At 30.3% G+C, this 72,089-nt stretch overlaps 7 protein-coding genes across 8 annotated transcripts; 3 read left to right on the top strand and 4 right to left on the bottom strand.

Moving 5' to 3' along the window:
* Positions 1–3,379: 3,379 nt before the first annotated feature.
* LOC108774844 (anti-sigma-I factor RsgI2) lies at positions 3,380–7,273 on the top strand. The gene is made up of 6 exons (XM_018541052.1): positions 3,380–3,429; positions 4,293–4,406; positions 4,485–4,628; positions 4,828–4,881; positions 5,197–5,359; positions 6,155–7,273. The coding sequence occupies exons 1-6, from the start codon at positions 3,403–3,405 to the stop codon at positions 6,970–6,972; spliced, it is 1,320 nt and encodes a 439-aa protein (XP_018396554.1). The 5' UTR covers positions 3,380–3,402; the 3' UTR covers positions 6,973–7,273.
* Positions 7,274–8,560: 1,287 nt separating this feature from the next.
* On the bottom strand, positions 8,561–25,146 carry Nep5 (M13 family metallopeptidase neprilysin 5). Its single transcript, XM_018541001.1, has 18 exons — positions 25,075–25,146; positions 18,329–18,384; positions 16,511–16,576; positions 16,276–16,373; positions 15,166–15,219; positions 14,954–15,011; positions 14,376–14,566; positions 13,924–14,167; positions 13,561–13,807; positions 12,688–12,964; positions 12,406–12,564; positions 11,341–11,576; positions 10,992–11,101; positions 10,843–10,901; positions 10,529–10,577; positions 10,157–10,352; positions 9,638–9,814; positions 8,561–8,817 (listed from the first exon to the last, which is right to left on the bottom strand). The coding sequence occupies exons 1-18, from the start codon at positions 25,144–25,146 to the stop codon at positions 8,644–8,646; spliced, it is 2,523 nt and encodes an 840-aa protein (XP_018396503.1). The 3' UTR covers positions 8,561–8,643.
* Positions 25,147–28,666: 3,520 nt separating this feature from the next.
* On the bottom strand, positions 28,667–36,104 carry LOC108774824 (uncharacterized). Its single transcript, XM_018541032.1, has 3 exons — positions 36,091–36,104; positions 31,641–31,685; positions 28,667–29,217 (listed from the first exon to the last, which is right to left on the bottom strand). Exons 1-3 carry the CDS (start codon positions 36,100–36,102, stop codon positions 29,011–29,013), a joined length of 264 nt encoding a protein of 87 aa, XP_018396534.1. The 5' UTR covers positions 36,103–36,104; the 3' UTR covers positions 28,667–29,010.
* Positions 36,105–48,073: 11,969 nt separating this feature from the next.
* On the top strand, positions 48,074–50,295 carry LOC108774845 (serine/threonine/tyrosine-interacting protein). Its single transcript, XM_018541053.1, has 5 exons — positions 48,074–48,290; positions 48,643–48,759; positions 49,018–49,169; positions 49,461–49,649; positions 49,785–50,295. The coding sequence occupies exons 1-5, from the start codon at positions 48,279–48,281 to the stop codon at positions 49,999–50,001; spliced, it is 687 nt and encodes a 228-aa protein (XP_018396555.1). The 5' UTR covers positions 48,074–48,278; the 3' UTR covers positions 50,002–50,295.
* A 370-nt stretch (positions 50,296–50,665) lies between these two features.
* On the bottom strand, positions 50,666–54,399 carry LOC108774858 (protein NPC2 homolog). The gene is made up of 4 exons (XM_018541066.1): positions 54,288–54,399; positions 51,515–51,628; positions 51,110–51,291; positions 50,666–50,781 (listed from the first exon to the last, which is right to left on the bottom strand). The coding sequence occupies exons 1-4, from the start codon at positions 54,388–54,390 to the stop codon at positions 50,698–50,700; spliced, it is 483 nt and encodes a 160-aa protein (XP_018396568.1). The 5' UTR covers positions 54,391–54,399; the 3' UTR covers positions 50,666–50,697.
* Positions 54,400–55,679: 1,280 nt separating this feature from the next.
* LOC108774853 (protein transport protein Sec61 subunit gamma) lies at positions 55,680–56,916 on the top strand. The gene is made up of 4 exons (XM_018541062.1): positions 55,680–55,783; positions 56,466–56,572; positions 56,647–56,749; positions 56,822–56,916. Exons 2-4 carry the CDS (start codon positions 56,479–56,481, stop codon positions 56,829–56,831), a joined length of 207 nt encoding a protein of 68 aa, XP_018396564.1. The 5' UTR covers positions 55,680–55,783; positions 56,466–56,478; the 3' UTR covers positions 56,832–56,916.
* Positions 56,917–60,706: 3,790 nt separating this feature from the next.
* On the bottom strand, positions 60,707–70,340 carry Atf3 (Activating transcription factor 3). Of its 2 annotated transcripts, XM_018541059.1 has the most exons (5): positions 70,276–70,340; positions 65,977–66,261; positions 64,327–64,383; positions 64,073–64,209; positions 60,707–61,344 (listed from the first exon to the last, which is right to left on the bottom strand). In XM_018541059.1, exons 2-5 carry the CDS (start codon positions 66,227–66,229, stop codon positions 60,901–60,903), a joined length of 891 nt encoding a protein of 296 aa, XP_018396561.1. In that variant the 5' UTR covers positions 66,230–66,261; positions 70,276–70,340; the 3' UTR covers positions 60,707–60,900. The 2 variants fall into 2 exon arrangements, with proteins under 2 accessions (XP_018396561.1, XP_018396562.1); XM_018541060.1 differs by lacking the exon at positions 64,327–64,383.
* Between the last annotated feature and the right edge of the window lie 1,749 nt (positions 70,341–72,089).

Here is a 72,089-nt window from a genome sequence, read left to right on the forward strand (position 1 = left end):
ATTTGATGGTAAATCAAATCTTAATGTTATGCTAATAATATCTTAAAATATCATATTGTCGTGTTTTCTTTTTAATGAAAACTATATAATAGTATCACAAATTGTCGTAAGAGAATGCTCATATAAAGAAAGCTAACTTGTTGGTAGATTAATAAATTAAACAATATTATGCTATCCAATTTATGTCAGAACTATCCTTAGCACGAGAAAGAATCGAGAAAAAATATCCCGAAGCCTTGAATTAATGCGATTATTCATTATAAAAATGCCCAATCTCTCAGCGGTCAATTTATTAGCGTGTGTCGAATTTCTACCTTCTCAAGGGTGCATCTCGATTACAAAATCTTTCCGAAGACTATTCTTATCTTTGCAAATTTTATTAAAGACGATCCACATAAACTATTTCTTGCAAAATTCGAAAATTTAATGATTATTTCATTTTTTTTTATATAATTGTATTAAATAGCAAATTAATATTAGATAATTAAGAATTATAGAAGACTTTATATAACACTTAGTTATTTTCATATTAATTTAAACAACTTTTCAAACAAAACACATTATAAATTTTTCCATTCCGAATTTAAAATGGTATAAAATAAACTACACACACACACACGCGCACACGCACACTTATTTATTTATTTATTCATTTATATGCTTTTTACTTTTATGTTTTCGTATTAAGAATGATTAAAGATGATCGAAGAAGATTAAAGGAGAAGATTAAGGTGTCACCGACCATAGCAAATTTCAACGTTTTTATCATTTTATCATCTCCTTTCAATCGAGAAAGAGACCACCAGAGCATATCAATTAGCTTTCGGGTCAGTTTATGCAAACTGCATCTGAAAGCTGAGTGTATTGATTTTGTTTGACATCTTTTGAACGCATTTCCTCTGAACATGTCAGTCATATACTATTTAATCTTTTTACATCAAGTTCTTCTCATACGTTTTCCTTTACTTGTAAGTTGAGAGACGAAAGAAAAATAAAAAGGTATATGAGCAGTTATAAATAATGTAAACAGTTATTTGAACTTTTAATTTTTAATTTATTAATTAACAAAATATTTTCCATAATTGAATGTTTTTAAATACATTAATCTTTAATTTAAAAAATAGTAAATTGTTTTTTCTAAAAAATAAATAAAATTTCTTATTATTTAAAAAATACATAATTATTAAAGATTACAAAGAGTTTTTATTACAAAAGTAGATGTTTATTTATTTCCGAGTTAATTAAAAATAGATATGCGATATCGACGAATTTATAGAGAGAAAAAATATGTTTAAAATATACAATTTCAAAATTTTATGTAAAAAGTTATCTATATTCATTTTATACATATACATATTTGTGTGTACCGATATGGTTAGTGACTTCATATATGTTTTACAAAAGAATTTTCTAATGCATCGTTATCAAATTGCCAATTTATAAGCAACAGCTTTGTTTTCTCGACGGTATTTGGACTTTATAACTTTTGTTTCAAATTTTTGTTTAAAAAAAGCAGAGTGTCATTAATAGGGTTCCACATTTATAAACCTTTTTATCTTTTTCCAAAAAATAGTAGATTTTTATAATTATGAATAATTATTACTATTATACCATATATATATATGTGTGTGTATATATGTAATAATCGCTGTTTAATATTCTGCTGTTTTTAAAATATATTAAAAAAAGTATAAAAATTTTACATTATGTGCATATATATAATTATATATTTTTATAATTATTTATTAGTCAATCTATTCAGAATATAATTTTTAGTTACCTATTATACTTTATAATACTATAATTCATAAAGTGTGTCTCAAAATCAGAAAAAATGCTTTTTATAATAAATTCTTTGATTGATTTGCAATCGATACTTTTTCAACGAAAATGTCAAGTCATCTATAATAAAATGGTCAAGGAACTATACTTTATAATTAATGCATGAGCATAATGTTTCGGATACTTCTTAATTTAATGTTTAAATAATTTACATATTTTTAATAATATTCTTTAATTACAATTTTATATAAAAAAATAGTTAATAAAGCTTAACGCATTTAAAAGGCAATCATAAAATTATATTAAAATATAATAAATGAATAGGCAAATGTTCGAATTATATATGTTGTTTGAACATACATGTATTTTTAGAAAATTGAATAAAATCATTATTTTTTGTAAAATATTTATTCTTTAAATAATATTTTACTTACTATTTGTGTGTGTGTGTATGTATGAAAATAAAAAAGTATATTTGAACTATGAAATATTTATTCACTTATCATTTATTTCTCTTGTTCTATTTTTTAACTTACATGTCACAGTTTTTTAACTTACATGTTACAGTTATATTATACAAAACACTTGCACTTTTAATTATAATGTTAAATTTATTATGGAAATTTACTCTGTGTTAATAATTTCAGAATTAATTTATTAAATAAAAGTTTATCTTTTTTTTGTTTAAATTTTATTAATTTAAAATCTACTCTGAAATATTTCATATTATAAATGCTTTATTTTATTCTATTCCCTTTTCCAAACTTTTAACTTTCTGTCGTTCTTTTAACATTGTTATTATTTTTTAATATAAATAGAATAATTTTTTCAAGAATACATGAGAATGACACAAAGCCCGATTATTTAAGAAATGATTAATCACATCGATTTATCTTCATGTTTTATAACGAAGTAAGCTAATCATCACTTAGTCATACATAATATATCAAAATAATTGAGAGAGTGGTTTAACATTCAATCAGCCAACAAGAAAAATACATCAGTACTGTAATTAAAGGTTGATGCAGAAATCGATTTGATCAATGCAATGCGATCCATTAAGCCTTACGAAAATTCGCTCATTCGCTCTTCATCCTTAAAAGCCTTCCATGTTTCTTTCAGTGATAATGTCTCGTATTTGGAGATATGCGACTGTGATTTGAATCGTATCTCGAGAGAAAGAGAAAAAGAAGAAAAAATAAGAAAACTCGAAAGATCAATGGACTGTAAAAATCCGCGGAGTGTGGAACTGACATATATCGATTTGCATAAATTAGCGCGATCATTTTCATGAAGTTGGTTTTAACCGAATGCTTGTTGAAAGATGTGCGCCTTTCTCAGAGACTGGTTGACAAAAGATAACGGCGAGAGCAACCGTCGCTAAAATGTTCGCATTAGCCTTTTATTCAAAAATTCGGAGAACAGTGTCAAAGAATATTGAGCGAGCGAGTGTGCGAGAGAAGTTGGTGGAGTAAATTAAAAAATCTAGTTCTGCCAATGCCACCGGATTGCGACATGTGGAGGAAGATCGTCTTGGGGGGAGGAAGACTCCGAAGTATAAAAGATCGAAATGTCTCCAGGCAGATGTTCAACTCATCGCCCTGACATCATACGGCTAACATGAAGCTTCTCCTGTTCACGATTGTGGTAAGAGACTGCCTCACTTCCGTTGTCTTCTTATCTCCAAAATTGTGATTATAGGTACCAAGTTTCACGAAACGATTTTGCGGCATTTTCATTATTTTCAATTTGCAATTTTCTCTGGGGCTTCCTCCCTCTACAATATTTTATTAAAAAGTTAAATACAATTTAGGAGAAATCTGTTTGCAATTTGGTTTCCTAAATTGAGATTAGTAAGTCAGTTTAGTGTAGAACATAAAAACAAAAGCATAAAGTTATAATATAATAATATTTATATATATTAAAGAATGGCAAACAGTAAATTTCTTTTAAATAATGTATTATAATATTATAATTTAAAAAATTTATGTTAAAGAAAATAAATATATTATGTAACATTTTTTTAAATAAGAAATTGTTAATTATGTATTAAATAAATTATGACCTACTTCTACCGTAAATTGTCAATTGTATCACATTTGCATTTTGTGATCTTTCAAGAGATACAAAAAATTTCATTTTATTGCGCGAAATGTCGTAGACGACACGTGGAAGTCAGATACTTTTGCATTTATTAAAATGCGTGAATCTCGTATCAATTTCATAATATTTAAATTTAATTGCCGAAGCCGATTTAAAATTGCATAACAAACTGCAAAACGATAAATGAAAAGAATTCCGTCAGCTTGTCAACGAGAGTAATATAAATAATGTAAACAATTAAGAAACACCTCTAAAAAGACTTTATCTTCTATTTCATTAATATATAGTATATTTGATAAATATATGTAACACATATGAAGACAATAAAATACTGTATTATATACTTTCTAAACTGTATAATTATATTATTATGTTTTACTTATATATGCCAAACGTTATATTTTCAGGTTTGCTTCGCGGCAGCTCTAGCAGTGCCAACTGATAAGCAAAAGAGGGACATCCTACCGGGCGATCCACGTTACGGAACCGAGCACGATCATCATCACGGGAACGAAAATGAGGTACAAATCTTGAAAGCCGCCGGCGGCTACGTAGGTTCTTACACGGTTCCAGACGACACAGAGGACCATTCATTCCAGGTACAACCTCAGCAAACCTATGGACCACCTAGCCACGTACCCGGCAAGCCTTTGGGAACTGATTTCTTCGCAACCAGTGATGCTGACAAAACTCCTTCCGTCCTCGTGCCAGCTACCTCCTACGGAATACCCGATACTACTCAGGTAACTAAAAGCTCACCAGAATTGTTCAATCGTGTTGGATTTATATAAATATCATACTGATAGAAGGGTAAAAGAGTTATAAAATTATTTATTCTCCTTACAGTAAAGTCATTAAAATTCGTTATTAAAGGTATAGTATACATGAAAATTTATGACTTAATGAATCGTAGTATTAACTAGAATTTGCTTTTCTATATAGATTTTTACCAATCTTCTTGGATCCGTTGATGACAAAAACTCTGCTGCTATAAAGGTACGTATAGTATATCGATCATCTCGTTTCTTCACAATCATAACTTGACAGAAATTTATAAATTAATTTGCTTGAAATCTTAATTTATGTGTTAGTTGTGCATCTGTTATCTTCTATCTTGCAGCTTATTTATTTTTACTTTAATCTTAAATATCTTTTTAATTTGATGCTGAATTCTGATTTTTTGGCATCGTAGCAAAATTTAAATTTTATGCTTTCATTGCGCTCATTCTTAATATATGTATTTATTATTAGTATTCTACATTTTTGTCATACAATTTTTAAATACATGTATAAATATCGAATTCTCCATAGACGACCATCCAGGAACATCCGAAATTCGACATTGTGCATGTGCAGAAAACCGCAATTCCAGAGCACCCAACGGGTGTTCACAAGCACGTGGAAACCGCTTCGCAAACTGTCTCCCTTCCGCAAGTGAAGGTGACGACTTCTCATTTGCCCACTGAGACCCAAGGTGAGCATTGATCTACCAAGAATTTACGATCTCCTTCAGTTGTGCCGCACCCGTTGAGAATTTACGGCTGTTCTTCTAAATTTACATTAGACTTGTAAAAACGTGAATACCGTTTACACCAAGTTACATAAGATATTTGAAAGATATTTTGAGTTTTCATAACGGTCCAAACATTTGCCATTCGAGGTCAAATACGAGAGTCACGTAGAAATATTTTAACGCTCGACTAATGTTGAGATGATATGTGAAAACACTTGTCACGGTCTAAATGATTTGCTCGCCTTTCATCAAAAATGTATGCAAAGACGTTATGCTTAACATATGAATATTTATTATGTTATATAATTGGATACAGTTTCTTTAACCTCAGTGTTTATTCACTTTATTTTCGATTAAAAAGAAACCTATATTTCTTTAAATTCGGTTTTTTAAATTCTACATTTTTTTGTATCTAGTGTGAAAGATACAGATTTACGTAATTTAGGAGAAACCAAAGTAAAAAGTTTTTTTAATGTTTAAAAATAGATAAATAAGTATTAAATATATTTAATCGGTAATTTATTTATCAGTTTTATTTTGTTTAATTATAATTATTTTGTTTACTATTAATTTAATCGGCAATAATTAATTTATTGCCGTAAAGATTTGCGTTTTCAAAAAATTATAGATAAAGAATTGACAGATCATTTTTTTATATTATATAGCCTTAGAGGAAAAAATAATTATATAAATAAAATTCTACACATAAAAGATGAATTAAATGTATTTAAAAATGTAATATTTTTTCTGTTTCAGGCGTGTCCTCCTTATTTTCCTCTATCAACACTTTCCCCAGCTATGCCTCGTACTCTTCGTACAACAACATACCCCTGAAAACCGTGGATCACCATCTGCAAGTGCAAGTACCTCACCCGTATCAAGTACCGGTGACCAAGCACGTCCCTGTTCCCGTTGCAATCCCGCACACCGTCGAGATTCCTAAACCCTACTACGTTCGCGTGCCCCAGCCTGTTCAGGTCACCGTAGATCGTCCGTACCCCGTGGAAATACCCCGTCCGGTACCGTACCCCGTTCACCATTACGTAAAAACCAGTGTGCCAGTTGCTCATCCAGTTGCTCATGCAGTTGCTCATCCAGTTGCTCATCCAATTGTTCATCCAATTGCTCATCACGTGACGGTGGATACCAAGGCTAATCCAGTACAGACCTTCTTTGACAATTCCCAGTTGACGTTCCAAAACGTGCTGTCAAACCTACCGACTTTCTCAAGTCCTCTGGAAGGCTTCCAGAATCCGTTCGAGAACTTCGAGTTACCCAGTCTGCCTTTCGTACCGCCCTCTTTTCCGTCTTTACCCTCAGTTCCGTTCCTACCTCAGCAACCCGCCCCGGTTAGCGTGCCCTCTTCGATCAGCAGCGACTCGGTTACAGTTGACAATCCAGCGCTGAAGGTTGAAACCATCACGGTCAAGCCGTTCAAACCCGCCGTCGTGCAACCGAGCAAACAAGCATACAAGCCCTCCACCGCGTGTGCTGGATGTATTGTTTCTTCTGCCACAAGCAACAAACAAGAATATGTGCAACCCACCGATGCCAATGGTGGTTACGTATACTAGAATGTTTATCTTGTAATGAACGTTGAATAAGCTACTGGAATTTCTTAGTAGAGATACATAATTACACGAAAGATTACTCAACGACGACTTATCCCTGAAGTGTCAAATCGATCGGAAAGTTCGCTTGTGCTTTTTCTTTTATAATAGATTATTTTGATTGATACTTAACTTCATAAGTAAAAGAAAAATACTTGAAAACTTGCACTAGTTACTTTCCTGATGATACTCATATCTTCGATTGAATCGAAGCTATTGGGAAAGTCTTTCTTTTCCTAGGTACCAACTAGAGATACTATTAAAAACGACAATCTGTGGATAAATTTTCATGTTTATCAAGTGATTTCGGTAAATCTGAAAATAATTGAAGAATGTAAATATTGACTGTTCTTTTTATCAATCTAATAAATAAAATATTAAATTTATGATTATGTAGATGTTTTATAAATAAGTATATATTTATACAATGTATAATAATATACTTTATTCCAAATTTTTTTATGCGCGTCATCATTTACATAGATAATTAACCATGAATGATAACATGGAAATAAACAAATTTCTATAAAACTATCGAGTTTTAAGTACCCTATCAGCGTCTAGATATTTTTTAAAGAAATTTTAACTTATATTTTAATGGTACTTTACTTAAAATAATCAAAATAACATTTCTGTTATTTAATTTTTATAAGCCTTTAGAGAATCACAAATGTAAAATTAAATAGTTTATAATTTTAATACTTAAACCTAATATTTATATAAATAAATTTCTCTAAATGTTTATTTTATATTTTTTTGAATTTCTTATTACATAATTCTGTAAACATATACATATATATATAATTATTGAAATTTTCAATATTTAGTTATGTTGTACAATCTCGCGTTTTTTATTTTATTTCTAATGTCAATATACCTCTAGAATTAAATTTCTTATAAATAATTTTCTATGCAACATTTATGCATACTAATAAAATCAAAAACAAAAGAAACTTCTTCATCAACATTCTATCTTTACCAGAAATAAATATAAATAAATATTACAATCATGGAAACAACAAGATAAAAGTTGGAATAAAACATTAAAATATGTATAGCAACTTAATATAATTTTAGATTCTATCTATGCAATCGGAAGGACACAAAATTAAAGATAGAGAGAGAGAAAGATACCGATTAAGACATTTAAAAATTATTAAAACATTATTAAGATTAAAATAACGTACGTTATTAAGATTACAAGGACATTCAAAAATACTTTTTTTATGTAAATAAAACTCTTTTATTATAAACATTATTGGACCACTTTTAAATTTCTCAACGATCAGTGCAAAAGATCTTATGGAATTACATAAAAATAATTCGTCACATGCTATGTAACAAACGAATAACAATAATTAAAGCGATTTATACACAAAACTCTATAAATCTATATATGTAGTAATTATCTTATATTTAAATTCGAAGTAAACACAGAGAGCATAAAAAACTACTGTTTATTATTAAATATTGCATTATTGTAAAATTTGCCATAAGTCTCACAAGATAAAAAATTAATTGTTTTAATTAACGCTAGATTGTTATTGTTTTGCACGTGAGCTTACTGATTTTATAAATTATAAATATTTGATCAATCAACAGTATTAAATAGCAAACATTGTCTTTGTCAAAGTTTTACCACAAACGACACTTTTTCGATGGATTCATGGTTGATCCTGCTGGACAATTCCACGCAGAACTAAATTCTTTAGAATTTCTTAGTACAGCTCGAAGTCTCACATGGCCGGGACAATGAGAATCTTCCATCATCCACTTTAATGACTTAGCAGTATAAGACTCGCACCATAACTGAAATAATAAAATAATAAACATTTACCCGTAAATCATATGACTGTAAAAACAATTTTTACAAAGAACTTATTTAATAAAAATGCGATATATATATATCTATTAAACAAAAGCGAAAATGTTTTCATTACACATGTGCTATATGATTATATAGAGAAATAATCTCAATACGTGAATAGCTTAAAAGTCAAGTAGATTAAAAAAATTGAATTATAGGTAATAAACTCTAGGCAAGTAATATCAATAAATTGTTATTAGATGAAAATTATATGCTAATTTATTGTTGTTGATTTAATGATTTTGTCATCTTTAATTTTTATTTAACTCATACAACTAAACTAAAATTTAAATAAAACAGCAAATTAAAAACAAGCAGTGATGAAACTAGTTCTATAAACTAGTTCTATAAATTGTTGATTACCAAATCATCAAAAAATTTTACAATTTAAAAATATACGTTTAATTTGAATATGAATTAGACAAGTCTGGGAATTCCATACATTTGTTTTTCTACTATTTAAAGAAAACAACAATTTTATCATTAAATTCCTAACTTAAAAATGGACGAATAACGATTAAAAACGATTTCTTTCCCATGTTAAACTGATAATGATAAAAATATGGAAATTGATACATAAACGAAAAGTGTTTATAATATCACTTAAAACGTCTTTATTATTAATTTGCTAAATTGTTTATTTTACCAACTTGAACGTTCGAAAATTTCATAAAAATCTAAGAGGTTTTAATTCGGATATACCTAAACATAGATAATGATTGAGACGTGGACTATTATGTTATAATTGGAATGTTGGCTTACGTGCGCAAAAGAAAGAAAAAGTAACTGTTCGTGCGTAAATTGCGTGAATCCCGGAAGTAAAGCCTCACGACCGTGCCGAGCCTTCCATCTCTTGTAGGCGACGACAGCTTCGTGAAGGCCACCATTATCGGCGATATTTTCTCCCAAGGTCAGTTCACCGTCGATGTAATCGTCGACCTATGTAAGACGTATCATTAACTCATCGACATGTTCAGGTCACTCAACTTCTTAAAACTAAAACTAAAACTAACTAATTTTTACATAAAAAATTAAACCTTACAGATTAGGATATAACTTTACGATAAGCTATATATGTATGTATGTATAAAACGTATCATCCTGATAATTAAATATTTTAATTAAAATTTGAATAACGTTTAAATAAAGTTTTAGAAATATTTATTTATTTAATACTTGAACAGCCTCTTATTGTTTCATTATATTACTTCTTTTATTTCTTTAAACGTTGAGTCTCATTAAATAAACTTTTTTAATACGAAACACTTATAATAAGATTACTAGACTTGCCTCGTCTTCGTAATAAGTGCTATAATGATCTATGAAACACTGAGTTCTGTCCGAATATTCTGAGATGGTTTCATTGGTCCACCATTGACGAAGATTTCCGTCGCTGTCATAAAGCCGACCGTTAGTGTCGAATCCGTGAGTTAATTCATGTCCAAGTATTGTGCCGATGGCACCATAATTTAAAGCCCTGTAATCATTGAAAAAAATGCTAATCTTTTTTCTTTCTCTCATTATATAATGACTTTACAAAGAATTCATGCTTTCTACTATTTATTCTCTACATTTATTTTTTATTTGTTTATTTACTTTTGTATTATTTTTTTATACAAAATAATAATGAAAGTAAATTATTCCTATTCTTACTCAAGACCCAATTCATAAAATGGGAATTGAAGAATTCCAGCAGGAATAGCTGCATGTGTGAATAGTAAAAGAAAAAAGATATGTTAATGCACCATTGATATAACAATTAGAAAAAATAGTTTCTTCAACTAAACAGATTATTAACAATATAATATATTTATATCGTAAAGAAGTATTTGAAAAAATAAATAATTACATAATTTATAATGGAAATATGTAAGATTATATTCTTTATATGTATTATATTATACTTTTTATAATGCATATACGTTAATAATTTTTTAATAATAATAAAGAATTAAATTGTTACATACTTATATGATTAAGTTGAAAGGTGTGAAATGCGTTTACATCAGTAGGATCAGTTGCCCAACTAATCATCCATAATAAAACGAAGCATAAATAAAAAGAAAACCTTAGTACTTATTGTTACCGATAACAATTTTCAAAATTTCTTACTTACTATGACTCGTTGAACATATTATAGTCGTGTAGGCTTGCCCACGTGTTATTCAAATGCACTTGAACGATTTGTACCATATTCGCCAGGTATTTTGTTTCCGTTAGGTCTATCTAAACATTAATTGATCCATGTTATACACATAAATAATGTTAAATTTTACTTTGTAAGATAAAATAAATAAACATAAAGATATGTATATATAATAATAATGTTAACGTAAATAAATGTATATAAATATAATTAATACAATTAAATGAAAAATTTTTAATGCGTTTTCACAAAACAGATTTTTCACTCGTTTTGTCAGAAAAGTTTTATAATTACTATATTAATTTTTCACAAAACTTACGCCTTCGTAATACTCATCAAGCATCTCCTCGTCAAAAAGCCACGTAGGAAATCCAATTTCGTATTCCATCTTTTTGCTTTTTTTAAGTGTTGCCGTTTTAGTCGATTGATCCATCCAACTCGTTTTAGCGACAAGTGAAGCAAATGCCTCTCTTATATCCTCTAGCATTTCTTCTACTTTGTTAATCTTATTATCGTGAAATGTCGGATCTACGAACAGCCACGATACAGCCATTCCTGGAAATCAATGAACACCATTAATGGAAAACTTCTAAGATACATTGCGAAGATATGCTTACATAATCTAAATTATAAAAAGAAATTATAGAAAAAATTAAATGTGATGTGTGTGTGCGTGTGTGTGGTGTGTGTGTGTGTATTTGTTGAATATAGGGTGGAGTTGGCTAAGTCATACTGACAGTTAAATCGTACCTCTATTATATTTCCTAAACGAATATTTTTTCTTAAAAATGATAGATTTTTTATTAAAAACGACAGATATGATGCTAATAATATAGCTTAAGCATTATCATTTTTGTTTTATCTTCGAGCGATTATCTGTTTACGAATGACATTCAAAATTGATTTTGTTCAGTGCTGATCTACCTGACTACCTGCTATGCGGGTCTTCAGATTACAATTACTTTATAATAACTATATTTTAATATTTGTATTTAAAAAAATATGTGATTGTATAGAATCTTTTTAAGATATCTTATTAAAAATTATTTATTATATTTTTAACAAATTTAAATCTTATTTTGTAAACTGATGATTTTGTTTATTAGTACGATTTAAGAATAAGATATTATAATTTAATGACGCGGTCTCCAAATTGTATCAAAAAAGCTACTTCTTTTTTTAATCTTAATTTAAACAATAATTCAATGTTTATTTTCGCAAGAATGTTTTGTTTTATAAATGAACTAAAGTTTGAGGTAAGTGCAGAAATATTCTAATTTCTTCAGTACTTTTATTATAATTTTATTTAAATGTTAAGTAGTACGATATAGGCAACTTTCCCTTATTATATACGAAAAGATTTATTGAAGTTTTAAATAGATACCCATTAATTTATTGACAACTGATGCACAGACTAACGATTTTGATTCGCCTATAACTTCCACGTCTGTTACCTTTCTAACGTATTTGTTCCAAATATCCCTGAGCCTTTCGGTGGAGTGAGGCACTACAAGGTCCACAATGGTCCACCAAATGTAGCTTTCTAAATCGGTATTAATTTGAATTTTGTAAACATTTTCTTAAAGTAAATACTAAATTGAAATACCAACAAAAATAATATAATTAATTTAATTAAGATTATATTATAAATGAGGAATATACATGCCTAGAGCTTCTTCCTCAAAACAAGCTAATAGTAATGCAGCATCTTTCAAATACTCCAGATTACCAACGAGGACTTTGTCATTGTTATCAAGATCCAATTTAACGATTCCCTCAAAAATGGATTCAATAAAGGGCCGCCAAATTGGTGTAGGCGTGAGAGATAAATTACTATCTATTATATAATCGTCTGTCAATTGTTGTAGATCGTCTATTAGCATATAATCACTATCGCTTAAGTTTTCTATGGAAATACTATGATTTCGATCTGCACGAACCATCTATCGAAAAAATTAATTCTTGTATATATTTTTTATTTTTGAATATATTGTATAATATATATAGATTTATATTTTCTTAATTTTTGAATATATAATATTTTTTAAAATCTTAATCTTAATTTTGGAATTGCATTTAAAATAAAATTTTGTAACAAATATTACAGAGTATGATAAAAATAGAGTTCTATTTTAACAATTTTGTTTACGCAAAAGCATTTTTTATTCTCTAAATCTGAATCAGTGGATAATCGCTAATATCATTACCAAGTATGCCATTATTTACTGATTATCCAATGACATATTTGGCACTGAATAATCAGTGATTATCCACCGATTCAGATTTAGAGAGTAGATTTAATTTATATTATTTATAGTAAATTTTCAAATAAATGTACACATTAATTTGTGCATATTAAAAGCTATAAACAAATTGACATAAAGATACGTGTTTTAATATAAATATAAAAAGAGATTGAACCATAAATTCTCAACATATTTTGTTGTCCTATAATATAAAGTAAAATCGAAATATTTACATTTCACTTTTACACTTATTGTCACACTAGACTGAATTTCTTATTAATAAAAATACTTACGTAATAGAAAAGATTGCTAATATTGTAAACCCCCTTAACAAATTCTTCCAATTCTTCATCTTCATATACCGATTCATCTGAGGTGCATTTATCATCAGTACCATTGTTAATGACGTATTTAATAACATCTGCCATGTAGGTAAATTCGGCATCTTCGTCCTCGCTCAACATGGCTTCGTCATCTAACTCATCTAATTTTCGCAATCGCGATCTAATGGTTTGCAGCCGCTTCTCTAATTCTTGATCACTATTATTATTATAATAAAAAATTATTGTTATGTATATTAATTACATTATTAAGTAATTTGCAAAATATTTACAAATAATAATCTGAGATGTATTATTATATAAAAGTATACGTACGTGAGAAAAGGATTGGAACGAATCGGTAGGTGGAAATAAAGTATGTTCTTACTCTTGTTTCTTGGATCGGGTATGACCTCAAAGCCAAAGAAAATATCATAGCCCAAAGTTCTCTTTACGCTGGCAAGTTGTTCGATGTAATTAGTCGTTTTATTGGTAACAAACGGTACCATTGGTAAATTTAATAACTTCAACAAGTCGAACAATGGAGACAGATCGTTCATGGACTGTTCATTCATGGTATCTGAAATTTATCTTTTAATAAGAAATATTCAAAATTAAAGGATAATTTGTATAACATTAAAATATAATTTGCAATATGTATATTTTACATGTACTATTATTAATTATTATTTGTGTATCATATATATATCAGATTTTAATTAATATGTTTTTGATTATAGCGTTTGTTTCTTTGACATCTACCTAATTAAACAAAAACAGTAACGTACACAAGTTCAAACAGCTGGTGAATAGAGTCTTGGCCTGCATCACTGCCCATGGTACCTCACTTGCAGACATATTGACTTTTAGCAGATCTCTGATCTTTCTGTACATGCGACCACTGCGCTCGCTGAACCAGGAATTTGTCAGGCTGGAATCCGGAATAGGATGCTCCTGCGGCCATCTACCACACGCATACCTAAAAAAAAAAAAAAGAAACAAAACATCGCAAAGCAAGCGCATCACGAAGATAAAATATATAATAGCTTTATAAATTAATTAAATAAGTGGATTAATGATAATAAGTGGATTAAATAAGTGGATTAATAATAATAAAATTCAACGTTAATTGCTATTTTTGAAAGAGTGAATTAATTCGTGATACAATTAATATCTCTCATATAAACGAGTGAAAGCGAAATACGCGAGTGTAGTATTTGCGTAATACAGAAATAATAAATTTGAAGAATGAATAGTAATTTTGTGTATGATATACATTTTACGAGACGCGTATCACACGACCAGTATATGACAATAGGATCACACACATCGCTTACCGCGCTGACACGACAATAAATTTACTCACTGATAAAAATCGTTGCAAGGATCTACAGACTCGTTCATAGATTCCTTCAAACTAGCAGCTAAGTAGATAAAGAAGAATAAATAATTGTTTTCGTGACAGTAATTCTATATACTTCTTTTTTTTATCGTTATTTGCAATTTTATAAATAATAGTACAAATGTATATAATCACCCCATTATGCATTATTAATATAACAACTGTATACTACTTACCTATTCGCACGCAATCCTCGCTGTCACATATTTCCATCATATTTTTACGCGCATCTGCAACAACAATATGTATCTATTATAATTTATTATTTATTAACTATTTAAAACGTTCAAGAACATTTAATTTTAGTTATAGTTTATTGCATTTTTCCAGATTTTTAATATATATTAATTGAATTAATAAGTAACTATATTACTTATTAATTTTCACTTAATTATCTTTTATATATCTTTATTTTTATTATATTTTTATGTATTTAAGTATTCCTTTTTGTTATATTTTTAAAATTAATTTAATCAAATTATATATCATTATTTATTTTTAACATATTCATTTAATTATTTAAAAAACATTTTTCAATTTTATCGTGGAAAAACTATTCCCAGATTTTAAAAAATTTAGTTAAAAAAATGTCCGGTAATTCTAAGGGATGCTTTGCATAATAAATATATAACTTAATTTTAGAAATCACGGTCATGTAGAATATGCTATAGATTATCGCATAGTAACAATCATGAGCACGCAATAAAGTTGTTCCTTGGAACAACACGTGGAACGCTGCACAATCCATAGTCATGTTCACTAAATTATTTACACAATGTCAATGGCGATCGAAGATATGTTAAATGGTTTCCCAATAATTTGTCAAGGATGTATAATTGCAAAAAGGATATATCAAAGCAGTAAGAGTTGAGTCATTTCTTTTTAAATAAAGAGTATTTCCGGTTGTTATATACCTACTGCTAAGAGTTATATATATACCTGCTATAATTTTAATAGAGTTCATAGTTACAGAACTTATACCATATATAAGATATCGAAACATAAAGTAGCTAATGACGCTATCGCATTTAACACAAACATCAAATATTTCAATTTTAATTCTAATTTGTGTGTATTATTTTTATCATGTATTATTTTCTTAGTACGAGTATATATATATTGAATACTACTTTTATCGAATTTATATTTTGTTTGTTAAAAAATCAAAGATATATTAATATATATTTTTCTTTAATGATTAAATATAATTTCAAAAAATGTATATTTAATATAATATATAATTATATAACTACATATATGTATATAATATTAAAGAAAAAACTTACAAAGTACAGCGAGTACCACAACCGTTATAAACAAAGCACCCACCAAAATGTAAAGAATTATCAGTGATGAATTGGAAATCTGACTTCTCTTCTTGAAGCTATAAACATAACAGATCTAATTAGCGAAGACTCTGATTGATTTACTTGCAGCAAGCAAATATATATTCTCAATTTAATGAAGCAATTTAATAAATTATTATCGAAAGGAAACTGTCAATCTCGCTTTCTTACTAACAAGGTTTTCCTAGATCTTATCGGCACCAGGTGGTTCTGGCTTCCGACCGAATAAACGGACCCTTCACTCTCTGAAAAAAGAAAAATTATAAAAATAATAACCATCAATGAGACAAGCTACGATATCAATTCAAAAAGTAGCAACTATTACGTAAAACTGCATGTTTAAAAAGATAAGTATTCTCATTACCTATATATTATTATTATTTTTAATATCAAAAAAATCCATTAATTTATACTTATTTAATATTATTTAATATTATTTAACTTATTTAAAAAAATATTTTTTTTTATTATACATATATATATGTATATATATATACTGAGAAACGCACTTATTAAATTCTAAATATTTCTTTGAATAATTCTAGGGTAATATTTGTTCAATGTAAACATGTTTATTAAATATAAGAACCATTAGTTTGATACAATCATTTTTTTCATTTATCTAGATATTTATTTACCGTAAGTAAATATTCCGCTAGAACTATTCAAAGAAATATTTATTATAATTTAATAATTTTTTTTTCAAGTATATGTATATATATTATTTTTTAAAAACAACATTTGTGTGTGTGTGTGTGTGTATAATAATATTAATTTTTATGTATTAAGGAAATTAATATTATATATTTAAAAAATACATTAATTTTGTATAATTAAAATAACAAAATGTTATGTATATGTATACATATTTAGCTTAAATATTTTTTAATTTATCTTAACGTTCTAGCAATATTTTTTAGAATTTATTAAATTTAAATAATAATTATATTCACTAAAAGTAAAAGATTTGTAAAAATTAATTAATTATCTCTCTATGACATACAATATATTTTTTATTTACAATACTATATAAGAAACTATAAAATACTGTATCGGAAAAATTAATCTTTCCTAAATTTTTATTTTTTATAATATTAAAATTATTGAGCGATCTACATTCATTAATAGTAGATATCTATCTGCACATAGCCTAGTTATGTTATCGCACTATCAAAATAAGGTCACCTTAGCGTTCAATAAATAAGAAAAAACAATAAAAAATAAAATAAAAGTTTTGTCTTGAATAATAAATCGATTATTAATTTCTTTTTCTTTTAATTAATCAAAATATTTTAAATAAATGGAATCAATCTTTTCATATAATAGATATATGTATGTCTAATCTTTTCACATAATTTTTAATATCATAATACATATAATAATTCTTGGATAACAAAAACCCCTGTACAATTCAAAAATGAACTCGGAAAGAAAAGGGCACTAGGTCCTAGTTATTATAATATATAATAAAATTTTTAAATAAATAATGCTTATATATTATTAATAACAAAAACAATAACACAATATAAATAATTATATTAATTAAATAAATACAAAATACAAATTTTAGTGATAAAGTTAGATTTTACCTTTTTTACGCAAATTTCAACTGGCTTTTCAATAATACTTTTCTCTAATCTTTTTCTATTAAATTTATCTTAATAAACGTTTGTTTCATTTCTGAATATAAAAAAATACAATTGAAAAGAAGAGACTTATTATTACAATCAAAAAATTAATATGTAATTTTGCAATTAAGTTCATTATCATATTATCTTTCCATTATTACGTCCATTATACGTCTATTAGTATTATATCTACAGTTAGAAAAACAAGAATAACAGGCTCGTAATGTAATAAAAACTGCGAAAACTTTTCTTGACTTCAACTTTAAAGTATCACCAGCTATGGGAACATTACCGGGTTATATACGTACATGTGGTGCACCGGAAAAGAAAAGTCAGGTAGACAGGCTAGCGTATAAAAATATAACTTACTGCGCTCGTTGTTCATGCTGAATGGCCCACTGACCGGATCGAACTGACGACACTGAACACCGAGTCGAGTCAGACAGACAACGTCGAATGTCCATACGTTCACATTTTCCCAGCGGTTCTTGTCGTACGTCGTCGTCGAACCAATAACAACGGCGACCAAACGTCAATCTTCCCTTCCGACCATCCGTGATAACACCTACGCGTAACGCGCCTGTGAAAAATAAATGACACCCGGTATTTTCTGAACACCAGCGTTGATAGAATTTCAACTCTTTCGATACGATCAAATACGATAATTGAGGCTTGTGTCGAGGATAAATAAAGGAACTCCACTGAGAGTAAAAAAATGAAATAGAAATTACTTCTGTATTTAAAATTTTTATATTTCTACTTTTTCGTTCTTGTAACTTTTATAATTGTATAATTTTATCGCACAAATAAAAGTAATTAAAAATGCTTACAAATAATTAAAAATACTTATGCATTAGACAATGAAATTACATTTTTCTGCTACAGTGATTGTTAATAAAAGGTTACTACAATTTGCAAAGATAATGTTTGTTCTATGAATGCGCGGGTGTACCTTGTACTTCGTGACGTACAATATCGTTTTTCTTTTAAAACCGTAATTTGTCTGAAGTTCACGCTGACTAATCGTAAATCAATGAATATTATTATTTACGTTCGCTCATTTATGCCTGCGTCACGAGTCAATTAGAAATCGTGCTCGATTTGTCTCGTGAATGGCATTTACCTATACGTAAAAGTTAAAGCCGTATATGATAATTTAAAATAGAACAAAGTAATAAAAAGAGATTTAAGACTTTAACGTTATCATAGAATCGTACCATTAAATGGAATTATATTTTAAAATTCAATTTAAATTGTACGTATTATATTAAAATAATGATGTTAACTAGACATGAACAGTGACAGTAACAAATAACCCTTGTCTAAGCCTTTCAGTTTCCTTTCAAGCCACTTCATTTCACACCATTCGACTAAATTTCCGCAGGAAAAAATGAAATTGTAATGATTTCGAAACAATTTCCGTTACTTCCACCTTGCGCAAAGTGAAATACACCTTTCGCACGCGATCAGTCGTATCGTGATAGTGATCGGATTACAAACGAAACAATTAACAATTATTATTACGGTATACAGTACGGACAAAGTTAGCACATGCCTGCGAGCTATAGCTGCGCTATTAGGAAGCTTCGCTTGCGTAAATGCACTTCCTCAAGGTAGTTACAAAGTACAGTAAACGCGTTTATGTAATTGTACTTCCGTTACAAACTTCTAGTCGCATATAGATCTCATTGTACTTTCCAATTTAGCTCAAGAACGAAGATTTAAAATAATCATACGCCAAATATATAAAATATATAAGCTATAATCAAAGAGAGCATCTTTTTTTATTGAAATTATCTAAAAAATAATATTTCCACTACTATAAAATAAAATTAATAAATAATATCATATTTTATTATTATATATGTCCCTGTTCTATGCATATAATTTTTTATAAAAATAATATAATAAACACATGTGATTATATAATTTTAGTTACTTTAGAATATATACACATAAATAACAAAACAATAAAACAAACGTACCTAATAAAAGAATTAATTTTTTACGTAAAATAAAATGACGAAAAGGATGAAAAATGTTATATATAATTATATTAACTATGTTGTGTAGAACATTATTATTTTATTAGGATAAAGATTAGGATAAGGATAGGATAATGGAAAGTTTTACGCAAGAATGTATGGGTTATGAATGTTTAAGAAATATTGTAAACCAAGTCCCCTTCTTGGCAATTTTTGTAAAGCTGAAGTGTAAATAAACTACATTATTATTTTATTAATTTACAATTAGAAAATTATTAACAAGAAGGCTAAAAAACGATTATAGATAACAATATAATTGCACATTAATTATAAAAGTCACATAGATCAAAAGGACTGATAGAGATGATTAAAACCACACATAATTGACGTTATAAAAAGCTGTCATCTTGATATCATAGTTAAGATATATTGAACATCAAAATGACAGGACGTGTCAAATTTGTAGCGCACGTGCAGCGGGCGGCGTCCGAGGAAACACGTTTTATCGCAGAAAAACGTTCATTACGGAGAGAGAAAGTATGCAACAACGCGTGCTACGTAATGTACCACACGCTGCATTCATTATTCATGCAACCGCTCTATCGGATAGATAGCGTGCGATCGCGTATTTGTGCTCCCGTTATTGGAGAAGTTGCTCCAGTTCCTCGGTAAACGGTCAATAGAAAGGAAATTTATTTCGAGTGGTACCTGCTGCTCGTCTAGAATTATTATGATTTCGAGACGACGAAGACACGAGTATGACGTGTACAATCGATTAGAACCTCACAAACAAAGATAAATCGATTAAGGAAACCGACAGTTCTTGGTGACATCACGAATATCTCAACTATCTTTTATCCTTAAAAAAACATAACACAGAAAAGAAATTCTTCTCTAATTAAAATACAATACAATTAACAATTTGAAACAAAGACTTAAAACGAAGTCAAATATAAGAAAAGCAATAACGAAAGGCAAATAATTCTAATTTTTCAAGTTTAATAATTGAAAACATATTTCAAGTTTTCATTCCTTCTCAAGCAAGTTATTAAAGTGTTCCACTTGCTATAAATTCAATGCATATCATAGTGTAATCTGTCAAGATAAAATAGCGTACCGAATGCATCTCCCAATTGCCATATAAATTCAAATAGATCCATATCTAACTACGATTGAAACTGGAGCATTAATAGTTCGTCCAGTTGATCGAGGGATATATTTGTCGGGATAGTAATCAAGATTTATCATCATGAAATATGTGCTACTGGCAGACTAGGCGACTGGGAACCTAATTAAATGCCTGTGCATGTAAATTATTATATTGGTACTAGTGTCATGCTTGCTAGTCAACTCTACGCTCGAATGATTATTACCAGACATGGGGGCGTGATCATTAACTCGGGGGCTCGATTTAAATCGACGATACGCAGCATTTTCTGCCAACTGGTTCAAATGCATAGACATTTTAGTAGTATCAGTCTAATCTCAAGATACGTATAACATACGAATTAATCTACACGATCTAATAACGCAAACGGTATTGCCTTGTTTTCATCACTTTCTCTTCTCATCGTCTTAAAAAAAGAAAGAATGAAATATTCCATAGTAGCAAAAGAAAGTTGTTTGAATTAAAATAAACGTTATATGTACAAAAATTTTTTAGAAAGAATTTAGTAAAAGAAAAAGTTAACATTGAGATGTTACCAATAAACAAAGGTTTACTAACATTTGAATAAAACGATTTGAATAAAATTGAAAGATATTGCAGATAGATAAAAGTTAATAGGAAATTATTAAGAAATGATTAGTTTAATAAAGAGATATAAAATTAATAAAAAAAATAGATTGCATAAATAAGAGACTTCGTGATCGTAATAAATAACATATCTCGCGTGATCGCATTTTGGGGCCATAACAATTCTCTTTTTACGCTGTCATTGCAACGCGAGGAAACGAATATCCGTATGCAGAAAAAGCTTGTCGCAAGCAATAATTCGCAATGTACCTGATTGCCGTAGCAGTCGTAACTGTATATTTGCCAGTCGGCTACGCACCGTTGCGAACTAAGCTCGCAGTAATGTTTCATGAAGAAAACATCCGTTTTCATACGTTATTCTCTATATATATATTGGCTGGTATTCTACATTCTCGAGCTTTAATATTTCAAACGAAAAAATTGAAAATCTCCGAGCAACGTGCTGTATAATTATAGGTGGGTGAGTAACGTGGACTCTCCGACATTCTGCGGTAACGTTCACTTTGATGTAAATGATTCGCTCGTGCCATTTCAGAAAATTAATTGGAGAACGTAAGAATTTCCAATAGGATACCGTCACATCTATTTTAATTTGACATTAATAGGATATTTTATCTGATTTGCATCAATTATTAAAGAATAATTTTTTAATCTATATTTTGAACTAAAAATTAAAAAGAATCAACTTTGGAAAAGAATTTAGTCTTAAAAATTATAGCTTCACAGGTTTTAAAATTAAGTAAATTCTGAAAGAAAATATTGAAACTGTTCCATTAAATTAATTTTTTTAATTAACTAAATTCCATTAATTAAATAAACTTAAAAGATAGTTATTTGATTTAATATTACAACTTTTTCAGGTTTATTTTATTTAATTTATTTAAATTTATTTAAATTTTTTTAAATAAAAGTATGTATTCATTAAATGTATGTACAAAGTGCAACTAAATTTTGCTTTCTCTTGCAAGCATACGAGAATCCTTATAAGAGTTCATAAGAACGTAACGTTGGCATGCGCTAACACGATGCTGAAATTATTGCATAATATACGCGAATTGGATAGAAATAAAGCAAAACGATCATCGCGTAAATAAGAACATACAATCGGTAGAATGATCGTGCAGTCGGATATCGTGTCCCTTTTTCCGCAGAACAGTTTCGCCGACGTATAATGCATAATTCTTCCTTTCCTGTTACGCAATCGTTACTTGAAGCAAACTGCAGCCAGAATGTTTTCCGAATGATCGAACGGATAGTAAAGACACTCGTAAACCTCTCATAGAAAAGCACATCGACATGATGCTAAAATTGCGCGGTGCAATTGCAACCGCAAGCAATTCTAAGAGAACCTAACGAGATTAATAAATTGAATTCTTTTTGACATCGTTCTTTTAACGAAACCTCATCATTCGTAATAAATAAATCTAGATAAATAAAATAAGATTTATATTAAAACAAATTTAATATTAATAAAACAACATAATTTAGTAAAACAAAAGTATTTTAAAAAATACAAAAAAATAGGGATATCTATTATTAATTTAGAAATAATGATAAGATAATTAGGTAATTAAAATTTAAATGTTGCAAAGAGAAAAATATACTGTTAAAATATTAATTATTAAAATAGATATTAATAATAAAAATAAATAAAAAATATAAAGATATCAATTATTAACTAAAATAAAGTAATTTTTATAACAAAATCCTCAAAAATGTTGAACATAATCATAAGGAATTTAAAATTAATTATTTCAACATAATGATCGATGATTACAGTACATCAAATTATATCACCATCGATAAATGTAATTACAAGACGGCTTTAGTTATTTTGAGAGAGAAAAACATACTTATGTCTTTTTATTAAAGATCCTTACGAAAATTGATAGAACACAGCAATTGATGTCAAAGGAATTTATTGAAAGTCCGTGCAATAAGAAAAAACTGAAGATATAGGAGAGAGAGAAATTTTTAAGTACTTAAATTTTAACATAACTAAAAAAATTGAGAGACCACACATGCGAAAATCTCATTGAACAATTTCAATGTAGCGAGCTCGTACCGAAACGCATCAATGACAGTCGTCATCCGTGATACCGTCGATGCATTTCTAGGATCCACGTGAATGAACGTCCCTCCCCTGCATGTCAGCTGATGCGGAACGACGGCGGAACGTGATTGCGGCAGATTTTATATTCAATTCGATTATTTATGTGCGTGACGTAAACATGCGCGATTCGCATCGCGGCATCGGATGCACGACACCAGCCGCGCGACGAAAAGAATAACAACCGACTTTAGGGTGGCTCTGTTTGGATTATCGGTTGCTCGGCGACGTTAGATTGATTCGCAGTCGAGCCGTTTACATAAAGTTTCCAGAAGAACCTTTCCCGCGAAATGGATATTGCAATCAGACGGATACGCAATTCGATCAAAACGAATAAGGATTAAGTTATAAACTTAAATTTCTTCCCAAAATGGACATATCCTAAAAGCTATATAGTTGAATGAAAAAGACAAGAATATCAAAGCCACTCGGTACTCATTGAATAAATATTATGACCGCTTTATATTCGACAAAGTGTACTTTGTTAATCTAGTTTCGGTTTGTGCGATCAAATTATGTAATCGAAACCATGGAAATACAGTTGAGTAGCAACATTAATGAGTTAACTACGCGAAATTGACGTATTATTTGACCAATCGTTACTGAGAGTTCACAAACCCGCTATTGAGCTGTTTTGCATGATTTGCTTGATACATATTGTACCATTAGCAGTTCCCAATGAGTTTCCAATCCAATAAACTTCAATAAACATCAAACAAACTATGAATTTGCTCCAATTTTATTCAAATTAATACAATTTTACTTTTAACATCTTTTTCTATTTTGATTAATCTAATTCTCGTATCAAAGTTATTTGCTTTTTTATCATTGTGGCATTTTATCTTTTCTAATCTAATCTTATACATATGTAGTCTAATTAAATAACTTTCATGACGTAATGCGATATTTTGCAATTACGAGAAATAATCGTGTACTCGGGGTGAAATCGAATAAAAAACAAATATTTTATCACAAGACGTAAAAATCGACTTTTATTATAAAATAAATAAAAGTGTTGCTGCCGGAAGACGAATAGTAGGGACAGGAAGAGATGGCCGCTGTGTGATGTTATGATCTCTTCTTTAATATGCCGCACACACAGAATTTCGATGTTGACGGAATGAAATGGAAAATGGGAGTAGACCAAAGGACCTAATTATTTATTGATGTTCGTACGATGCGTGTCATATGTAGTGTCAAGGTAAAACGAAAAAAAGATGAGAGAGTGGGGGGGGAGGGGCTTTTTTCAAGTCTGATTGCCTGGTCTTTCTGGGAACGGTCCTCGGGAGTGGCCCAAGTCATGGCAGCTATCCTGAGGCAGTCGAATTCCATTTCGATCTGCCAATATATTGCAATGTCGCAACGGTATTTCTCCGTGATCCTCGACCCTCGGACCGGAGATTCTCGACCATTTGGGGCCGGACATCCACAATCCTTCGGCGAGCGATCTCGCGCAGAATTGAAACGTCTTGCCGAAGAGATAAAAGAAGGAACTCTCGACAAAAATTTCATTCGTTGTACGTTCACCAATCGTGGTGGTTGCTAATTCGCTGCCTCATATCAGCCTCAGGATGACGCGTTCGGCGTGGACCACTCCAGACCAGCGGGTCTGCTGGCTCAGGTGATGGGATCTAATGCCAGCCGTGTCCGTGGACGGCCACGTTGGCGATCTGGGGCTCGAAATGCGGCGCCGGGATGTAATGATCGACTCCCACCAAATGCGGGTGCCCTATATGAGAGCCAGAGTAGTGAAGGCGGGTGGTGTGGTCGTTACCGTGGAGGGCGAGCGGGAGAGTTTTGGGAGCCGGAATGGCGGGCCCTCCATTGACATGGATGTGCTCCGCATAGTGGCCCTAAACATAAAAGAAGATAAGGTGTTTTATTAATCAATTAACAATTACTCTCACTTATCCATGTTATTGGTAATTGAAGCGATCGGAAGATCTAATGATTTCAAAAAATTATTATTTCTCTAGGAAATATAATCTCCCATTACGAAACTCTGCGAGAGAATGCAAGGGAGTTTAGTATGCTTGGGAACTTCGGGACGGAAATTGCACAAACGAGCGTGATCAATTTGATACAATTGCAGCTGTGTTTCGACACACGGAGATAATGCGGATTTAATTAAGTAGAACATTTAATGATAAGTTTAAGATACTGATACTCTTTAGCTCTTGCATTATACTTAATTATCTCAAAACATTTCTATTAATTTCATTTTTAATTTTTAACACTTTAATATTTTGTTAACAAATAATTATATTATACAACTGTTGCTGGATAATTATAATGAAAAATTATATACCCAATAAATTATTTCTTAGTAATAATTTATAATATATAGTAATTTATACTGTATAAAAGACTATATTAACTTGGAATTTGTTAAAATAATAATATCCAAATATGATAGGGAAAAGAATTACAAAACATTATTAGAACTAAGCTTTTGAAAATAATAATTATGAAATACTTACAGCACTAGCAACCGCCACAATGGCGAACAGAACAATCTGTAACAAGAGAACATATAATACAATGTTTAACATAATAATAAAATGTAATATATACAAAATTACTTATAAACTTCTTATAGAAGTTTTAATTAAAAAAAATCGACTTTATCTACAATAATATAATAATAAATAAAAAATAAAAAGAAATGATATCAAACAAATAGATACTTCTAAAAGATATAAGTGAAGTAAAATATGACGTGTAATATGTCAAATAAAAGATATACAATTTTAACAATGCATTAAATAAGACAAAATTATTAAATAATTAAATATGCACAAGGTTTAATATTTTTCTTTAAGTAAATGTCAACAATTTTGCATGCAGATAAAAAGACATGTTGAAGATAAAAACTAAGAAGTCAACGCGACGAAGTCGTCGCGAGTGAAGGGAAAAACTTACGAAGAACTTCATGGTGGCGAGCGATGGTTTTTCTTGCGTTATACGAGCAAGCACTATGTCTAAGGGGCGACGCGGTATGCTTTTATAGCAGGTCCCTGCCCAAGTCTAGGCCCACTCTCAGGGCGTTAGGCGGGGGCACGTCACACAGACCCCTTTCACTAACCACGCGACCGACACCCTTTCGGGCCCCCTTGTTAGGTGCCCGCCCAACCGCGACGTCACACCTTGTCACGCTTCTCATATTTTCGATATCAATGGTGTCACCCTTAAAAATACTGATACTGAAGATGATGTGGACCATCAAATAAGCCACTGTCATTAGTCTCATACAATAATCGCGGTAAGTGGATGTGTATGTGTGAATGTAAATGTGAGATAAAATATGCCTTACTTGAATAAAGAACGACATGTTAAATAGCGATGCTAAATTACAATGATTAGATTGACAGTAATTCACGCAATCGCTAAGATTTTTTTTTCTTTAAAGAATTACGACGTTTCTCGTAAGATTCCCGTAAATGTTATTAATTTAGGCTAGTCGGGATATATTTTACTGATTTTTTTATGTGCATATATAATTTAATTTTCAAATTATTTCTACATTAATTTTACGCTAATATCATCTAATTTTAATTATAAAATTTATTTATCTTTTTTACGCAAAAAATGTTATTACAATTTTCTAAGAGAAAATTACTGCATAATTTGTATTATTGTTTTATTTATAGGTTTTTTATTATAATGATTACAGAAAACACATAAACTTGAGAACATATATGTGTAAATATTAAGACATACATATATATAAGTTTCATTATTTCTCAGCAATATTTTTTAATTGTAATGCTTTAACCGTAATTAATTTTCATTCTTTAATTATCTAATTCTATTTAAGCAATATATGTATATATATATATATACTATGTATACATATAAACGACTTAATTAATAATTTATTTAATAATATAAAGTCAAGAATGAATTAAAAATCTTAAAGAACAAAAATGATATCGCGTTCTTCTATCTAACTGGCGCACGTGGATATTCTTATAACGTAAAATTGTTACTATTTTCTTACATTTGTTACAACAAAATTTACGTATTGAGGTGTATTGAAATTAATATATCAACCTATAACTTATTGTATCATGATACCTACTAAAATACAATCATTATTTTATTCTATATCGGTTATTAAAACAAATAACTTTACTGCATAATAAACTTTTAACTAATAATTTAATTAAGTAATAATTAATCCTGTTTACAAGCTGGCCTAGTTTACGTTATAAGCAATACAGACAAACTTTCATATAGCTTCTAAACGCAACCTCGTACAGTATATTAACTTGTAAACAAGTGCCTGTATCTTGTTACACTTGACTGATCTTGTGGAGACTTTGAGAATGTGGCTTGAAAAAAGCTGAGATGAAAATTGTAGAACGGTGTAGCATGTACTCATTTAATAATATATTACACAATGTATTTATGTTCTTGCATACGTTTCACACGTAATCGTACTGGAATTTATTTCTTCCGACTCAGTTATCGTAACTAATCGTTATCACTCCTTTCGAGAGTAGAAAAAAATGAAGAAAAAGAAGAAAAAACTTAATGAATGTAAGCATTAAGCAAGTAAAAATTAAAATAAAACGGAGATAGAATGTAGGGAAAAAAGAATGGAACTGGGTCATTGAATAAACAACGTAATTTCTGTTTTATCACAAGACGTACACAAATTAACTTTTATTAGAAAATAAATAAAAGTGTTGGGGTGCGAACAGTGAAGAAAAATAGGACGGGATCCGAGAAATGAGAGGAAAAGGGAAAACGCTCTCTTTGATGTTATGATGTCTTCTTCAATATCACAATTGCCGCACGAGAATTTCGATATTGGGGAAGATGAAGGAACAGAAAAAAAATGCGGATATTCGTGTTCATGTATATTTGTGTAAGGCGTGTCATATGTAGTTCTAAGGGTAAAATCAAGACGAATTTGTTTTATTCTTAAGTTTGGCTGCCTGGTCTGCGATCCGTGAGTGGTCCACGATTTTTTGTCTCTCCTAAGGGTCTGAAAATTCCTCGGAGATGCTGATTTTGACGATCGTCTTCAATTGAAGTTATTTGGATTCGCGAAAAATCAACTATGTCGTCGACGAAGTTGTCTGCTGTCATTATTATGATCAATAAGATTCGGGAATGAATGCCATTTCAGTATAGATAGACCACTCTGGACCAATGGGTTTAATCAAGAGGCATCGTCATACGGGATTCTTAAGCCCAGCCGTGTTTCTTTATGATGGAGATTTCGGGTTCCGGGGCGGGGGCGTAATGCTCGATACCGACAAGATGTGGATGCCCAATATGGGGAGCATCATAATGTAGTCTAGTGACATGGTCATTTCCCTTGATATGCAGGGGACCCGGATGTGGCGGTGGAATGGCGGGCTGCTGGGGGATGAAATGCGCGTGGTAGATTTGCTGTAAATAATAATAAAATAATATTATTATTATGCCTAGAATAATTATTAGATATGCTTTGTAAATATTGCTTCTGTATAAATGTTAGCATAATTATACAATTCATTACGCAGAAATAATCAATCATATGAAATAATGACAACGTAATATATGTGTTAAAAGTAAGAATTAAAATATGTTAAATAAAAAATAAAAATGTTTATTATATATATTAATTATATGTTAAACATGTATTACAATAATATTCATCTATACGATTTTATTTGAGATGTGATCAATCTAGTATAAAGTATATTAACTCTAAAATTATTTTATTATTATTTTGCAAAACAATATTATAATCAATTGAAAATAATTTATACTCAATAATATCAAAAATAATTCATTAAGAAATTAATATTAATTAAGCTATTAAATCAATTTTTATTATTTAATTTAAATTATTATAATTAATAGCAATAAGTTTAATTTTAAGAAACAAAATATATAACTTCAATTAAAGTTTTTTAAATAAAAAATTTATATTACGTATTTGTGTGTAGATACAATGTTTTTTGTATAACGAATTCATGATAATACAGAAATATAATCAATAATTATTTTTTAAAAATGTAAAAAAAGTTATAAAAGGCAAGTTGCTTTCCTCAATAAAATATCAGTTACGATCAAATTTCTGAGCAGTTGTGAAAACGAATAGAACAAAGGTAATCCAAGCTGCTTATCATTAATTATGCAACGAGGACTTGAAGGCGGAACAAACGTTACGTAAACGACTTGCACCGATTATTTCGGTGCAATTGAGACTAGGTTTCGTCACTGTCTCTTTATAGGTCTTCGATTAAGTAGGAAATCCAATTAGTTAACGATCGCGGACACCTATTTCATTGCCGGTTTAACTGCAACGTATAGTAAGAAGGATACGTAACTATTGATCAGATCTAGTAACGTAATGTAACATTAGAAATCAGCCGATCATTAAACAGAAGAAAAGGCACAATCAACGACACGAAATAACAATTTCTGCTCGGTCTCTCATTTGACAATTTTCCGAAAACTATTGTTATTTATCTATTGTTTATAATTATAGTACTCGTTTTATAATCGTGTAATAAACTGTAATTAATATTTATTACTTACTCATTGTTTTAATTCACCTAATCACAAATTTATAAAATTAAAAATATATCTTATTTACTTGAATTAATATCAAATAATATGCGTTAAATATCCTTTTAATTATGAATATTGCAGCAATATTTTCCCATTTTTATTACTGCAGCAACTTTATTTTAATGTTCTCCACTATCTTGGCGCATTAGCTTCATCACGCAATAAATTATCTAGTCAGCTAGGACCCTGCTAAAGCCACAAAGGCGATTAGATATCAATCGCATAACATAATATGGACCTCTCGATGAATAGTTTTCTACCACCATTACCTTGCCGTGCGCTATGGGAGCTTCGACCTTGACGAATTTGGGCGCGGGTGCGACCCAAGGCTGAGGCGCATGCACCACTGGAGAAGCGTGCACCACAGGAGCCACCCAGGGCTGAGCAATCTGAGGTGCGTCAAACAGTCTTTTTCATATAATCGGAATCAATCTCATCAGTAACACGGGTGTTACATGAAGTTACTTTCCCGCCGAGTACGTTCTAAAGATACTCGGTTGTCAGAAGAGAAATAGAACGAGCCTTCGTAGTCCGCATGACGTTGACCCATCAGCGATGGTATTTTAAGAAATGAGGAGTTATCACAGATTGAGAGAATTACGAAGAATAGAACGAGAATAATGGTTGATATAGAAACATCCACAAAGACGAGAAGAAAGGTTAAAGAAGACTTTGTTATTAAATGTTTAGAGTTATTGCATAAATTTATCGATCAATATATTAAATAATTTGATCTTGTATAGAGAAGGAGTTTAAATAAAACAAAATTGAAATACCAAAATACAAGAAGTTAGGTAAAATCAGTCATGCTTGAGAAACGATACCAATAATGATGATAAAGATTTATTATTGAAAGATTAATTTCGAACTGAAAGATTAAAAAGTACAAACGCTCCCTTAATTAAGAAAAAATGATAATTATACAGATATACCTTGTTAAGACGTCTTTTCTCACGAAGATTTGAATCGCTCGAATATGCGGGTAACAAAGAATATTTAGTTATTTAAGAAGAAAAAATCGTCGAGAGTTGCTAAAAATTAATAAGAATGAAATAATTAAAGTTTAATTAATCACAAAAATAAAATTCAGAGAAGTAGTAGTAGGCCGTTAATAGATAATTTATATAGTGTTATTACACAATTAGTATTACTATAACATGTTTGCGCACATACAACAAAGAGAAATAGTAACATATAAATTGTAAAATTTACGTAAATATAAATTTGTTCAATGATGATTATAAAGTACTTGCCTCGTATCCGGCGCTGACGACCGCCACAACAGCAAACAAAACAATCTGTAACAATACAATATATAACGTAGTACAGTATAATGCACAAATTACACAAGTAATACATATATAATAACATTAGGTATATATCCACAATACATTTAAAATATATTTATGTCATAATTCAATGAAAACTACAAAAAATTAATTAAATATGTTCAATTAAATATTTTAAATACTACAAATGTAAATATTATAAATGTCAAGTATAATATAAAAAAATTCTTTTTATATAGTAATAAAAATATTATCACGCAACACACAATAATATTTTCGTAAATTAGAATATTCCATTAATCCTAGTTATTAATAATATAAATTCAATAATAAGTGAATAATGTAGATTAATATAAGTGTATTAATTAAATAATTAATTAATATTTTAAATTATATGTACAAATTATATATACTAAATTAATATTCTTGATTTTTATTTAATTTTTAATATTAATCTATTATAATATCTAAATCATAATTTTATAACACGTAAAATAAAATAGTTGCAATCTACATCTATACGTAATGCAAAACCAAATATCGTGGAAATTTTGAATAAATGCAGAACTTGTGCGACACCGCGTGACAGAATCCCCACAATCAATCGCAAAAGGGATCATTCTCGGGGCTCACAACGATTTAACTTTTACTTCCTCACGTTATTGCGAGGAGAAACTTACGAAGAACTTCATGGTGTGTGTTGACAGTTTTTCTTGTGCGCTACGCGGGAAAACACTACGTGTCCGAGGGGCGATGCAGTATGCTTTTATAGCTGAGCCCTGCCCAGGCCCAGGGGGACCCAGGGATGAGGCGGGGGTACCGACTATTGCACTGCTTCGGATGCGGACCCCTTTCACCAATGGCGCGACCCTTTTGGATCCCTTATTGGGAGCTTGGTTACGATCGATAACGATTTATGCGTAGCTTCCGGTACCAAAACGACACCCTTAAAGATACTCAAGGATCATGGACCATCGAAGAGGGACACTTGAAATAAAATCCGGTATGTCGTCTGATTTATAAGAAAAAGCAGGTCGTTCGAACAAAGAATGCGAATTGCGACACGATCAACGGCTACCAAATCCATTGATAATTTACAAATTTGAAAATAAACAACGAATTCTTTTATTTCGTAAGTTTACGTGGGAAAGTAGATTTACATAAAACTAAATTATTACGTTTCGCAAGATTACATGAGCAAATAGATATATGCGTATAAAGGAAAGTAGAACTGGACTGTATATCTCACCGAGTGACTCCACTTTAATAACTTTTTTAATGTTTCCAAAGTTAAAAAAAGATTTTTATTCACAATTAGAAAGTTATATATATATATTTTCGTGAAAATCTAGAACTGTTTCTATGCTGCATTAGTTTATACCACATGAATCTTAATAACCACGGTACTGTAAAAAAAAATTGGTTTTCAGCTATATAGATATATTTCTTCTGGCACTGCCTATTCCTAAGTCAAAGACAGAACACCTTGTATGAACGAATTGCATAACTTTGACAAACGGCGCCACGACATATTCACAATTGTCTTAATAAGCACTGCTGATTTCTGCTTCTCGTCTAAAGATCGATCACTCCAGATCCACAGATCGCGATGTTAAATCGCAGCGGTTGCTAACCCAGCATGTAACGAGTAACGTTTGCAAGAGAAGTTCACGTATTGCAGGTGCCGAGGTGCGCCGGGCGTAACGCGTGCTGATGGAGTCGGCTGATTAGGATGTAACACTCCAGGAAAAAACAAAATATATAACTTCAATTAAAGTTTTTTAAATAAAAAATTTATATTACGTATTTGTGTGTAGATACAATGTTTTTTGTATAACGAATTCATGATAATACAGAAATATAATCAATAATTATTTTTTAAAAATGTAAAAAAAGTTATAAAAGGCAAGTTGCTTTCCTCAATAAAATATCAGTTACGATCAAATTTCTGAGCAGTTGTGAAAACGAATAGAACAAAGGTAATCCAAGCTGCTTATCATTAATTATGCAACGAGGACTTGAAGGCGGAACAAACGTTACGTAAACGACTTGCACCGATTATTTCGGTGCAATTGAGACTAGGTTTCGTCACTGTCTCTTTATAGGTCTTCGATTAAGTAGGAAATCCAATTAGTTAACGATCGCGGACACCTATTTCATTGCCGGTTTAACTGCAACGTATAGTAAGAAGGATACGTAACTATTGATCAGATCTAGTAACGTAATGTAACATTAGAAATCAGCCGATCATTAAACAGAAGAAAAGGCACAATCAACGACACGAAATAACAATTTCTGCTCGGTCTCTCATTTGACAATTTTCCGAAAACTATTGTTATTTATCTATTGTTTATAATTATAGTACTCGTTTTATAATCGTGTAATAAACTGTAATTAATATTTATTACTTACTCATTGTTTTAATTCACCTAATCACAAATTTATAAAATTAAAAATATATCTTATTTACTTGAATTAATATCAAATAATATGCGTTAAATATCCTTTTAATTATGAATATTGCAGCAATATTTTCCCATTTTTATTACTGCAGCAACTTTATTTTAATGTTCTCCACTATCTTGGCGCATTAGCTTCATCACGCAATAAATTATCTAGTCAGCTAGGACCCTGCTAAAGCCACAAAGGCGATTAGATATCAATCGCATAACATAATATGGACCTCTCGATGAATAGTTTTCTACCACCATTACCTTGCCGTGCGCTATGGGAGCTTCGACCTTGACGAATTTGGGCGCGGGTGCGACCCAAGGCTGAGGCGCATGCACCACTGGAGAAGCGTGCACCACAGGAGCCACCCAGGGCTGAGCAATCTGAGGTGCGTCAAACAGTCTTTTTCATATAATCGGAATCAATCTCATCAGTAACACGGGTGTTACATGAAGTTACTTTCCCGCCGAGTACGTTCTAAAGATACTCGGTTGTCAGAAGAGAAATAGAACGAGCCTTCGTAGTCCGCATGACGTTGACCCATCAGCGATGGTATTTTAAGAAATGAGGAGTTATCACAGATTGAGAGAATTACGAAGAATAGAACGAGAATAATGGTTGATATAGAAACATCCACAAAGACGAGAAGAAAGGTTAAAGAAGACTTTGTTATTAAATGTTTAGAGTTATTGCATAAATTTATCGATCAATATATTAAATAATTTGATCTTGTATAGAGAAGGAGTTTAAATAAAACAAAATTGAAATACCAAAATACAAGAAGTTAGGTAAAATCAGTCATGCTTGAGAAACGATACCAATAATGATGATAAAGATTTATTATTGAAAGATTAATTTCGAACTGAAAGATTAAAAAGTACAAACGCTCCCTTAATTAAGAAAAAATGATAATTATACAGATATACCTTGTTAAGACGTCTTTTCTCACGAAGATTTGAATCGCTCGAATATGCGGGTAACAAAGAATATTTAGTTATTTAAGAAGAAAAAATCGTCGAGAGTTGCTAAAAATTAATAAGAATGAAATAATTAAAGTTTAATTAATCACAAAAATAAAATTCAGAGAAGTAGTAGTAGGCCGTTAATAGATAATTTATATAGTGTTATTACACAATTAGTATTACTATAACATGTTTGCGCACATACAACAAAGAGAAATAGTAACATATAAATTGTAAAATTTACGTAAATATAAATTTGTTCAATGATGATTATAAAGTACTTGCCTCGTATCCGGCGCTGACGACCGCCACAACAGCAAACAAAACAATCTGTAACAATACAATATATAACGTAGTACAGTATAATGCACAAATTACACAAGTAATACATATATAATAACATTAGGTATATATCCACAATACATTTAAAATATATTTATGTCATAATTCAATGAAAACTACAAAAAATTAATTAAATATGTTCAATTAAATATTTTAAATACTACAAATGTAAATATTATAAATGTCAAGTATAATATAAAAAAATTCTTTTTATATAGTAATAAAAATATTATCACGCAACACACAATAATATTTTCGTAAATTAGAATATTAAATTAATCCTAGTTATTAATAATATAAATTCAATAATAAGTGAATAATGTAGATTAATATAAGTGTATTAATTAAATAATTAATTAATATTTTAAATTATATGTACAAATTATATATACTAAATTAATATTCTTGATTTTTATTTAATTTTTAATATTAATCTATTATAATATCTAAATCATAATTTTATAACACGTAAAATAAAATAGTTGCAATCTACATCTATACGTAATGCAAAACCAAATATCGTGGAAATTTTGAATAAATGCAGAACTTGTGCGACACCGCGTGACAGAATCCCCACAATCAATCGCAAAAGGGATCATTCTCGGGGCTCACAACGATTTAACTTTTACTTCCTCACGTTATTGCGAGGAGAAACTTACGAAGAACTTCATGGTGTGTGTTGACAGTTTTTCTTGTGCGCTACGCGGGAAAACACTACGTGTCCGAGGGGCGATGCAGTATGCTTTTATAGCTGAGCCCTGCCCAGGCCCAGGGGGACCCAGGGATGAGGCGGGGGTACCGACTATTGCACTGCTTCGGATGCGGACCCCTTTCACCAATGGCGCGACCCTTTTGAATCCCTTATTGGGAGCTTGGTTACGATCGATAACGATTTATGCGTAGCTTCCGGTACCAAAACGACACCCTTAAAGATACTCAAGGATCATGGACCATCGAAGAGGGACACTTGAAATAAAATCCGGTATGTCGTCTGATTTATAAGAAAAAGCAGGTCGTTCGAACAAAGAATGCGAATTGCGACACGATCAACGGCTACCAAATCCATTGATAATTTACAAATTTGAAAATAAACAACGAATTCTTTTATTTCGTAAGTTTACGTGGGAAAGTAGATTTACATAAAACTAAATTATTACGTTTCGCAAGATTACATGAGCAAATAGATATATGCGTATAAAGGAAAGTAGAACTGGACTGTATATCTCACCGAGTGACTCCACTTTAATAACTTTTTTAATGTTTCCAAAGTTAAAAAAAGATTTTTATTCACAATTAGAAAGTTATATATATATATTTTCGTGAAAATCTAGAACTGTTTCTATGCTGCATTAGTTTATACCACATGAATCTTAATAACCACGGTACTGTAAAAAAAAATTGGTTTTCAGCTATATAGATATATTTCTTCTGGCACTGCCTATTCCTAAGTCAAAGACAGAACACCTTGTATGAACGAATTGCATAACTTTGACAAACGGCGCCACGACATATTCACAATTGTCTTAATAAGCACTGCTGATTTCTGCTTCTCGTCTAAAGATCGATCACTCCAGATCCACAGATCGCGATGTTAAATCGCAGCGGTTGCTAACCCAGCATGTAACGAGTAACGTTTGCAAGAGAAGTTCACGTATTGCAGGTGCCGAGGTGCGCCGGGCGTAACGCGTGCTGATGGAGTCGGCTGATTAGGATGTAACACTCCAGGAAAATGCAGGAGGCAAGTTTATGAGAAAGAAAAGGTTTGGACGTTTTTTTTTTTTTTCTTTGCAACTTGCGTAAAAGACGTACTCCGTGCAACACTGGAACAACAATTAACTCTATCTTTCTACGCGATATCCCGCTGTAATTACCTCAAATAAAACGTACGGCTCGCGTAATAGCGTGCAATTACGTTACTAATTCTCCTAAAACAGAAAATACGGCGCCCGTCAGTTTTTCTCAGATTTTTCACAGCGGGAATTAGCGTTTAAGGAAAATTTGCCTTAACGAGACTTCAGTCGTGGCAGATTTGACAGGAAACTGGGGAACAATAGATTTCCGCAACATCAAACGTTCCCGCATGCTCTACTACAGTCAATTTCGCAATTACATCTAATAAAATAAAGACTAGGTATATACATTGTGGAAAAGACACATGGAATTGATAATAAAACATGCAAAAATACCAGAAAGAAACGAGAATTGATTTCTTATTTCGATTGCGACATATAAAGAACATTATAAACCGTTTCGTGTGTTCGGTCGTTTTCTTCTTGAAACCGTAAATAAATCGATTTTTTTTCCTACTGTACAGTATGAAATTCTCTCGATTTGGATTACATTAATTTATACAAAATATAGTACTGTTCAATATGGAATATATTAATTTCATAACGGCGAAATCCGTCGTTCTTTATTCGACTCGAGTTTAATTTCGTTGTATATGTATATACATATATTAGTTCCGTAATAGCAAAATCCACGTTTCTTTAACCGCGGCGTTTAACTTGCAGCGCGCGAGGAAAACCGTGTGATCTTTTTCTAGTCATTCGTTTCATGCCAGATCTTGGCCTCATGTTGAAATCTTTGTTACGCTGAGAAATTGGTGCACGTACGGTTAACAATAAAACTTTTTAGAATTATGTTTTTCTCTTTAACGATTAATCAAATAATATGTAATCTAACAAAAAAGCAACATCTTTACGAAAATGCAATACTTTTTTCTTATAATTTCTAAGAGAATCTTAGAAACGGAATTATTTTGTTTATCCTCTCTCTCTCTCTCTCTCTCTCTCTCTCTCTCATATACAGATTTAAAAAAATTATTTTACAAATTATTTTATGAACGTATTCTTAGAAATATTATTATTAATATATTATTAACATATAGTTAATAATACATAAAAACAATAATAATATCGAATTAATTAAATGTTCGATTATTGTGTATCATAATAAATACCAATTGATATTTCATATTTTTTTAAAGAGAATCAAATTTTTTATTAAATTTGCTTTTATGAATTAATTCATATTTCATATTTTATAATAACATATATATTAAAGAGAAATTGTTTTTCCTTTTCGTTTAACTGCAGTTTCTTTGGAACAAAGACATTCTCTAATCACATTGTGTGAAATTGTAGACACATTTCATGTACAGTAGCTTTGTCTTTTAATTTTTAGTACACAAGCAGTTCCAGCAATTTTCCCTCTGTGCGTCATTCACCCTCGGGTCTAATAAACGCGCGCTTTATGAGCAGCGTTAATTTCGCAACAAGTGCTGACTACTAGAGGTGGTTATAGCCATGAACGCATTTAGTTCTGGGTCACATCTAAGTACAACTGACTCCCTCTCGCTTCTTCTCTCTCACCTTCTCTCTCACTCCCTTCGAAAGCACGAGTCTGCATAGCGCGATTTTTGCGAGCGCGAAATCGTCGTTTCCGAGCAGTGGAAGTGAACGCCCCGACGTTACTTCGTCGTCGGCCGCGCTTTTTCAGACCGATTAGCAATTACCCGCTAGGTCTGAGGCCGACGGTCGCCTACTTGCTCGGTATAAAAGCCGCGGTGCTCGCTACGCGATTTGCGCAACCCTGACCAAGCACGATTCGTTGCATTTATCGCAAGTGTATATGCGCAGAACAACCCCGCGTGGATGTATAGATACGTCGTGCAGCGGAATCGTTGCAAAACTTGGAAAGTTTAACGATTCTCATTATTTTGTAATGTCTCACGCTCGCTGTTTGGATCAGATGAACGAGTGGCGGCCGGAAAGAGAGAAGGAGAGAGATGGACATGTGTTTGCCGATGCAGCGGGCGTGCAAGAAATATTAATGCAATGCTCACCGTTGGCATCGCGTAGCAGTGCCCGAGGGAGTTTTCGCGAACGAGAAACCTTTAAACGAGTCTTTTAATGTTTCAGAAACACAGTATATAGAGACGAAAGAGAGCGATTCGTATAGTAATATTTTGTATGTAGCATATACCTTGTGCGTACAACATTAACGAAATAACACGAGTGGAAATATGACGCAGGGTAAAAAAAGAAACGAAATAATAAGTAAGTAAAAGTGTGTAGGTAGTAACACGAAAATATGTCGCCATGGGTTTTACTTTATCGTGTATAATTTTCGTGCGATTACGTTATATCGCGCGGTTTCTTATTAGCTGGCAGGTGCAATCTATGCAGCTTGATTAGATAATTGACATATGTGTGTGGGTAAAATCTAAAAAGAAAATAAAAAATTCACGTTCCCCATTCGCTTATGCACCACTGCACCGTTCGAACGCGCTTTCCCCCGCGGAAAACGCATTGCTGCAATTCGTGCATCGCTGCACTCGATAAACCAATCTCCTGCACATGAAACAATTTTCGCTTGTAATACGTAATTCGCTTGTAATACGTTAATCGGATCATTATCTTGTATGTTAATCTTTTATTATTTGTTTTTTTGTAATTCTGACGAATATTTGTTTAAATATCATACATGTCAGCGTACACTCAGAGAAAGGTTTCTTTGATTCAAAGAAACGTTACTTTGCTATACGGTTAAAGAAGAAATTTGATTTTCTAATATTTTCTTCGCCCAGAGAGAAGAATATATACACACAGTAAGTCTCTTTGATTTGAACATTGAATCATTATTTGAAATCAAATAAATTGTTTTATTTGATTTTAAGCAAAATTAAAGCAAAATATATTATATGTACGTGTATTGTTCTTTTTCCTGGGGGGTGAAGAAAATATTAGAAAATCTTGAATTTTTTAAAATTTATTCCATCCCCTAAAGTTATTTCGTGAGCAATGTCGTTCTCTCATGCTCTCTTATTGAGAAATAATTACCCATGCATTTAGCAAAAAGACAAGTACAAACTCTTTCCGGTCTCCGCAATAGAGGCAATTATAGCGGCAGTAGATAATTATCTATTCTCATGTGTTATCTCTTCCTGCATACCGAGAGTCAATCGCGAAAACGTAATCAGCTAGCAAGACGTACAACTCTAGATGAAGTAGATGTTGCAATTTGCAATTAATAAACGCGCGAATCATCGAGCGAATCATCGGCAAGTCACAATTTACGCATTCGACTATGAAAATTGAGATGGAAATAATGGGATAAATGAATAACGAGCAATGAATAAATAAGCAAACACGAATACGCGAAGGTATCGTATTATATTTCGGCTCATTCTTCCAATTTCGTACGGATGCAATCTCAATACATGGCCTGTTCGAATTTCGCTCCGTTATTAATCGCCACATTTACGACACTCTTGTGCAATGTTACATTGTGTTCTCCTTCGCCGCTGTTCTATTGCACAGAGAAGCGATTTCGCATGATAGCGCGAATGCGATCGCGCACCAAAACGAGAGAATACCCGCGAATAATTGCTGATGAGAAAAAATCGTTTAGACAGGTGAGATTCTTTACGTAAGATTAATATTACATAAAGAACTTTCATTATAAAAAAAATCACGGAACAAAGATTCATCACTTTTAATTGCAGTAAATTGAACATGATTTAGATGATTTATATAGAGCACAGAAAATATAAAGAAAGTACTTATAGGTTTTTACAGAATGTTTTTTTATTTCAAGTTTTGTTACATTATGTTTACTCTCTCTACACGGTCTTTTAAATTTAAAAAAATCAGTTCATGCATTTATTTTATAATATAATACCTATATAAATTATTTCTTATTTTTTAAGAAAACTAATGAAGTAATGATGAAATACTTTTTATTCTTCACGCAAAACTTTCTTTATATCATAAAATCTTCGAAGAAAGCAGATATAAAAGGATTATCTGAATACACGGATAATAAACGTAAAAAATTATTTAGGGCTTTAGTATTGGAAAAAAGGTAATTACAAGAGCTGAAATTAATAATGCACAGTAATTAATCTCGAAAACGATTTCATTATGTGATCAGTTATCTAGAATAGTTTAATGCGAAATGAAAGATTAGCAGATTATTATAAATCGTTGAATCTTGAAAATTGAGAAAATATATATTAAACAATTTTCAGTAAATTAATATAATCGCAAATATATATTTAGATTAATAATTAATTCTGATAAATAAACGATAAATAAAGAAAAATTACATAAAATACAAATAAATAATTAAAAGTAATGATTGTATCAACTCAATAAAAATCTTTACATTCCAGTGCTATATAATTGTATATAAAACGTCCCGTATTCTTAGGCAGAGGGAACGAATAGTTATAAAAAAAATCTCCAGGTGCATTCGCTAGGTCGTGATCTTGAAGACTGGAATGTCGATTAATGACGCTTCGTTTTCATTAAATGCAATGAGCAATGTCGATCAGTTTTTATGTCTATCAAGCCGAGACAACTGCTCTATATTCCTATCCAAGGATGATCATTAGAAGAATCTTAAATTTCACTCAAGAATTTCTAGAATCTCACAAACTTTTGCAATTAATAGGTAATTAATACAAAAAATTAAAATTTTAAGGTCGAAATATTAAAGATTATTCTGTAAAACTTATAACATATATTACACATAAACATTTAAAAAGCAGGTATATAAGGTAGAATGCAGATTTCAAAATATATAAAAATATTTATTATTTTTTCTAAAGAACACAAATTGATATTAATTGACATAGAAGTTAATAGAACGTTCTTGAATTAAATTTTTTTCTGTTCAATTCTCACAATTATACGACTCGTCAGCGATTCCTCACATCCATCCTTCCTTTCCGATTAAGAACAATGATTCTAATTTCTCTTCCTCTGTTCCGCGATCACCGGCGTCCACTTTGCCTTTGCTAGCATAATTAAATGATTAAAACTTGACCAGACTCGAGGGCGTAGCCGCCCCCAGGCAACGTGGAAGTTTACTTTCTAGGCGAGAGTGACTTTGTCGTTCACTCGCGTTCCTCGCAAATATGGGAATCCGCGTTAGCCGTTGGGGATCGTGGCGCAATTGCCATCCTTGGACGCGAATCTAGATCAACGCGCTCGACGTGTTCGACGTGCTGGAAACTGACCTGACCTATCGGCTTGGAAGACCATAAGATCCCAATCAATTGCAATGAATGGCGCATGAAATTTTATTAGAAATTAAATATTAAATTTATAATATTTTTCTATTATATAAAGAATAGATATTTATAAATATAAAGTATTTATATATGTGTATATTTTTTTTTTAGTAAACTATTAAGCAAAACAAGAGAACATTTTCAGCTCAGATGTTTATATGTTTATCACGGCCAAACATGACACAGAAGCGTGTAAGACTGCGAAAAATACCTGTCAGTCCAATTCTCAAACAGAAGTCATAAATCGTTGCTTGAGGACACAAAGAATATCTAATGAATGTCCGCAGAATAGCAACGCTATTTGTATGCAAACCAGGGTCAAGATACTTCAACAAATCATCGATGAATGTCCTTGTTTCACTCTTCATTAATTAAAGAAACAGCAAGAGAGTCCGAAAATGGAAGGCTAAACAAGAAGAACTAAGCCTGATTCAAACGATCTATAATGTCGAACACAATTCTATAAACTTCTTATTTATTTACACAATTAATTATAATCAAAATTCCAGTTAAGTTTGATAATTTTACTATCGGAAATGTAAGTTTGAGTATTCCGTCGTGAATTGTAAAAAGTCTAAAACAGAATTTAGCGCGCCCGAGTACCATCTAATTACACCAGAATGCCCAGCAATGACTTTGAGAGCGACAAACATGGGAAATGATGCTTCTTATTCGCGCGAAATAACACGGTTCTCCATGTGACGAAATGGGTGGTGCTATCCAATACCCTTCACTCGCGAGTACTTCGAATCGCGCGCTGTGTAAATGACAGCGATTTATTGCGAGCGCTATTCACTCGCGTGGAAAAACATTACCGTACCGTGCAATCTATCCGCACTCCGTAAAAATAAAATACGACAGCTAGAAAAAAAGCAAATCTGACCTATTTTAACCAATCAAAATTGGATATAAAGTTGGATAAAAATTGTATAAATTTTTGATGCATTTTAGAATTCGATAATTTTATAATAATTAATAATGCGCAGACAGAAAATTGCGTATTGATAGTGTTCTCCTAGTTTGGACAATTGCAATCAAATTTTATTTTTAGTAACATATTTTTACATTTTTTGGTAATATAATATATTTTTTTATAATAAATTAAAAGTCGTCATATAAAATATTAACTAACAAATAGATAAGAAAAACGTCTCTCTTATAATTTAGGGGTTATTATTATTGCTCTTAATTATCAATCTACCTCTTAATTTGAGGATTACTATTATTTCAATTTAATTGCGCTGTAAGTTCGAAAAGTAATCGGCGCGTATAATATATCTGAGATAGATTTTTATTTAAATATATATAACGTAGATGTATTATTCCAACATCCGATTTTGACCATAAATGGTGGCTTCTCTTATTTACAAGTTGATTTAATGCATTTTCAGTTTTTACATACATATTTATGAAACAGGATTATTTATACGGGAATAAAAGTACTGTGCATTAATGACGCGGAAATCAAAAGCATGAAAGCGCGATCCCGAAAATGCATAGTCGAGCGCAACAAGAACATCTCGTAATCCCCACGGAAGTGATTCGTTTCGCATTTTCCGCGAGCTCTATCGCTACGAAACACATTCGCGAGCGATATATAAGCTGAAACTGTTCGAAACTGGACGCGTGCACGCACGGTACACATACGCGACTTTCATCGCGAAAGCGTAGCGTTGGCGATCAAAAAGAGAACCGTATTACCCATATCCCGGAAGAAAACGTGCCGTCGATTACCGCAACCAGAAGCGCGTCGTAAAAGTCATTAAACAGTTCGTAACCAAATTGCGTCGTTCTCCTCCACTTCGTTCCCACCCAGCTCCCGATATCCACGAACGCTCTGCATACCGTGTTTCCTGCTGTCTGCATTCGAAAATCACGTCGCGAAAGGATAAGAACCGACATGTTATTACGCGTCGCTAATCTTCCTGTCGACCGCTTTGCAGATTGATAATTATTACGCCGCGATTGCCGATAATAGTTTCAGCGCGATACGATACAGACATAGGAAATATGTAACGCGGGCTGTTATTACATTCTATGACACTATACGTTTCTATTTCTAAGATATATTTAACGGATTAATAAATTCTAAGTCTAAGGAATGTCATTTGCACATTCCTTATTTATACATGTAAAGCATTTTGTGATTGGAAATATGTTTTATGCATTTCATTATTATAATTCGATTAATCAATAATACGAGCGACGAAAGGTCTCTCCTCTTTGTATAAGATTATTAAATTTAATCCTACGCTAACCATGCAAAATTTTGCACTTTCCAACGACTTCGAGTGTTATGCTTCAGTGAAGATTTTTATTTTGTTCCAAATTATATTAAAATCTGAAAAAATTCTTTATAAAGGATTTAAAAACAAGCTTTCTACTATCTCATAGAAGTTAGATTGTATTTTAATTATATTTTTATAGATTTCAATTTATTTATCGGAATTCATAATTAAAATATATCGATTGTGCCTTCAAAGTCCAACTTGACTTGATATATTAATTATTCAAAGTTATAATCTAAAAGAAGAAGACTTCTCGTATTTCATTTAGAATATTAGAAACTTGGAAAGATATGTCAGAGATAAATCAGAGATAAAATAGAGAAATCCTTTCTATTGGCACGAGGCCCAAATTGCAAAACGACCGTGTCACCATAGCGCCGGATAACGATTCGTATAGTGCAACACGTTTTTCAGAACATCTATTATACAACAACAAGGTTCTACGTCACGAAAACCAGCAACGTTTAAAAAGACCCGAAGGGGATTTACCCACATCGTCGATCTCTCGCTTTAATGCCGAACGTACGCATGATTTATTCCCGACAAACCGCGAGATCGACATGCACTTTGAGATATCGCGCGTTATACAACATGAATGAAAGAAGCGATCGATAACTAATTTCACCTTAAACTTCTCGGTATTTGATTCCCAAAAGCTTTAAATTATATTAAATATTTATTGATACTAATAATTTTGTTATTAAACCCGTTCTAGACGATTTATAGTTTAGTATTTATAATTAATATTTTTATTTATATATAATTTTATACATGTCGTACAACAATACGACAGGAGAAGAAAAATGGAAGAATTAGACTGCTTGTATGCATATAAAATATGTAATAAAATGTACATACGCACGAAAATACACGACATATATACAATTATAGATAGAATTCGTAATAATATACAATCTTGAAGTTTGACGCAAATTGTAAATTGTCCAATAATTACAATACTATAATTTTTAATAACCCCGGATCTTGGGCGAATCATAATCAATTATTCTCCTCGAATTCGACTGTAATTAATTAATTTCTTAAAGCTTAAAGCTTAGAACATTTATTATAGATCCGAGGTACAGAGAGGGTAAAGGATTCATTTACTGACAGTGATTAAATAAAATTAAATATAAAATTACTTATAATATAATTTACATATTCAAAAAAAAAAGAAAGCGTTTAAAAATCAGATTGCCAATATTTGGGTTATTATCAGTAGATCTTTTATCTTATCTTTTATCTTATCTTTTTTATATAAAACAAAAACATATAATTATAATAATTAAATCATAAAATTCTTTACACATATTAGACATTAATTGTCTTTGGTTTTACTCTTCAATAAAATACGAAAAACATTTAAAAAATCAGAATTGTGTGTATGATAAAATACCACTCATAATATACATAGCGTATAAAATTATAAATTAATATAGTTCTAGGTAACAGAATATTGAAATCTACTAACACCAACTGTATATAGATTATCTAAAGCTATACCATAATAAAGATATTTTCTTCTTACAAATCAAGAGCAACTATTATACGATTATATATAATCATAAAATCCTTTATACATATTATAATTAGCTTTATTTTGTAATATCTCAATTAACAAACAGCACTCATAATTCTGAACAAAAAATAATAAGCAAGTTTATAATAAACCATTTATTCGTTACTTTTATAATCGCCATATTCAGAGAAAAAAGAGGGAGAGGAAAATAGACGATTAATTACATAAATGTGCTTAACTATCAATCAAATCTGAAGTAATTAGAAGAGAAAATCGTAATAGTGTCAAAGCTCTTTGATTACATAAACATATTTGTCATATATTACAGCATCATGTAATGTACCATATACCATATATAAACATACGTACGTTTGAAATAACTTAAAAATCATTATAGTCAATGTACTGCTCATGCAAGTAGTACAAGAAAATTTATTATCATATTAATTATCTCTCTTTGCAATCGTCATACTGACATTTCTGCCGTCATTTTACATGTCCTTTCTCTTATTATTTACTATTTGTAGATTTTATATTTTAATATTATACGTTAAACGACATGCCTGTTTTTGCTAAGAGATATCTCGATCTCAATAATGATTATATAATTGATATAAATGTACAAAATATATAAACACGCGCGGAACTCAAGTTACCCGACAATAACAAAATTTTTCAAGAAACATCCATTAAGTTTTTAGGACGTTCCTTAAAGAACTGTGTTGTGTGGATAACATTAATTACTTCAGTGTTAGATATAATTTTATTCAATAATGTAACTGTTAGTGTTAATACAACATGTGTTATTTCACATTTATGTTAAGTAGAAAATTATAATATTAATAGATATATATAATGTGTTACTATTACACAATTTGTGTTCTGGTATTAAATATAATAGTGCCTATTGCAAGCCTTCTACAACTATTATAAATAATAAAACAAACAAATCGGTATTAAAAATATTTGTAGTACAAACAAACGAATAATTAGAGTTTTCTAAATAAAATAGAGGTTTATTATATAATTTCCCTTCCTTCGCTATAACATGCGAAAACTAATCCGCGGCGGCACATACATATATGTGTATGTACCGAGCTACAACTTTACATAACTTTTTTTCTCTTTTTTTTTTTTTTTTTGAGAAAAAAAGAACAAAAGGAAGACGCATGTGCTATCTATGAACCATTAGTATCCAGCTCTTGAATACAAAACTTATTGTTTTACAATATTTATCGACCAATTCTAAATAACTTCTATGAAAAATACTTAAAATATATAACACTTTACAAATTGTAATCGAGTACATATCGACAAAAAGGAGCTGCTTGCGTCCCCTGGTGATATCGATAAATACTAATTAATCGGCAATAGAGAATCTTAACTAATATAAGTACCATGGTAGGTAATAAAGTTGTAAGTGTGGATATGTTACCGCCGGATGTTTCTACATAGTTCTGGGTATGTTTTGTGCACATAGAGGCGCCAGTAGCAAGTCCACTTAAAACACCGCCCTCCAGATCTCAAGCTATCTCTGGCTATTTTAGGGTTCTTTTGTTTTCTTTCTCTCTCTCCTCTGTGGTGTATATACTGTATACATCATGAATACATACACGTTACATTTGCAAACATGATGATAGGTTATGAAGTCTTGTATTCCTGTATCATTGGATAGCTCTTGTAAATAATGACGATTAACAACTCGAGCGCTCGTTTAACAGCAAGTATATTTGCGTGAAGGGACTGTCGATAAAGAGCAACGTTCATTGTTGGACTACGCGGATGACAGTGAAGCCAAATTATACGCTCACTGTCGACTGTACAACGATTGTAAACAGCGATGATCAAGTGGGGACGTGCAAAATATTAGGATTTACATATCAATGGCGTTGATACCAAATTTGTTCTATTTTGAATGAACCTCGTATCTTTGATTCCAGTTTCTGTTTTCTCTCGAGAATGGACGGATTTGTACGTTCAGCTTATATATATAACAACAAAAATATTAGAAGATAAGACCTATTGTTCTTGCATAACGCTTTCTTATATCTTAATACGTTTTATAGCTTATAATTTACAATATTAAATTTTTTGCTTATTATTTTTACAAAAAGTTATGTGTCAATATTAAAAATTTACCCCTCTTTCTTAAAATGTTTGCTAACATAAGTTTTTAAAGGGTCATAGGATTTTTACTTCAATTTTCCTGAAATTTTTACTGTTAAATATATTTTTAACATATAATTAGATATAAGATATATAAATGATTTCATTTCTTCTAAAGGTTAATGAAAAATTCAAACAGTATTAATTGCTTCTATAGAAAGACACTAAAGGAGACAATGAATCAGAATCTGACCATAACTGTCCAGAAATTCCTAATATCTTCTGTGTAGAAAGACCTAAAGAATGGACTTATACAATGAGAAGACTCATGCAGGTGATTATATCAAATTAAGACAGTATGTAAAGTGTTAGCAAAATGTTTGACTAAACTTCGTATGGAATAATCTATTAATTCTATCGATAAGTATTGTATGTATAAATCTCTACAAATGTTTCTTTTTAAATTATAATTTTATATAGTCTATAAGATATATAAATATATGTATATATAATTTTCTTGCTTATTATTTTTACAAAAACTTATGTATTATTAATTTAGTATAAAATTATATCTCTATATTTTGTATTATAGGAGGTGGTACCTGGTGTGTTTCTTGGTCCATACAGTGCTGCCAGTCGCTCTAAATTGCAATCTTTGCTGGATCATGGAATAACACATATAGTTTGTGTCAGGCACACTATTGAGGCAAATCTTATAAAGCCAAACTTTCCCAACAGCTTCAAGTACATGATTTTAATTGCAACAGCATATTAATATAGTAGCTCAACAAAAAAGAGAACTAATCTAAAAACTTGAAAAAGTTCTTATTTCTGATTTTTTCTTAATATTTTTAATTATTTATTTTATTTTATTTTATTATTATTTTATTTTATTAATTTTATGATTAAGTTCATAATAATATTTTCATAGTGATATACTAATTTAAGATTTAATTAATCTTGAATCAATGTGTCCTTGATCTTTCTTTATGAATTTATATTTAATTAGATTTTGTGTGCTTATGTTTTCTATAGATACCTAGTCTTGGAGATTGCTGACACAATAACGGAAAATATAATTCAACATTTCAAAAAGGTGAAAATATTCATTGATGAAGCCTTGAATTCAGGCGGTCGAGCTTTGATTCATGGAAATGCTGGTATTTCGAGATCCGCTGCATTAGTCTTGGCATACGTTATGGAAACATACGAACTTTCACAAATGTAACCTTTTTTTTATAAATAATATTTTTATTGGAATCACAGAATTATACATTTTTATTATATATGTTTGATAATTCTCACGTTTCTGTTTACTGACATTACAATATTGAAAAATCTTTATAATATTTATTTTAGGCACGCATATTCGATGGTACAACAAAGAAGATTCTGCATAAATCCAAACGAAGGTTTTATGGTTCAACTAAGAGAATATGAACCCATCTATCAGGCAGAGAAAATGCTAAAAAATGTACAACAAAGTTCGGAAGCTCAACGTAACAAACGAACAATTCATCAGATTGAAATAGACAATCGATCGCCAGATAAGGTCGAGAACACAATAAATAGTTGATTATAACTTATAGAAAATAGGGAGAAAATCAAAGTTACCAAAGTTTGTCTTGTTAAATCGGATGAACGAAAATATTTTTCTTTTTTAACCGAGCTCCCTGCATTTTCTGTCAATTTTCATTTTATTTTACTTTTCTTATTCTTTACTCGTCGTTTTAACTGCAGAAGGTGAATATATAGCACAACAGACAAAAACAAATTTGTAGCTAAATCTGAACACCAATGTTACTAGTATTTTAATAGAAATGAGATAACATTTAACTTGATTAAATAAATTGATTTAATTAGTCATTAACTTTGAAAATTCTATCTTATCATATTAGTATATTGGTAAAAAAAGATATCTAATAAAATGCTAAATAAAAGATACGGAATAACATATTATTTATTTATTGAGATTCTAAATTGTTTACATAATTAAAAAATTTGATATTTAAAAAATTTAACAAGCATATATACCAACAAAACGTTCTTAATATTCTTTATATTTATTTAATATTCTTTATATTTATTTTTCTCATGTTTTATATTAATATGCTTCGACACTTGGTAATATTTTAAGTTAAATTTTAAATTAATATATTAAATTAATGTCAAAATATTTAATTAAATAAAAAATGGCACATTTATATCTCTATCAAGATAAAATCTTTAATATTTTTCTGTATTTTCCATTTATTTTAATATATCTTTTAAATCATTTAAGTTTGGCTGGAAATTCCAGGCACACTATTTTTTCATTGTTCTCATTCAGAAACTCCCACTTTATCTTGACATTCAACTGCAACATAATAAAAATTGAAAATTATTAATTAAACTTATAAGTTTAACGATTTTATTACATATAAAAAATATCAAATTAAAATTTTTTATAAATTAAAGATAAAGAAAATCATAAGTTTTTAATTTATTAAACTAGAATTTGTTAACTATAATCGTATTCAAAAGATATAAATTAAATTAAAAATTCCACCATATGTATGTGTGCGTGCGTGCGTGTGGTATAAATTATATTTCAATATCAATAAAATAGAAATCGAAACATATGTGTGTGTATATATATGTGTGTGTGTTATATATATGACATGCAAAATTTAAATGCTATTTACCGAAGGGAAAGACTTCTCTAAAAACATCATGGTCGAATAATGATATAGTTGATCCTTGTGTAAAGGACACTTGATCCCAGCATTAGAATCCTTGCACACATCAGGCTGCCTTAATGGAAAAGGTATGGGAACCATAGTCAGTACACCATAAACACGTGCTGTGAGTTGTGAGATATCTTTGTCTATAAAAGAAGTGCACAAAATAATACATTATTATTATTATACAACGATTATTATGTATGAAATATTATATAATTATATATAATAGAGATTATAGAAAAATGCATATATTAAAATATGTACTTTTAACTAATAATTTAAATATATTTAAGATGATTAAATTAAAATTAAATCTATACAAATATAAATTGGACGTATGATTTTGAATATAATTCTCATACTCACTAGGTGTAAAGTCGATAGACATAGTTGCATTAGTACCACGCACTAAAATACATTTTTCATCGGACGTACTACATCCGGAGATCATTACTTCCGAGAAACTGCCTAATGTTGAGCCTAAGATGAAAATAAATATGAAGTATTAAATGAAAGCTTAAATGTATTAAATACAAATTAGATAAATAATCTATTAAATATATTGAAAATACACGCACACACACACACACATACACACAAAATAATTTAAAACGTAGATTACTCTTTAATCTTATAATGATTGAATTACATTCAATTTTATTTATTTAAATTAATAAATAAAAAACTTCCAAGAGAAATAATTAAAATAATAAAACTGATTAAATTTTGTAATTATAAAATAAGTCATATTTAATAACAAAATATTGGATAACAAAATTTCAAAAATTTTATTATAATTTCTAGTAGACGACTTTCTTATATAAAATATTTCTTATCATTAGGTAATAATACTTTGTGTAGATGGTACCAACAACACATTCTTTGTCCTGTATGCTTTGTTACTATCTCCGATGATACTTAATTCTCGTATAAAATGATTTAAGTTTAAAAGGTGCGAGTCATCATTTATGTCTGAAGTAAATGATATACGTCATGAACATCTGCACACGTAATCAGTTTCATCATTCTTCGTATGAAATGATACATATATTACGAACTGATAACATAATCAAACTGACAATAACAGAAATAACAGGCGTAGTTTAGTGAATCATGAAAAATAATAAGAGAGCATTTGTTGCTATCAATATACGCAACAAATTTTTCTTTCAAAACAGATTAGCTATCCACACTAACAGTGACATTACATTAATATTATAATTTTCCACTCAATATAAATGTAACTCAATATATAATAGTAACACTCAGTATAATTACACAGTTACATTGTTAAGTCAGAAATTATAACATTCGCGTAATGTTACTATTTACATTCAGCATACCGCGCGCGTATTCATATTTCCTTTTAAAATAAAAAAAGTAAAGCATAAAAAATATAAAATAGAAATACAAAGTATATATAAATATTGCAAAGAAAAGCAACGTTATAATACTGTATTTTTTAAATTTAAAATAAAATTAGCAATGACTAACAAGGATTATTACTTCACTATGACTGTGGATTTTATTCAAACACCATGAATGTAAAAAGATGACGGTAAACACGTTTACCACGATAAATATCTTTTAATATCAAAGAAAAGCATATAAAAAATTCTAAATGTTACACGCGCAAATCTATATTGATGAAACCCGAACTGATTGAAATTAGATCTACTTGGCTTTCTTAAACACATATACATTACACCTTCCTGCACACTATCTATAACGGATGCTTCTAGGCTTTGAAGGCAAACAAAGAAAAAAGGAAATTTTAGGAAGCATGTATCACTAATATTCATTTTTATAATCATTTTATATCAATGATAAATTTTAATCTTGGCTCAACTTACCTTTATCTTTTTCTAGTTTTAAGAATTAGATAAATGTTTCAAGGAATGCCTTCTTTTCAGCATCCTGGATTGAAACTTTTGTAATTTTTAACAATCCATATATTTTTTTTTAATAATTTATATCTATATAACATAATAATAAATAATTCTTTGAAGATTTAAAGCTCTTTTATCGGTTACAATTAATGATAATTAATTTAATATACTTTCAATCTTACTATCAAAAGAGAAAGAAGGAATTATTTAAAAAATGATCGAATTTGACCTCTCAAGTTAAGTAAAAAAAATGTTTTTTTTTTTTTAGATTTTGACCTTCTGTAGATACAATAAAATTATTAAACAAAGGAATTAAAAAAGAGCATATACTATGACACTGCAGGATAGATTTAGCGAAAATATAATGTATTTCGTAGAATATTAAAAACGAAATTTTTATTATTAGTAAACGATTCGGCCTTTAATCTGACCTGATTAGTCCAATAATGGAAGCTGGGACGAAACGCTACAATTACGTAATATTCTTCGCAATATATTAAATTAATTCTTTCGTTTACTAATAATAAAAATTTCGTTTTAATATTCTACGAAATACATATATTTTTGCTAAATCTATTCAGCGTCGTGGTATATATGCTCTTTTTTAATTCCTTATTTGTTTATTACTAAACCACATTAAACTTATATTATTGTTTATAAAATTATTAAAGTTTATGCAGCATTTGAGGAACAGCTCGAAATAAAGAAACAAATTTTCAATTTGAATAAATATATATGTTTGAGGGGAGTACCTAATTTTTTAGATATTTTCCAAACGCCACGAACCTTTCAGCAATTTTTTCCTATTTAGATCAAAATTTACAAAAAATACCATTCATCTCTTTTTATTTACCTTCGAAGTCTAATCTACTTCTTATCATATATTTTTTGTTTCTTCAAAAGTTCGTTAACTTTTCTATTTCGGGCAACAGAAAACGGAAAAACAGATATAAGAGACAAAAGAATAAGATATAAAAAATAGCAAAAAGCAAAGAGAAGCGGGACATAAAAAGCACATTTTGTAGAACAGGCTTTGGGATTAAAATCAACCATTTTTTTAACATATCCGGTCCTCCTGAATTCGTTATATAAACGCGTGATCGGCGTGATGGACAAATCCCGAAAACGCAACATCCCTTCAGTAAACATCATTATATTATATTATTATTAACGTTATTTTTCATTCAGGGTAGATTTATTGCAAATGATGCTTTCAATTCCTAATTAATGATAATAAAACACGCACTCACCGCAATCCTCGAAATTGAAGGCAAGACAGGGCGCGAAACAACATGACGCGTAAAAAAGCGTAAATACGATAATCGTCCCTCGAATCATGTTACCGTTACTCATACGACTTCAGTTAGCTAATAACGAATAACGACTGCTGCAGTGCTGCAGTTGTTTTAATATGTATTCTCCCTATAGTACTTAACGAAAGAGCGCCTCCAATCGGTTCTCATCGTCGAAGTACCGATCGAGCTGAGGTTTACCATATATATATATATATCTTTTAACAATAGTCTGTTTTTTGTTTCGCGATTTGATGGGATTGATGATCGTTTTTGTATCAAATTATCATTCAAACGCTCCAATTATTGTTGATAACGCTCTCGGCGATGATTTTTTCGTTCGGTTATTTCAACAGTTCATAATACACAACATATATATCCCACCAAATACAGAGCATTGCTTTGTGACCGTGGAATCATTACTTTTGAATCATCGAAACCGCGGTCTCTGGATACGTTTCCGATGGAGCAGATCCACCATAAGTTTCCGCAATCGATGAGTTTCAGCTGCACTTTTTTTTCAAATCAAAATAGTGTCGAAATACATATCGGGAGAACAACTTATCGCATTCTATTCTAATTCAGTTGTAGAAAAGCACATATATGTAAACAATAAGGATGTAAATAATAATCATATTATGTAAAAAAATCATCAATTTCATTTTAAAAGAGCGGAAGTGACCTTCATATCCTGTTAGTGTTTCTATTTACGCGGCCTCCTCGAAACCGTTCCATTTTCGTCTGAAATTTTTTTATGTCATCAAAAACAAACGAGTTATTATGCAGAAGTTGGTCTTATTCCAGATAAATTTATTGAAAAATAAATACACATTGAATTTATTTAAATAATATATTTTAAATAAAGAAAAATTAAAGAGAGAGAATTATTTGGTATTTATTATTTTATATAACTTCTTCTAATTTCTTATTTAATATTGTAATTATTAAATATTTACAAGAAATAAGTTTTTGACAGACCCTTTTTGTCGGATCGCGAAACTATAGGCGTCAGCGCGCGTTTCAGTAGTCTAATAATTCAGTAGTAAAACTATTATAAAGATATTGAACAGGATCTTAATTTGTCTTTCTACTTCACTATTTGTTTTAAACTGAGAGTCCTTTACTTTATTTATTATTGTTTTTGAACAGGTGATAAATAAAAAAAACGCGCTAGTGCCTGTCGGTAATACAGGAGGCTCCAATATCTGCCTTTAAATACCCTTTGAGTCCCTACGCAAACATTATCGACTGAGATTCCATTACGGCGTTGTTTAAATTACTCCGTATCGTGTCGCCGCAGCGCCTTGGTGCCAGCATCAATCGTGAGGAAGTGACGTTTTGACAGCGCACCATCCACGTAGCGTTTTGAGTACATTTGCGCATCGCTGTTCAGAAACATCGGAGCAGTCGTCAGGAGTTAACGTTTCGTGAGGTTTACTCGTATAACACGTAATGTAAGTACTTTTGTGTTTTATCTCATTCGGTTATTTTTACGTATGAATTTTATTTTTCTCTCGCGAGAGAAATACTTACTCCTGTGCTGCTCTCCGTGAAAAAGTTTCGACCTCCTGACATAACCCAGATTTAATTTATTGCGTCAATGTCCAAATGTTTTTTTCTCTCTCATCGATATGAATGAAATACTTTTTGTGAACCAAAATATGATACAAATTTGAGTGTTATATAAAACAGCAATCAGAACTTTTTTTATATATTAAAAAAAATGGACGTTCTCATTTACTATCTCAATGTACAAAGATATCTTTTACTTATATATTAAATAAAACATACTTTATAATTTTTATGTACAATATTCTAATATAAATGTAGACTTGTGTGTTTTTTTATAACTGAACTTTTCATTTTCCTTCTTTTTTTATTTGTAAAATCTAATTGTTGTCTATTTTGTTTTGAATATATGATTGACTGAATGTATAACACAGTATAATTATAAGAAACAATCTATTATTATAATATTATTACAAAATATGATTGATGATATCTGAATGATTGCTGTTCAATATGGAAGCTTGAATAATGTCTGAAAGATTGAAACATACTCTATAGATATGCGTGTTGTTTGGTTGATCAGCTGATTCCAAAATTGTTCTTCAGTGATTCCTATTTCGTTTGCAGTTATCCAGTCACCATGGATCAAATCAAGAAGCTTACAGAACCTGGCCGTCAATTCGCCAAGGATAGCATCCGGCTTGTCAAAAGATGTACTAAACCAGATCGCAAAGGTAATCTATTTTTTATTACACTATACCAGAACTATATAATGGTTGGTCATTCATTTTTTTTTTTTTTATTACAGAATTTCAGAAGATTGCTATTGCTACTGCGATTGGTTTCTGTATAATGGGCTTCATAGGATTCTTTGTTAAGCTAATCCATATCCCAATCAACAATATCATTGTGTAAGTATTTGTAGAATTGCTACTTTATTTTAATTATTCAAGAAATTTAAATATGTTTATTTCTATTTTTAGGGGTTCATAATATTAATCCTGATTCTCATTAATATTATTAAGGAAATTATTGATAATTATTGATAAGGTTCTGTATGATTATTTGCGTTAACACTTGTCCCTTAATCTTATTTATAATAAAACAATGTATTTGCTGTCTTGAATTGCTCTTGTGAATGAAGTAGGTAAGAGATGTATGCATAATATTAATGAATTTCGTAATAAAATAATTAAAAATTATCTATTTTCTTTTTTACTTATTATCCTAAAAAAATAAAGAAGAGATTTATAATAAAATCTAAGAAATGTAATTACAATATCTTGAACATAGATGTACTAATTTTAAAAAACACAAAAATCTTGTATTAAAATACAAAAATATATAATTAGTTATTTTAATGACTTTTGTATATTATAGTAGATTCTTTTATAAAGAAATTTTTTATATTCAAAATTAAATTTCATAATAAAATCCTAGTATAAGAGGGAAATCTTATGAAAGTTTAAGTCATTCTTTTAGTATTAAAGATACTTTTATTTAAAGAATAAAATTTTTCCTTAGGTTATAACGATTAAATTTTGTCGGCCGTTTGTCTGTCTTATTATTCGCACAAAATATTAATCAGTATTAATCAGAAAAAAATTTGCGAGAAAACGACCATATTGCATGGAAAACCATAGCCAGGTACTGAGTAATATACGTAAAAGATATAATAATCTTGTATAAATCTGGCATGCAGCTTTTCTTTACTTTATTTCGCAACTTAACACTGCTCCAAAAAGCAACGCTTTTTCTAAAAAATAAAAAAAAAAAAGAATTATTCGGTCTCTACTGATAAAAAAAAATAAAGAAGTCCTTAGATACTATAGAAGCCATGATATCCAGGATCTTAGTATTGGCAGTATTCGAATAACAGAACGGGCTATTTAAAATCACAAAGATTGTGCAAATATAAACTTACCGAAGCGCTTTTAACAAAGTTCTTAACATTTTGGAGCTGTAAAACATTAACTTAACAATATTACTTTCCAATTTCAAAAAGAAATATCTCTCACATTTAATACATATAAACTATATTAAATAGATAGATAGAAATTCACATTGCTCCCCTAGGGGCACATTAAACTATTAAATACTCTGTTCTGGCAACTTGATAAAAATTCTATAAAAAGAAGCTAATATTTCTAGCACCATTCACGTATCGCTGTTGTATGATACTGGCATAACTGCCATACTCTCTTTTTTTTGCGATTTACAAGTCATATTTGGATTTTACATGATTTCGTAAATTCCGTATACTATCGAAGAGAAAGAGAGGGAAAAACGCGGAAGACTTTGTCCCGCTTTGCTTTGTTCGCGAAGCACCGGAAAAGTTTCTCGGGTTTTGTGTATTATCGTCAAAAATTATTTATCAATCTGTAGCAACATTCCGAAGAGGGAAAGTCGTTTAGTCCACGGATATGTATAAACGTTTTTCTTCGTTAATATAATTACAGCATGCCTGCTAACGATCAGGCTAACTTTCATAGATTACGTGAGAAATCATCTTATAAGCGTAGCCCAAAGTGTGTTTGTCAAATTAAAAAGTAAAATAAAGATCAAATTATATGGAATCTTTCAAATAATCGAAAATTATTTCAAGACGTGACAAACCTAAAAACTTACAGTAGGGAAAAAAATTTTATTGTAAGAAATTATAAAAAAATATATTTAAAATAAAATAAAATTTGTTTTTTTTCCAATTTTGAAGATATCAAGTAATCCTAAAAAATAGAATTTAAACATACAAAATTTGCTCAGCAAACTTGTAACAATTATTATAGAATTACAGGATACACATTATGTTGTGCTTTCTCGCAATTTTCTTTGGCGTTTTCATACCTTTTTGATCTGTTTTCATATGAATATTGGCAACTGCATCCAAGATCTTTAATCGCAATTGTATATGAAGTAGTCTCAATTTGCAAACGCACTGAGGGGAAATAAAACGAAACTAAATTGAGGTATGTCATTAGGCACGTAATTCTCGATTCTCCAACGAATCTGATATTTAATAGTCGTCATGTAGTTAAGTGTTCATTGATTGTTAATGGCGTGCACTTATTTATGCAATTGTTTGCGCGTTGTAAAATTATACATATACTATATGTATATACGCATATTATATATATACTATAATAGAGGTAATATATATAATATGCATTTGTATAAAATATATGTGTACGTATATATATATATAATATTAAATATCATTCTCATTAATCATATAATTATAAGTATCCTCTGAACGCACGTTATCGACTCCTTGATAATCAATATCAATGATAAAGAAGACTTACTTACACTGGGGTACTCGCGTGTACTCTTTTTCTCACTGTTGCAAATCCGAGACACGCGCAAAATTAGAGAATTACTTATTTCCAAAACGTTTTAAATCCTTTGTTAAGCAGAAGTTACCAGCATTGTTATTACAATAAATTAATATAAAAATTTTCTGAAACCTTAAAATCCGAATATTAAATCTTACATAATCGAAAATTTTTTAGTCGTCCTATACTTTTGAAAAATGTACTTTAAAGCGATTTGAAAATAATTCTCTCCAATTGTGTGTGTGTGTGTGTGTGTGTGTGTGTGTGTGTGTGTGTGTGTGTGTGTGTGTGTGTGTGTGTGTGTGTGTGTGTGTGTGTGTTGTGTGTGCTGTGTGTGCTGTGTCATTAATATTCGTTAATATTTACGGTCTCGATTTTCGCTTATTATTAATGACGGATTACTGTTTTAGCGATGCTCACTCGTTTCACTAGTTTTTCATCGGCGCGACAAACATAAAAAAAGAAACAAAAAGTGGCTAATTTATTCGTCGGCTGAACTCGCTGAAAAAATGTAGAAGCAAACTTTCAAAGTCTTATTACTAATAGAAAAAAACTTCTTTTTAATAAACTAAAAGTAAAAACAGTTTTTTTAGAAATTCATAATGTAAAATTAATAAAAATTAATAATATTCTTAATCACAATTAATATACCATAATTTAATAATTTTATTCTATATACAATAATAATAATAATAATAATAATTCTTGTAAAAGAATGAGCATCACTGGATAGTCCATCTTTATCTTACATTATCGATTATACAATTAAAGGCCTTATAAGAGAATGTCACAGTACGGTTATTACGAAGGAATGTCTTCAAGCGTTCTCTACGACGAACGTTTTTCGAGTATAACAAGAGCTCGTTAGAAAAAAAGGAAAGAGGAAAAAGTGAAACGAAAAAGGGAAAGATTGATGGATGAAGAGGAAGACGAAAGATAAAAACATTGTTCGCGTTTACGATATAATAATCGACTTACAAGCTACGGACTTACAATTGGGAGAGACGAACGGTGAGAAGCTTGGACGGCACATTTAGAAAACTAACGAGTTAATAATTAAATTACAAAAATTAACAAAATAAAAATTACAGATAATCAACGAAATCACTTTCTGTTCTCCTTATACATGGAATGCATATAATTGTTATCGACATTCTGACGCCAACTATTTCATCGTGCAAACTTTGCACTGCAAAGTATATTGTTTAAAACATATAATTCCAAACCACAACTTTCGTATAATACTTTACATATTATAATAACTAAAATTTATAAAATGTGAAATAAAACTAATTAATATATAGAATATATATTAAATATCAAAATTTCTCTTCTGAACATTTTCCTCACAATTTTCAACTCATTGAAATTTTACACAAGGATCTAATTTACGAACATGTAGATGATAAAAAACTGAATTGTGTGTAAAAATGAAAAATCATTACAATTAAATTTGAAAAGAATTATTGTTTCATTAGCGTCAATTAATATTTATCATAATTTTCAATCTTTGTTAATTTTATCATGTGTCTGTAGAACAAAAAAACAATTTTTATAAAAGTACGTTCTTTAGATACTTTTTTTAAGTTCTGTATCTTGGCAAAATCAAATTAACGTTGGTGAAACCGTCTCTAACACTCTGAGAACCTTCAATTATATTATACACGCGTTCCAAGCTTCTCGACGAGCCTCCCTCCCTCGAGACAGCGAAAACGATTTTCGCCGTTTTGCTAAACCGTGCAACCGGCGTCCGATGTTGTCGGCACAAACGGGCTACCCTGTCGGTAGAAATCGGTCTCGTATTCCTCGACTTTCACCGGGTAATCGGTGATGCAGTTCTGTGGCTGATTCAGGGCTGGCGGGGGTTGCTGTGGCACAAAATTTTCCTGATAACTAGGCAAATGAAGGGGCTCGGCAAACTGCTGATACGACGTTGCGTCCACGCCCTGCTTCAAACAGGTCGGACTGTGGAGACTCAGCATGTCGACCAGCCTGCGCCTCTGAGTCTCCAACTCTTGGATCTGTGACTTCAGGTCAAGGTTTTGAGTCTCGAGAATTTCAGATTCCTGCACAAGGATCACCGTTTTTTCGCGCTTCTTTAGTCGGCACTTGGTTGCTGCGATCTTATTGCGTTCGCGTCGTCGCCGGCGTCGTTCCTCGTCCTCCGGCGTCAGCTGCAAACGACAATTTTCGCATTTTTTTTATTGTGATAGGTATTTTTCACTTCCTTTTAGGAACATGAAGGAATTTCTGGGGTATTTTCAACTTTTTTTTTTAGGAAATTGCAATTATTTCGATTCGTCGGATTTGAATTAAACTTTTGAAAGACCGATTTTAAGCTGGCCATGAAGATGCTGAGACAAAGTCTTGAGGTTTTGAGTTATTGAAATGAAGAAATTTTGTACAGGAAATAGTTCTGAATTTCTCTAATTTATACAAAAGACAAGAACTTTGAACATTCTCGTTTTTAGCGTTTTCTATTTTTTCTTTTAGAAAAGCAAGGATTTCTTGAATCTTCAGTTTTATCGTTAAGATTTTAGATTTTTAATTTTATTGATTTATACATTTCTCTCTCTCTCTCTCAGATTCAAACTTTTAATATTCTGATTTTTTGAGATGTGAAAAAGAATTCTTAAAAAAGGCTTAAGAAAGAGAAAATTCATAAATATTCCGAATCTCGTTGTTAGAAAATCTAGATGTGAATCATTGTGCTAACGTCTCTGTTCCGAAGTTTTTGTAATTTTGATTGACAAAAATCGATTATTCAATTTACATAAATACTTTACGTACAAATCGATTGTCCATTGAATAATAATAATTTACATAAATACTTTACGCGCATACAAATCGATTTTGTCTGTTGAATAATAATGACAGATAGATATTTCGAGAGAAGATATTCATTGCTTGTAACTCGTTGTACTTTCGCACGCATTAGCAAAAATTAACAAGATATAGATATAGGAGGCGTTAATTAACGACGAATCCGAATGAAGCTTGGCATGGTTTTTGAATAACCAAATACGCGAGTTATAACGTAGTACAAATTACAATGCATTTGCAAAACACACACATCATGCGATCTTATATTTTATTCATTAATTTAAACTTATTTATATTTAAACTTATTTAACATTTCTCTTTTAATTATAACTATAATAAAGATTTAATTTAAAAAATTCGATTTGTAAAATCTACAATGGAGTTTTTCACAAATAAATAAATTTCTATATTATATATTCCTGTGTTATTCAAAAAATAAAACCTATTCGTAAAATTTCATCATGAAATCTATATGCGATATTCACTATGTTAGAGTAACAATATTAATATTGAAATAACGTTGGACCTGATAAAAAAATATGACGAAATGAAAATATTAGAAGAATAAAAAATATATATGTTTTTTATTGTATATTTCAATTACAAAAGCGTGCCATCTATACCGATTAAAATATAATAAACGCATTATTTCTTCGCGCTTTCAAAATTTCGCTAATTTTAGCGGCTTGTACTTCATGCCATAACAAACGATATGCAAATTCGCGAATGCCTAAACTACCAAAATGGCTCGACACAGCGTCTGTCGGAATTAATTTATTTCGCGCACGCGAATAGTCGCAACAGCAGTCAAGGACACAAAAAGGATCGAAAGGATTCATCGTCTGGTCTGGGATCGAGAAACGTCTCTAAACTATTGCCAGAATTATCAGAATGGAATTAAGTTGCAATGTATTCGTGCGTGTTTCAAAGCATTTATGGTACATTGCTCGTTTCAACTACATTTTCTTGCATTTTCTTATAATTAATATTATGTATAATAATATATAATAGTTTTTGTAATTAATTTATTTCGCGATTTATATAAATAATAAAAATTAAAATAAAACGCAAATATTTACATCTAGATTTTAAAAGAAAATGAACAATATCGAAACTGAACAATATACATATTTTAATACATGTAAGATATGTAATCTATAATTTTTTAATTTTCATTTTTAATAAGCAAAATTGTCACTTTTTTAGTAAATAAAAACTACTAGAAAGTTTTACAAGAAAAAAATATAAAAAAATTTTTATAAAAATTAAACAAATTGTTAAAATTTTATATACAATTTCTTCTAATTTTGTACAAAAGGTATAATGACTATTAATTTTGTATTACAAATTATAACGTAACATCTATTCCTTATTTTATATTTTTATTTTCTGCAGATATTATATATTGGATATTGTATATATTTTATACTAGATTTTTGTAATATTCACCTCATAGATTATAACGAATTTATTTGTAACATTGAGAATGACTCGATCGGAGTCGAAACGTCTATATAACTACATATATTGTTATTACGTATTTGAATTAAAGTTTTTTATTTTGTTATATTGTCGGCTCTTTGCCCCTTTTTATTTATATTGTTTTATACTTATAGAGCCTTATTATATTAATTAGTATATTTATACCAGAATTAATAAAGAAAAGGAAAATAAAGAGTTCGACAGAGAGACAATCATAAAATTTTATTTATTGTTTATGCATCATTAATTATATAAAAAACCTAACAAATAAGAAATTATTTTTGACAAAATCTTACATTTTAATTTTATGTGACTTATGTAGTCTAAATTATTTCCGTTTTATTAGATATTTCTAATAAAGTTATAAACTTTGCAAATTTAATATTAATATTTCTTTTCCCAACACAAAAATTATGATAATTTCTCACTTCCAAGATAATTAATATCATTTATATAATTAAATTGAAGAATTAATGAAAACACATAAAGAGTTAATGAATATAAAAAGTGACAATTCTTATTAAGAAACTCTCGAAAAAGTCTGCGTGAAGTTGATTCTGAGGAAAATAATAAAAAAGAAAGCAAGGATTTACTTACACCACTCTTAATGTTGTTGTTGCTCGCCTCATCCTCTTCCTCGTCGTCGGCACCGCTGTCTTCCTTTCTTGTTTTCTTCTTACCATCGTCGCCACTACTGTTCGCCCGCCTCTTCGTCTGTAGCGTTAGTTTCAGCCCTGTCCAAAGGAGAGTTTAATTAATTCCCATTGATTAATTTTGCTCTCAGGTACATCGCCGAGGCCATAACAGTCATCACTTGCAATATACGGGGAATGCAAATCCATTAGGATTACCCAGAAAAGTAGTTAGATGGTAATTAGACGCTGTGATGTACTCTTTCCTTGTTCTCACTAAAATATATAATAAACCCCGATTTTTAGTTTAAGTTATAATGACTTTAATTTTAATTTTTAAAGGGAGCAAGATTTTCCATTATTATCATCAAAAGTATTAACAACTAGAAATCAAAGCAATCAAAATATAATTGGTTGCTAATTTTTTTAATAAATATTAATCAAGTTAATAACATTTTTAGTTTTTTCTCGCGACTTTTATATAAAATAAAAATTGCAATATAAAATATTAATTGAATTAATCAACTTCTCTCTTCATTTCTTTTTTAATATATTATATATATATAATATATATATTGTATAATATATGATATACACGTAATATCTTTATTAATTTTATTTACGATTACAGCGGTTGCCTATGTATATGTATTATAAGGTATCTATTTAATGCAAAGTAAAGTCGAATAAAAAATATGTTCATACAAAAATTATGTAGTAACGGCATAAATAATAGTAAAATTGATTTTGATGGGATAATTTGTACATATTTATATTTTGTATTTATTTAAATAATAAAAATTAGTCAATAGTTCAAATGTATCTCTATTAATAGCATTATTAGAACTATAAATGTATAAATTATAACTGTACAATATGTAAATATAATTATACATTACAATAATAATTCGAGAACAATATTTGTTACAAAAAATAAAAAGAATTGCGCGAATGTAATTGTTTAATATCACGATAAATTATAGACTTCCGTCGGAAAGTAGACTCGAAAATGTTGCAACGCACAATGTATTAATGCTATAGAAAATGACAGTGATCGCTATAACATTTCCACGCGATACAAGGACATTCTCGTGACCTTCGGGGGATTAAATCGCGATAATTAAGGATTATTTGTGTCAGCAGTCGTGACATACAATCCATTATCAAAGCACATCACTCTACACTCACGTATTCTACATTCCGCATATCGAGAGTGATTAAAAAAAGTTTTTAATTAATTAATTTGTTGGTTGATATAATGGGTCGGGGTAACCGGTGCGAACACAAAACCGCAAAGGCAATTACGATAATAATCCTCTTTTGCGATTGCGTGTGTGCGTGTGTTGCGTAATTCATATAATTTGAAAGGAACAGGATTTGTGATTTAATGCTGTACATAGAGTGAAGGTAAAAAGATAAAGAAATAAAAGGAGGAAAGAAAGAGAAGCACGTTATACTATATTACCGAGCAGAACGAACCACTGTGTTGTCATTGACATTTGTTAAATATGGCTAAAGTAGGTGAGATGAAATGCAAATATCGCTTAGATTTCAACTTAGACTTCTTGCGCAGTTTGCATGTTTTATAAGAAAACAATTAATATTCGTTTGCAATCTGGACTATGCCATCCGCGTTTAAAGTTGATCGACAAAAATGAGAGAGATAGAACGCGGAGATGATTAGTCTCCATTCCTTTTTATCTAGCCAATCACAATATTTCGAAAACAGAGACATTTTGGCTGTCACGCTCTCTTTCATTTTTGTTGATTATATATAGTTATGTATACAATATTATACTATTTCGAATAACGCAGTTCATGCTTTATATGTACAAATGAACGTTAAACTGAAGTGTGATCTTCATTTACCTTCCTTGATAAGCTGACTACAGGTGTGCTGGATGCTTGGCGGGCTCGGTTCACCACTGCTGGTTGAGTCCGTACGATCCCGTATGCCCTTTTCGTTACCGCTGCCGTAGCCCTCGAAGGGATTGGTCATGGCGATCAGCGAATTTACGATTTCCGGTGTCCTTGGCGTGACCTCGGCCGCCGCCGCCGTGACACCGAGAAGACCCGCGGCCCCGGTTGGGCTGGGATTCACGTTCACGTTTAGATTGTACATGACTTGCGCTGGGCTCTCACCATTTATCTAACCTGGAAACACGATCGTAAGGTCGTCGCGTGAAGCTAATTAAGCCTGAAAGTACGTTAAGCGTAATTAAATGTTTCGAGAGAAAAAGAAGAGTTTAGCCTTAACTTTTAATTTATTAATCCTTCAGTAAAGGAAAGAAGTTAAAGACGAAAAGAAGTTAAAGAAAATTAAAGTTTGAAGAGGATTGAAAATTAAGAATGTTGAAACGTATATACGTTTGGTGGCCTATGCTATTTATATATTTCTTGAGTCTCTCTCTCTCTTTTTCTCTCTCTCATTATATGTATTTATATAAGCTTAATTAAAATTAATTAATCTGATAACGTTCTCTGAATATAATTAAATATTTCCAAGATGCAGCTGGATCTTGAAGTTAATTTCGATAAATTGAAACAGTAAAGAAGAAAACGTAATAAATTAAAGATTGGAAGAGATTAAAATAAAAAATATATTAAACTTGTTCTTTTTAGCTTCTTCCTACTTATCTTTCTCTTTTTTTCTTCAACATGGAGAATAAAAGAGGAATGTTGAACCGTGCAAGAAGTTCAGTTGAAAAAAAAAAAACAGGCCTATTGGCTCGATGAATAAAAATCAAAACTAAATAGTAATAAAGGCAATTTGGCTTATATTTGTCTTTATTACGATGGACATAAAGTGGAGAAGATCGAAGATTGAAACAATAACTGCACTTAGAACAAAACACATGTCTATTTATAAAAGCCGAGAGCGAACCTAAAGTTCTCGGGTCTTCCAGCATGGCTTATAATTAAGAGACCCTCGCGAAATTCTCGTAGTGAGTTATCTTGCGAAAACCGCAAATGAGGATATCAATCTCTATATCGCTTTCCGGAATTCCCGAGAAAGACTGATAAACGCTTATTATTACGTTGCGTTAAAAAATATATAGGAAGAATTACGTGATCTCGTATTATCACGAAAATGAATAATACGATTATCAAGAAAGTTGCAATACTCGCTTTCGCGCTTTTTATTAAAATATTCACATCATATGTACGAATCATTTCATAATCATGTGATGACACAAAAACGGGGAATTATTGTCCACAATAAGTAGATTCGCAATAATTGTAACATACTTGCTTATCACATTAAAAATATTATAAATATATATACAGGGTGTTCGGTAAAACCGGTATGCTTACAGGTATGATTCCTGAAATCATTTTAAGACGAAAATCCTAATACTAAAATATCAAGGGTTTAATAAGTTTTTAATTATAAGTACTTAAAATTATCATATTGCCTAAAATTCGCGATGTAATACAACGGAAAATCCAATCGTATTTAAGCGCGCAAACTTTAGGCGATACGATTGAAATTTCTTATATGGTAGATAAATATCTTTTTAAATATATTATAACTTGCAAATATTGAATTATTATATATATTTAAAAAATATCAAATATAAATACTAAAATTACATTCGAATATAAATGTTTATCCTTATCTTTTTCCCGGTAAAAAGTCGTAGGACGACGATATCGTAGCTGCGTCAGAAACAGATTCTTATCGATGCGATCGCGACCTTCATGATCTATCAATGATCGATACATGCACTCGCCTACAGGCCGAGTCGGTGGCACCTGTATACAATTGAATTGCCGATAACGAGATATGACCAGAAAGACGATCTCGTCGAGCAGTTTCGTAAAAACTCCATTAATTCCATTAACATCTATCAATAATTTACGTTTTATAATGTCAATCTTGAATTAATAACTAAATAAATTAAAATATTTGTTCATATTTGTCGCTTTAAATGTTAATTTTTTCATATTCAAGCAAAAAGGTATAAGAATAAAATACAAAACTTAACGAGCGCTTTATTTCTGTCTGCCTTCCTTTCTCTTTCAACGCGTAGATATTATTAGTGTAAATTAAGTGACAAATAATATTCATAACATAAAATACATGTAAATCATCATGATTTACATAAAAATTATAAATTATATGAATAATAATGAATAATACAACTATAAATAAACGAACATTCATTATTTATACTTCCACAAATTGGAGGATTACATATCGCATATACTTTTTAAAATATGCGTAGAAAATTAAAATATAAAAATATCTCTTATATATTGGATAAGAGATTTTACATTTTATTTTTTTCTCGATTAAATTCATTTTATGTGCCATTTTTCTTTCGGTTAGTCATTAAAAATGGAGTAATTATTATCTATCTAGTCGTGTTTGGCCGATCTCTGGTGGACGTGCCTATCAAAATTACTTTTGACAGGGATTGACAACCTTTTAGTTCTTGCTCGCCCGCTTGCTTGCTCGACCCACCCACGACGAATTTTCTCGTACATTTTTCATGTACTAGATATACTGAGTGTTTATTATACCTTTGATATTTTTACAAACGTTTTACAAGACTACTAATGAAAGGATTATATAACGCCGGAAGTATGTAGAAAAATCATAGCGTTTTATCGATAAATTTAGATCGCTATTAAAACAAAGAGAGTTTAGTGTATATCTCTAAATTAATTAATTTTTTAAATATCAACATATTATGGATATGTTAAGTTAGCATCCCAACTATAGTACTCAGGAGTTCTCATTAGAGTTCCCACTTCCTTTTGACGAGACGAAGAGTTCCCTATAGTTAATAACAAGAGTTCCGTTTAATAAACATTTTTTTTTACATTTTTTAAAAATGGGGTGCTCTTATCGAATTTCGAGGTGGAATAGTTCTGAGCGGCTTAATAGATTCAATTTGCGATTGCCTAGAGTTCCTGATATGTAAAAAAAATTTTCGAATATTAAAAAAAAACGCAGAAATATGCGACCTTGAATTTCGTTAAAAAGTTAGCACCCCATTTTTAAAAAATTATTAAAAAATGATTATTAAGCGCATATGTCATTAAAAATCATAGAGAACTCTTCGTATCGTCAAAAGCAAGCAGGAATTATCATCAGAACTATTGTATCTAAAAATTAATTTTTCAAAAATTTTTAATTTTTTTTTTATTAATGTACATTGAGATAAGGCTCAATATGTTTTTTTAAAACAAATAATATAGAGAAAGAGGGCAATGAGCCAATAATATCGTTAAAATCATTTTAAATTATAATCTAATATATTTTTTTTTATTATTCGAAAATTTTTTTTACATATCAGGAACTCTAGGCAATCGCAAATTGAAGCTATTGAAGCGCTCAGAACTATTCCACCTCGAAATTCGATAAAAAGTTAGCACCCCATTTTTAAAAAATGTAAATAGAATGTTTATTGAGCGAAACTCTTGTTATTAACTATAGGGAACTCTTCGTCTCGTCAAAAGGAAGTGGGAACTCTAATCAGAACTCCTGAGTACTATAGTTGGGGTGCTAACTTAACATACTCACATATTATAATATGTAATTACAATTATATATTTATTATATCACATAAAATTGTACGCAATAAAAAAATATGAATTCTAAATAAATAGAAAGTCACATTAATCCTTACTTTATTATTGTTGTAATTATGAAAATATGCATACATATGTATATACAGTTGCGTACAATTCAAAAAATTTATTTCAATTGCTATCGACTTTCATATTTAGTAACTCGTCGTTCTGCCACTTTTACGCTCTTTCACGTCTTATAAATCATCGATTAACATTATCCTATCAGATAACGGTAATGAATCGTGATCAGTGACTCCGTACAAAGATATATTAATCATGAATATATTTAAATCCAATTTATACAGCCTTCGAGTCTTGATCTGTATGTATTGATTACATGTTGTCTCGACGGAATTTCATTCCGTTCATATTTCGTGTCCAATTTTCTCAAGAAATCAAGCTATTACGTCAAAAAAAAAAAAAAAAACATTTTAAAGGACGCGTATCTTGCTCGATGTCTGTATATCGGATTTTAGAAAATTTTCTACAATCACAAAAAGAAGATATCTGTAATTGTTTTATAAAAGAACGTAGTTTGTCAAAATTTCTCCTTAAATTACGTAATACGATTCAATTAATGCTTACATATGTATACATGTCGCTCTTCAGCATCTTCAAGCTCTCGACACTTACATCGCGCTTCTCTCGTCTTCCACTTCGCTTCGACCTCAATTCGCTACATTCCTCTCAATCGCGCTGCTACTCGTGGCGCTGTTTTATCTCCGTGAATAAATCATTAAAGATAGCATTAAGATACATATTTTCTCCGAAGCGCAAACGCATTAAGATTCCGCGACATCGCTCATCACTGTGTTCACTGACAATCCTCTCGGAGAGAAGTTTCGACTTCCGGATGATTCGTTATTTTCTTGCATTTGTTTTGTATATTTGTACAAGTAAAGCATAGAATATTGTGAATCAATTTAAGCTTTGATTTAAAATCAGTAATTGTAAAATATACAATAATAAAGTAAACTAATTAATTTAGAATGTTCTAAATTAATTAAGAATTAGCGCTTGGGTAAGAATTTTATCTCTTTGAAGGATAAATAGAAGTATCAAAAATTTAGAAAATATTATACTTATGATTAATGGCAAACATATGTTCTCGAAGGTTAAACCTTTTGTCGAAGACACAAAATTCTCCAGCTAGTCGCGAAATTGCTCAATCGCAGAGGAGGACCTCTTTTCCCTTTCGCTCTCTGCACATGCGGGTGTTTCGTAAGAATTTTATCGTTTCGTATTCTGGGGGCCTAATGCCCTTGCAACTCCTCCTCCTTCCAGCCTTCCACTCGGTTCCTTCTCCTAAGAGGAGAATGAAAAAGAAGAAACGACTTGCTCAGGCTTGAGATCTTTCGGGGCCCACATGCTCGCGCGTGACAAAGGGTCCACTCGGCACTCGGTGACCTATATGCGCCGGAGATGGAAGACGTGGGATGAGCTCGAAACGAAAGAGAGCTTAAGCAAACACACTTTTGTGTGCTTTCTCTTTTTATTCTCGCTTTTAATGTTCAAGTATTCTAGCAGTTGCATTTCGATTTCAAAACTGAAGAATAAAATCTTAATTAATAGGCAATTATATCTTAAAGTTAAAAACGTGCATTTCTCATATTTATAAAAGTAAACATTATACATAAGTTCTACATACACATTTAAGAGGCTTTAGCTCTTTATTTAAGTCATTTGATACTGAAATTTTAAAGCAAAATACGCAAAACCATATTTTACAAATATAGAAAAAAAAGAAAAAAAAATCAAATAAACGTAACTTCATGACTTAAGTTCAATTAAATGATTTTTCTAGTAAATGATATTTCTGGTCAAAAATTTTAATTTTAGTTGTGAATTCTCGATTGAATGAGTGTTTAAAATTCTAGCGTTTCTTTAACATTTGTACATATTTGGCTGAAAGATGATACAAGGTAGCAAATTACTCTCGAATTTGCAGCGATCTCTGGCTTTACTGGCAGCGTAGCAATTTGAAATAATAATCGAATCGCCTTTTCGCGTTTGTTTGAATGAGAACAGGTGTCCGATCGAAGCCGTCGCTGGCTTACCGCGCCGTTAAACTTATAAATAGGAATCGTTTGATTTTGACGTATGGCACATTCGGACTCCGGTATTCGACCGATTTTCTCTACCCAAGATCTTTCCCCGAAACACAGAGTGCACAAAATGTGTTCAACCCAGAAGAACGAGAATATACACAAGTTAAAAAATTTATATTCGTGAATCAAAGTGAGAAAGAGAGCCAAAAGATATTTTACCCGGTTAAGTATATAAATATGTATGCATTTTGATTAATTGAATCTCTACATATTAATTTCACGATTATTATACAGTATTTTTTATCTTATTATATATTCAAGGATTTCTCAAAAGGATTTTTCAAAAGGAAA

This window comes from Cyphomyrmex costatus, unplaced genomic scaffold (assembly GCF_001594065.2).
Source record: "Cyphomyrmex costatus isolate MS0001 unplaced genomic scaffold, Ccosl1.0 scaffold275, whole genome shotgun sequence".
Lineage (NCBI taxonomy): Eukaryota > Metazoa > Arthropoda > Insecta > Hymenoptera > Formicidae > Cyphomyrmex > Cyphomyrmex costatus.

Excerpts from the sequence above, each read along its gene's own strand:
- LOC108774844 (XM_018541052.1), top strand. The coding sequence starts at position 3,403 with ATGAAGCTTCTCCTGTTCACGATTGTG. Across the intron at positions 4,629-4,827 it reads GAATACCCGATACTACTCAG|ATTTTTACCAATCTTCTTGG; the intron begins GTAACTAAAAGC and ends TTTTCTATATAG. Across the intron at positions 4,882-5,196 it reads AAAACTCTGCTGCTATAAAG|ACGACCATCCAGGAACATCC; the intron begins GTACGTATAGTA and ends AATTCTCCATAG.
- Nep5 (XM_018541001.1), bottom strand. The coding sequence starts at position 25,146 with ATGGAATTCGACTGCCTCAGGATAGCTGCCATGACTTGGGCCACTCCC. Across the intron at positions 12,565-12,687 it reads TTTTGAGGAAGAAGCTCTAG|AAAGCTACATTTGGTGGACC; the intron begins GCATGTATATTC and ends ATACCGATTTAG. Across the intron at positions 11,577-12,405 it reads AGTTGTCAATAAATTAATGG|GAATGGCTGTATCGTGGCTG; the intron begins GTATCTATTTAA and ends ATTGATTTCCAG.
- LOC108774824 (XM_018541032.1), bottom strand. Across the intron at positions 29,218-31,640 it reads TCGTCAGCGCCGGATACGAG|CAAATCTACCACGCGCATTT; the intron begins GCAAGTACTTTA and ends TATTATTTACAG.
- LOC108774845 (XM_018541053.1), top strand. Across the intron at positions 49,170-49,460 it reads AACTTTCCCAACAGCTTCAA|ATACCTAGTCTTGGAGATTG; the intron begins GTACATGATTTT and ends TGTTTTCTATAG. Across the intron at positions 49,650-49,784 it reads ACATACGAACTTTCACAAAT|GCACGCATATTCGATGGTAC; the intron begins GTAACCTTTTTT and ends TATTTATTTTAG.
- LOC108774858 (XM_018541066.1), bottom strand. The coding sequence starts at position 54,390 with ATGAGTAACGGTAACATGATTCGAGGGACGATTATCGTATTTACGCTT. Across the intron at positions 51,292-51,514 it reads GTCTATCGACTTTACACCTA|ACAAAGATATCTCACAACTC; the intron begins GTGAGTATGAGA and ends CTTCTTTTATAG. Across the intron at positions 50,782-51,109 it reads TAGAGAAGTCTTTCCCTTCG|TTGAATGTCAAGATAAAGTG; the intron begins GTAAATAGCATT and ends ATTATGTTGCAG.
- LOC108774853 (XM_018541062.1), top strand. The coding sequence starts at position 56,479 with ATGGATCAAATCAAGAAGCTTACAGAACCTGGCCGTCAATTCGCCAAG. Across the intron at positions 56,573-56,646 it reads TACTAAACCAGATCGCAAAG|AATTTCAGAAGATTGCTATT; the intron begins GTAATCTATTTT and ends TTTTTATTACAG.
- Atf3 (XM_018541059.1), bottom strand. The coding sequence starts at position 66,229 with ATGTACAATCTAAACGTGAACGTGAATCCCAGCCCAACCGGGGCCGCG. Across the intron at positions 64,210-64,326 it reads CCATCTAACTACTTTTCTGG|GGCTGAAACTAACGCTACAG; the intron begins GTAATCCTAATG and ends TCCTTTGGACAG. Across the intron at positions 61,345-64,072 it reads ACAACAACATTAAGAGTGGT|CTGACGCCGGAGGACGAGGA; the intron begins GTAAGTAAATCC and ends TGTCGTTTGCAG.